At 48.3% G+C, this 71,695-nt stretch overlaps 2 protein-coding genes across 2 annotated transcripts; both read left to right on the top strand.

The window, feature by feature from the left end:
- Positions 1 to 11,718: 11,718 nt before the first annotated feature.
- LOC142817491 (glutamate receptor ionotropic, delta-1-like) lies at positions 11,719 to 44,227 on the top strand. Its single transcript, XM_075894507.1, has 9 exons — positions 11,719 to 12,067; positions 18,792 to 18,997; positions 24,254 to 24,460; positions 25,132 to 25,275; positions 27,944 to 28,144; positions 31,508 to 31,611; positions 35,475 to 35,568; positions 42,973 to 43,128; positions 44,024 to 44,227. The coding sequence occupies exons 1-9, from the start codon at positions 11,719 to 11,721 to the stop codon at positions 44,225 to 44,227; spliced, it is 1,665 nt and encodes a 554-aa protein (XP_075750622.1).
- An 8,180-nt stretch (positions 44,228 to 52,407) lies between these two features.
- LOC119173839 (ionotropic receptor 93a-like) lies at positions 52,408 to 68,435 on the top strand. The gene is made up of 5 exons (XM_075894333.1): positions 52,408 to 52,594; positions 54,179 to 54,296; positions 55,068 to 55,224; positions 64,219 to 64,519; positions 67,597 to 68,435. Exons 1-5 carry the CDS (start codon positions 52,418 to 52,420, stop codon positions 67,849 to 67,851), a joined length of 1,008 nt encoding a protein of 335 aa, XP_075750448.1. The 5' UTR covers positions 52,408 to 52,417; the 3' UTR covers positions 67,852 to 68,435.
- The last annotated feature ends 3,260 nt before the right edge of the window (positions 68,436 to 71,695 follow it).

The raw sequence follows: 71,695 nt of genomic DNA, 5'->3' as shown, positions 1-71,695 counted from the left end.
ACATACATACATACATACATACATACATACATACATACATACATACATACATACATACATACATACATACATACATACATACGTTGAATTCAGCAGTACTATGTTTCTTCAGGCGGTATCAATACGTTCATACGCTGGGACACTATATATACTTTACACAGCACGAAGATAGCCTCATTTTACGTTTCTCTTGGATTATTTTATTTTCGAAATGTATTCAGTTCGAACTGTACGTACAGCCTTTGCGGCCCCAATACAACCAGGTGACACGTGGAACAGTGCGTCCATCGAACGAATATTGTTGCGTGACAATTGTTTAGCGTGTTACGGGACGATGCAATGAGAAAGACTTCGGGAAAAAAATAGTGCGATAGAACCACTTCACGAGTAGCTGGGAACCCCTACTGCATCGTGACAAAGGACACTTCACTGAATTCCACCTCCACCACATGCTTCGAAAAAAGAAAAAGAAAGAAAAAAGGAAAGAAATGCGGTGCATAATCACTGCAGCCTTACTTCAGCCGCAACAAGCACGCACCCTCGCGGGTGTGTATCATCTCCTCACTACAACCACCAGCGGCAGCAGGTCGCCTATCCTTCGACGAACTCCCCACAGTGCTTATTTCTCGCCCCTTGAACCGAAGCGGGAAATAATCGAAGAACCCATTGCCGCAGCATCAAGTAGCCCGGCTACGTGAATTCTGCACGACATACAGAGATAACGAAAAAGGAAAACAATAAGAATAATAATGCACGCGCATTATTCTTATGATTTAGTCGAGTCTCGAGGTGGGAGGCGTTGGCCAACCAGGGGCGGTTGTCTTACGCACGTGTTGCGGTCTCACGGTGCGATTTAACCGAGACTGGAGACGTGGCGGACCTTTTCGACAGAGAAGGGCGTGTCGCCTTGTCTTCCGGTCTTGAGTGAAGTAAGCAAAGTGTGGCGCACACTGGCAAGCGCGGCCACGGCTCTCGTGTTACGTGAATGCGCATGACGAGCACGTAAGTATATGCTAAGAAGCTTATAAAAGCCTTTGGTTAAGAAAAAAATCGATTTGCGGACGCAGGACTCAACGGTGACAAAAGGGTGAGCCTTGGAAACGCCCGTCAAAGAGTTCGTAACAGTGATGGCACAAGTTTGGTAAGCACGTCAAAAGCGCTGTATTTCTGTTTTTTTAATGTTTACCTTCAAACAGTTGTTTTGAAGATCAATCACATAAGTTACTCTCAAGTGAAGCAGTGCTGTGATTCATTTTCCCTTTTGAAAGGTCACCCCATCGAATTCTGAGAGCAAGTAGTCTTTCCGCATTGCAGCGTACTTTCTAAGTTAGACTAAACGCAGCAGTATCTGGTCACTCGCAGATACGTGATGTAGGCCTAGAGGATAACCTTGTAACAATATCGCGGGAACATTTCTGGAGCGTTCAGTCTAAATTTGTTATATAACAGTTTAAAAATCGCACTCTTCTCAAATCTACTTTTTCCTACAATGATAGAACATCGTTAAAGAATATACAGATACAACAAAATCGTAATTCCATATATAAAACCGGCTAGAATTTCAATTGGATTTTGAATTCATTATTCCCGTAACCAATTAAATTTAAAAACCACCCAATAAGCGCCCCGTGATACGTTACCACAATAGTTTCCGCTCTCAAAGTCACTTGACATGTTCATTGTTGACATCCAAACGAGGCCAATGCTCTTTTTTCGCTAGCCCATTTAGCAACTGGTAGATAAATCCGCATAACCATTGTATGTGGATGTGCATTTGAAGTTCAAAACATACACAGTTCGTCTGTCCTTCTCACTTATCTTGGGACAGAGTCGACCTACACAATTTCCTCTCCCCATGCTTTCCTTCAAGCTCATACGTGGCATCTTGTATAGATGTATGTGAATTAAGTAGTACCAGGCACTTCAGCGGACGCCAAATACTATTGATCTGATTCTACGACGTCAAATCGGAGAAGCTCGAAGAGCACGCTCCGGGTTAATTCTCCTGCAATGGAACTTCTCCTCAACACCTAAGCTGGGTCCTCGTTCCCACTTCCCTCATTAAGCACATTTCCCGGTAAATTGACCTTGCGAGTGAACCTTTCCCAGTGTGCTTGAGTTTTCAGAGATTCCCAGCGGTTTTCTTCCTGAGCAGAGAAATGAAACACGCTAAACGAGGCGTGCCTGGTACCGCTAGGTTTCGTAACCATCATGTTCTGCCCCAAAGCCGAATGCACGAGCGTATCGTGCCGATCCTGGCGGCAGTCTTGCTCGTTTCTGGCACACCCACCAGCAGCCCCTTCAAGTATAAAATAGGTAAGTGCCATCTTACTGATCTGAATTCACTTCGCACGGCTCATATGAACGTGCACATCAATACCAGGGGCGTAATCAAGGGGGAAAAGTGGGAGTGGGTTCAAACCACCCCTGAGTTTTTTTGTAATTTTTGCTTGCTTATATATACGGCCACACGTACACACATAAGTACAGTTAACCCCCCCCCCTCTTCCGCCGCCGAAAAGGATTTTCGGCTACGCCCCTGATCTGCAGTACTTTGGTTTTGACTGAGCGATCGTGCTTAAGAAAAACACAAAGACCATTTACACAACTGTGTGCTGAACCATGAGAGGTCTGTAAGCTCTCCCTAACCACGCATCAACTGTAAACCATAAAACGCGAACAGACTACATGTGTGTGTTCAAAATGATGGTTGATGGTTTATATGATGGTCCGCCTCGGTGGATCAGTGCCTATAGGTCGCTCGGCTGCTGACCCCAAGGTCACGAGTTCGATCTCGGCCGTGGCGGTCGCATTTCAAAGGAGGTGAACTGGTATAGAGTTCCGAGTACTGTGTGATTTCAATGCACGTTAAAGAACACCAGACGGTCCAAATTTCCGAAGCCCTCCTCTACGGCGTCTATCATAATCGTATCGTGGTTTTAGGGCATAAAACCTTGCACATATATAATAAATTTAGGTGTATATGGTTAGTATGGTGATTATAGTGATTATGGTGATGATGATGCTGATGATGATTGTGGTGTTCGCGATAGCACACCTGATAACCGAACTGTCGTTAGTGCGCATGCGCCCACTAGTGCTTAAATAGTAACACTAAAAGCACTGTCCTCCATTCCCGTGATGTAACCCCAGTCGTACGCTTCGGCAATAAACGCTGTTGTTTGCCCGTTGGACCCTTGGCCTTGTCAGTCCCTGGACGAGATTCAACACTGGCGACGAGGATGGGATGAAAAATGAAGAGTAGCGAGCAGTGTGGTGAAGAAGCGACAATGCGGTCTGGTGGGCAGCTGGGCCAGATGGAGTCATTCGACGTTACTGCAAGCGACTGGACGGCATACAAGGAGAGGTTGACCTCTTTTCTGATTGTCAACAAGGTTCCCGACAGCGACAAGGTACACGCATTCCTCAGCATCATCGGACCGCGTACGTATGGGTTGCTGAAGTCGTTGGCTGCACCGGACCTACCATCGGGAAAAAGTTTCGAGCAACTGAAGAGCCTCTTGGATGCACATCTTGCCCCAAAGCCGTCCATAATCGGGGAACGAGCAAAGTTTTACCGCAGAGCACAGCACGAAGGCGAGTCTCTGCCCGAATATGTTGCTGAACTTCGGAAGTTGTCCCAGAGTTGTCAGTTTGGAGCAAATTTGGACGAAGCGCTGCGGGATCGTTTTGTCTGTGGACTACTGCGAGAGGACGTGCAGCGAGTACTCTTTACCGAGGACGACAAACTGACGTTCCCGAGAGCAGTCGAGCGCGCCCTGGCCATGGAAGCGGCCCGGAAGAATGTTGCCGAGACTAGAGTCGTAGAGTCAGTGGCCACACAGCTGCACAAAATGGAGGGAGAATGCAATTATGACCCTGCTGATTTGTACGAGGCGCAAGCGATTTCCGGTAAGCAGCGACTGGCTTGTTATCGCTGCGGTTCTCCGAGCCACACTCATTCAGTATGCCCTCACGTTAATAATACGTGCTATAAGTGTGGAAAGAAGGGGCATATTCAAAGGGCCTGTCGCAGCAACGGGCAATATTGTGGCGGGTATCAGCAGAAACGGAGAGTGAAAACGCTGAAAGTGGTCACGCAGGTGCCACCCATAGGCGTTTCGGAACAAGTGGCGTCCGGCCGCACGCCTATTTTTGTTGGACTGAAAATAGATGGAGCACTGGTGGAAATGGAACTTGACACGGGAGCCGCGGTGTCTATCATGCCTTACAAGCAGTTCAAGCAGCAGTTCCCTTCAGCCAGATGCGGACCAACAGACATCGTCCTGCGCACCTATACCGGAGCACTCGTCCAACCTTGCGGCGTGGCGGTCGTCAAGGTGCAGCACGGGGAACAGACGGCGAAACTACCACTCTACCTCGTCGATCAAGCAGGACCACCACTGCTAGGGCGTGAATGGCTGCGCACAGTACGGCTAAACTGGAACCAGATTTGGGGCCTCAACCACGTCTCAAGGTCAGTGTTCGACTTGTCCTCGCGAACGAAGGAAAGGCTAGAATCGTTGCTCGAAAAATACAAAATGCTGTTTAAGGATGAGCTAGGCGCTATCACAGACGAAAGGGCCGAGCTGTTCTTCAAAGCCGATCACCGGCCGAGGTTCCTGAAGGCACGCAATGTGCCATTCGCACTGCAGTCAGCAGTAGAAGCAGAGATAGAAAAATTGGTGCAGCTGGGAATACTCACACCCGTGAATACATCAGAATATGCCACGCCCGCCGTGCCAGTGATAAAAAAAGATGGAAGCATACGTCTCTGTGGGGATTATAAGACAACGATAAACCCCTCTCTGGACATCACACACTACCCGCTACCTAAAATTGATGACCTATTAGCTGCGTTGGCCGGGGGAATGCACTTTAGTAAGATCGACCTTAACAGGGCATACCAACAAGTACTCATGTCAGAAGAGTCGAAGAAGTACTTGACTTTGAACACGCGGAAAGGGCTGTTTGCAGTCAACAGGCTACCTTTCGGAATAGCGTCAGCACCAGGTATTTTTCAGAAAATAATGGACACAATGCTGAAGGGCCTAAACGGAGTTTGTTGTTATCTCGATGACATCTTAGTCACAGGAAGAAACGCTGAAGAACACCTGGTAAACCTAGACGCACTCTTGAAACGGTTGCTGGAGCGAGGCGTCAAAATAAAGAAAGAAAAATGCGCGTTCTTTCAAAATGAGCTCTGTTACCTGGGGCACAAAATTACTGCAGCAGGAATATCTGCGTCACCAGAGAAAATTGAAGCAGTCATAAACGCTGCCGCACCGACAAACAAGCAGCAACTGCAGTCCTTCCTGGGTGTCGTTAATTATTATGGAAAGTTTGTGCCTAATCTTTCAACAATGGCTGTGCCTTTTTACCAGCTTTTACGGAAAGACGCTCCTTGGTGTTGGGACGACTGCTGCCGAGACGCGTTCAACGAAGTTAAAAGAATGCTGTCATCGCCGCAGGTGCTGGCCCACTACGACCCGGATAGGCCATTAAAGCTGGCCTGTGACGCATCGCAGTATGGGGTAGGTGCAGTGCTCTCCCATGTTTTTGAGGACGGGAAGTCTAGGCCAGTTGCTTTTGCTTCGCGCACGCTTTCCGAGGCAGAGAAGAAATATAGCCAGCTTGAAAAAGAGGCGCTGGCCATAATCTTTGGCATAAAAAAGTTTCACTGCTATATTTATGGCCGCGCATTCACTTTAATCACTGATCATAAACCCTTACAGCAAATTTTGGGGCCAACAACAGGTATTCCGCCTATCGCGGCTGCGCGCCTACAGCGGTGGGCTGTGACGTTGTCGGCATACAGATACGACCTTCTTTTTAGAAAATCAGCCGATAACGCAGAAGCCGATTTTTGCTCCCGTTTGCCGCTACCATGTGTGAAAGACGAAACGCAGGAATCGGAAGAGACTTTCTATTCATTGCGGCTGGCCTCCCTACCAGTGTCGAGCAATGGAATTGCCCATGCCACAGAGCAGGATAACGATCTGGCGAAAGTAAAAGAGTGCATAAGCACAGGCTGGCCAATATTTGTCAATGACCATAGACTGAAACAATACTTCGCCAGACGCAATCAACTGACATTGCATGGAGGATGCATTTTGCTGGGAACGCGGGTAGTCATTCCCGCAAAGCTGCAGAGAGCAGTTCTGGCCGAATTACACGAGGGTCACCCAGGTATAGTTCGCAGCAAGGCGCTTGCGCGTAGTTACGTCTGGTGGCCGTCCATCGAGGGGGACCTTGAGCGTATGGTACAGTCATGTACAGATTGCCAAGAACAGCGCAGTGCCCCTTGCAAAGCTCCGTTGCACCCTTGGGCCTGGCCCTCAGCGCCGTGGCAGCGCATACATATAGATTTTGCAGGACCATTTCAACAGTCAATGTTTCTTATAGTGGTCGATGCTCACTCGAAGTGGCCCGAAGTTTTTATGATGCGTTCAACTACTGCAGATGCAACAATTGAGTGCTTACGAGATGTTTTCGCTCGTTTTGGGTTCCCTGAGACAATCGTGTCGGATAACGGCCCACAGTTCACGTCAGAGGAGTTCAAGCAGTTTGTAAGGGAGATGGGTTGCCGACACGTGCAAACAGCCCCCTACAATCCCAGCACCAATGGACTTGCGGAGCGTTTCGTACAGACCCTGAAGAACGCGCTAAAAAAGGATGACGTGCATCAACCTATGAAGGTAAAGCTCAACAAGTTTCTGCTCGCTTATCGCAACACGCCCCACGCTACGACACACGAGGCACCAGCCAACTTGTTGTTGGGGCGACGTTTGCGCACCCGCCTCGATGTACTCAAACCCGCCGTGGGGGAAAGGGTGGCTTACAATCAGTTCAGACAGACGGTGAGCCGACAGTGTCGTGTGCGTGACGTGAGTGTTGGTGATCATGTACTTGCACGAAATTACAGGGGACAGCCCAAATGGGTACCAGCTGTGGTGATGGCTCAAAGTGGACCAGTGTCTTTCAGGGTACGAGCGTCGACATCTTCAGGATGCTTCGAGTGGCGGCGCCACAAGAACCAGCTACTTCAAGGCACGGCAGGGCTTGCCGAAGACGTCGCGCAAGACGACGGTTTCTCCGTGTGGCCACAGAGTGACACCGAACCGGAGCCAGCACCTTCATTGCCTGCAGCTAGGGTTTCGCCTTCACCACCGACGTTGCTGACAGACACTTCTCGAGGCGACCTGGATCGGCGCTACCCGCTACGAAATCGCCGACCGCCTGATTGGTTCTGAGAGGGAACGTGAACTATTAGCTTCCGAATAAAAGCAGAGGAAGTGTGGTGTTCGCGATAGCACACCTGATAACCGAACTGTCGTTAGTGCGCATGCGCCCACTAGTGCTTAAATAGTAACACTAAAAGCACTGTCCTCCATTCCCGTGATGTAACCCCAGTCGTACGCTTCGGCAATAAACGCTGTTGTTTGCCCGTTGGACCCTTGGCCTTGTCAGTCCCTGGACGAGATTCAACAATGATGATAGTTTTGGTTTCACACAAGAACGACACTAACGGGTTGTCTTTTTCGGTTAGTAACTCACTAAATAATGAAGCTTTTCCTTCGACACCTATCTCTCAAGGAGGCTGGAAACTTTGCTATCACCGATACTCTTTGAGTGCTTACTAACATTCGGTAGCAGCGTTTAACTTCAAAGTCCTTAATACCTAGTTGTAGGAAGCATCAGCGACGATGTGGTTGCGGGAACAAGTGTTTCGACAGCACCTGTCCCACTTTGTGTGTGTGTGTGTGTGTGTGTGTGTGTGCTCGCTGCATCATAGACGCTGTTTTCAATATAATCTTTTAATCAATAATCCACACGTAATTTATTCTTGTTTTTTAATCCCTTTCCACAATGTTGATGAACTTTGAGAGAAGATTGGGTACGAAATAAAAAGAAAAAAGTAAATATGTATTTGTCATCTCCTTCAGTAGGACGCTATAATAGGATCATAGGTTAAAATTGATCATGTGTTTTTGAATCACTTGATTCACTTTTGATTTCGGTATTAACAATAAAATAAACAGCAAGTTGGTTATTTGTTTCAAAATAAAAGTGAAAATTTTGCATAGAAATGCTGAAGGTGATTTATTTATGTAGTAGTAATTGCAGGAAAATTTTGTTAATTTATGCAGCCCGTAAGGAAGCGCAGCGTAGACGATTACTGTACTTCATACACGCATTGAAAACAATAAGCATTTTATCTATAAGTGCTAGAGAAGTTTATACACTAAATGATTACAACTTGCGTCCGCATAACTCATACAAATGCTAGACGCAATAACACACAAACTGACAAAGAGGGAAGAGAGAGCTCTTTGTTGAAAGGCAGTTAATTCAGCAGCCGTCGCATAGAAATCGCCCACGCTATCCTGCGTGGGAAAGAGAATTGCGGAGAAACATGAAGGAGAAGATAGGCGCGAAAATGTAAGGAATGTTAAAATACAACAAATAAATATCATGACGGGCTTTCTGGCTCTCGAGCAGGTGCGTGCGCTCACAGTCTTTCGTTGCGTGCTTGCAAGGCGAAACTAAAGCTTGTCGAGCTGTCCGATACCACCTAAAAATGTAAAGAGAAACTTCATCGCGGGCGTCTGTTACGAGAGGCAGGCTAAAGAGCCTAAGACACAATCAAAGGATAAAGTTCCTTGCGTGGTCTACTAAAAGGTTGTATAGCACTTTCATAGAATTCACGCTCATCGGCTTAAGCTCGACATTCAAAGAAAATGTGTTCCACAGTTTCGGTTGAGCCACAGTTGTAGCATGCAATGCCGCTTGTGCGAAATGATATCTTATGCCGTGTCCATGGGAAGTGTTTAGATGAATCCGATCGTACAGAGTTTGCAAATATTGGGAGATTCTGAATGGGAGTCTTCATCTCAGGACCGGGTCAACAGAATAAAGATAGCATAACACTGTGTTGGGAGGTACCAAAGCCTCTTCTTTCCTTCAGAAGCAAGTCGTTTAGCAAGCTGGGAAACATCATATGTTTCCCAGCAAGCAGGAAATAAATTAGCTCATAATTTTTCTCGGTGTTGAAGTACTTTGCATGCTGCTTCACCTGCTTCTCCGTTGGCCAGAATGTCGCAGTGAACCGGCATCCACTGAAATGAAACGTAGTAACCTGCGGTAATATTCAAGTGGTTTAAGTAAGAGGTGTCGAATGAAACGAGCTGATTATTAGTTTTCCTTAACAGGTTGAACAATACTTGTAGGGCTCATTTGGAGCCAGTGTGTTCACTTAAAAAAAAACATGAGCACCTCGTAATCTGCTATACAGCAGCAAACCGTCCCAGATATCATTAACGACGAGGTAACGAATGGAAGTTTATTGAATACTAGTCAGAAGAGTTTCGGTGACTACAACTGACTGATCCTAAGTTTAATCATCTATTTTCATAACACCATTCAACCTTCTACAAGATAGGTCACTTTATCATACAAAATACCAATTCGGGTCACTGGTAGTAGACCGTAAACATGAACCTCTTAGCAAACTTCATCAAGAAAACTTATATCAAAGCTCATTCAGACGCAATAGACGTACTAGAAGGCACCAGGGTTTTTTTACGTCATGCCCTGCAGAGTTTTTTTTCCACTACTGCAATGTTAAACGTGGCCTTCATAGAAAGATAGATATGCTTCTTTGACATGGCCAACCATAGCCTCACTGTGAAAAGCATTTGCAACCCTTTCTCCTCGAACAGGTATTGCATTGCGATCTTACCGGCAGCGTCACCTTTCAGGGAGCAACTGGGAAGAGAAAGCGCAGTTTCTGGCAGCCTACATGGCGACGGCCTACATGTACCGGAAGGACGTGGTTCCCATGGGTATTCACTGGATCAACAGCTCGGCTGATATAGACCGTAAGAGTTCGCGATGGCGAAGAAAGTGGAATAGCCACGCGCCATTCTTTGTTATTTACTTTCTTAAACTTATGATGTTGTGTCGCTCCGCTCCTGCGCCTCCACACTCGCTCATCTGAATATTTTCCCAATGGTTTTTTTTTTCGTCTGCGTGTCACTATTCGTTGATCATCGACGTTGACCGTCACCGGCGAAGCAAAACAATTTAACGCTAACAAGTGGTTAAGGAAATTTAAAAGCGTGAGAATGCAAGCGAATTGGTACGCATCCGCAGTTAAAAACACTGCCATGTATACACGGAAATAATATACACCAGAATAGGGCTAAATACCAACTCCTTGGTTTACCGCGCATATTTGCGTGTTTTCACAATGAACAGAGCAATTCGCACTCAGCGCTAGCCTTGTGTGCATCTTGTCCACGTTTACCCGGCGCTGTTCTGAACTGTGCTTGCGAACTACGAGATTCTGTTAGGAACGTTATACGTATCATAGAAATGTGCGCGATAGACTCAGCTGAGCTCTGGAAAACGCGTAAAAAGAAAAAAAACTTTCTTTATGATGGGCGCCGGAAGTGTCATTTTCTGACTTAGTGTAACTTCAATACAACACGAGCAGATCTGGCTTATCGCAGACCGACGCCTATCTCGGGAGTGCCTCATACGCACAGGCCTATTCAGTTCAGGTGCTGCAACATCCTTGTCCAACGAAGACGCTGTAGCTGCTGTTGGCTCATTCTTTTATATGATTGCCAAGACAGAGAAATTTAAAAAAAAACATGAAGCAGAGAGAAAAAAAGATTGAGCAATTTGAAATTCTTTCATCCCCATCATTCTAACCATAGAGTTTCCTAACATACAGTAGAGGGAACTATGGCGCTAGTGTCTATGGGAGCTGCAACGCACGGCGCTTCAGCGAACATGGGAATGATGGGTAGTACGCACATTTGTCTAATCTTCGTACTTCTGGCCCCCTTTTGGCTCTGTGTGTGTTCGTGTGGCTTAGAGTTCTTTTCGCACAAAACAAAAAGTAGCAAATGTTCAGTGGTTGCGACCACCTTATTTTTTTAGACTTACCTTTCCAAATCGGGTCACGAAGTTGAAACGGGTTGAATCTTTCTTTCAAAACAAAACCGAAACGCAGCAATAAACGCAGCCGCAAATACGATTCGCCGCCCGCAAGTACGAAAACTAGGCAAATGTGTGTACTACCCATCATTCCCGTGGTCGCTGAACTATCGCAGCGACGGAGTCCCCTCTAGTTAACTTTAGGAAACTCTGTGATACAAACCACCGGTTTAATGCCCAGTCCCCCGTAGTGGGTAAGAGCAAATTCATATACGCACAAACAAGCAAGCAAGCAAGCAGGCGTCAACCAAATTTATTGTGGCTTTGATAGGGTTCACAGATTGAGACAGTATGAGCGGCGCATGCGTGTACCTTCCTCCTGACGAAAATCCGATTTCCTTGGTGGTGTTACCACTTCAATCGTAACTGCCGTTATTTTTATTCCATGCAATAGCATGCACAGTCCGTATACTGTTTCAATATACAAACCGATTCAGTGGCAGAAATAAATCCCTTCAAAATTCGCTTCTCTCCTGTCTCTTTTTTATTCTTTTTCGTGTTTCCTTGTTTTCTTCTTTCTCTCTTTAAGCAGTCATACTCAAGTAATGAACAGGGGTAATACCAAGCTGCTCATTGAACGAAACCTCTTTACCTAAATAGATCACGTACTCCTTGCAGAGAGAGAGAGAGCTCTTTCAAAGTATCTACTCAACGTCTCGGTCTATAAAGCGTGACGCTCACGATGAAACTTTCGCTTTCTTTTCCGCCGTGATGCCAGTGTGCGAGCTCCGGAAAGATGGCGTGGTTGCCCTGCTCGTGTCGAACGGGTGCGCAGCAACGGCGGCCCTGGCCCGGAAAGCGCGGGGGGCCCGTTTGCCCTTCCTGGCCGTGCTCAACCGCGGCTGCAGCAGGCAGTGGGTGCTCCGCGAGGCCTACGGCAACGAATCCGTAGGGGGGGAACAGAAGGAGGAACAGCCGGACGATGACCCGCAGGAGATCGAAGAGCCCGCGGGAACGCTTCTGGTGCCGTATTACGAGGAGTTCGACACCCGCGTCGTGTTGGCCAAGATGGAGGCCATGCGCGTGAACCGGGCACTGGTCGTCTTCGACGACGTGTTCGGTACGCGCACGCTGCTATCGCTATCGGTTCGTTGTCTGAAAGGTGCGCTAAAGGTCCTGAGAAGACGAGAATGCCCCCGTCAGGAGGTACCGTCTGGGACCCCCAGACGGTACCCCCTGACGGGGGCATTCTCGGACCAAATAAGGTTCTTTGACTGACTGACTGACTGACTGACTGACTGACTGACTGACTGACTGACTGACTGACTGACTGACTGACTGACTGACTGACTGACTGACTGACTGACTGACTGACTGACTGACTGACTGACTGACTGACTGACTGACTGACTGACTGACTGACTGACTGACTGACTGACTGACTGACTGACTGACTGACTGACTGACTGACTGACTGACTGACTGACTGACTGACTGACTGACTGACTGACTGACTGACTGACTGACTGACTGACTGACTGACTGACTGACTGACTGACTGACTGACTGACTGACTGACTGACTGACTGACTGACTGACTGACTGACTGACTGACTGACTGACTGACTGACTGACTGACTGACTGACTGACTGACTGACTGACTGACTGACTGACTGACTGACTGACTGACTGACTGACTGACTGACTGACTGACTGACTGACTGACTGACTGACTGACTGACTGACTGACTGACTGACTGACTGACTGACTGACTGACTGACTGACTGACTGACTGACTGACTGACTGACTGACTGACTGACTGACTGACTGACTGACTGACTGACTGACTGACTGACTGACTGACTGACTGACTGACTGACTGACTGACTGACTGACTGACTGACTGACTGACTGACTGACTGACTGACTGACTGACTGACTGACTGACTGACTGACTGACTGACTGACTGACTGACTGACTGACTGACTGACTGACTGACTGACTGACTGACTGACTGACTGACTGACTGACTGACTGACTGACTGACTGACTGACTGACTGACTGACTGACTGACTGACTGACTGACTGACTGACTGACTGACTGACTGACTGACTGACTGACTGACTGACTGACTGACTGACTGACTGACTGACTGACTGACTGACTGACTGACTGACTGACTGACTGACTGACTGACTGACTGACTGACTGACTGACTGACTGACTGACTGACTGACTGACTGACTGACTGACTGACTGACTGACTGACTGACTGACTGACTGACTGACTGACTGACTGACTGACTGACTGACTGACTGACTGACTGACTGACTGACTGACTGACTGACTGACTGACTGACTGACTGACTGACTGACTGACTGACTGACTGACTGACTGACTGACTGACTGACTGACTGACTGACTGACTGACTGACTGACTGACTGACTGACTGACTGACTGACTGACTGACTGACTGACTGACTGACTGACTGACTGACTGACTGACTGACTGACTGACTGACTGACTGACTGACTGACTGACTGACTGACTGACTGACTGACTGACTGACTGACTGACTGACTGACTGACTGACTGACTGACTGACTGACTGACTGACTGACTGACTGACTGACTGAAGCAGAAAGCCGATAGTTGAACTTCTTTGATAGTTGCCCGTCTTCAATACCAATACAGCTACACTGAAAAATCACGCTCCCTTACGCATCTGCCTAAGATGGCGCAAAGGTGAAAGCAGTCTCCGTTTTACCTTCTTAGTCAATTGTATTGATACGCTATAAGCTTTATGCACCCATTTTACTCAATTGAAAAGGGCAGCACACCAGCACGCCACAAATTAGTTCGTCAGACTTGGCAATCCATGTCTGTCGAGTGACGAGAGCAAATAGGCACGTCTGCGCAGCGAAACACACCGGTCTAAACGGAGTTTCGTCAGAATGTTCCGCAGAAACAGCGAGAAAAACTAAATTATCTAGGTGGCATTCTCGTACCCACACTTAGCGATGCACTGCAAGGAGTGCACTTGCCAGCCTTAGCTTTCTGATACACAAATAATTGATAAGCACAAGAAGTGGAAGACGAGAGAAATAATGAAAGCGTATGGAATTAAGAAAGGAGGTGACAAATGCGTCAGCCAGGCGTCTGTTCCACTTACAGATTGCGAGTTTGGTTTCTTTGGACGTAGCTTGACTCAGTGCATTTCTTTTCTTGGTTTTCTTGTTTTTTGGGGGGAGGGGGGGGCTTAACACTTTTTTTTTGCGACTGTATGCCATCGTTTGTAGGAGTGGTCTTCCGTTATTTCACGTTGTTCTTAATAATAGGGGTGTTTTATGGGGACGTGCATGCGTGTTATGCATATATAGATATATAGGAGTGTTTGTTTCGAAATAAAATTTTCAGTTTCTAGTAAGCGCTCGTCCTAAGTCCCTTCATTTTCATTTCATTTTATTTCCTTAAAGACCCGCGTGGGGATACTAGATAAGGGGTGGGTAATTATAAAGACAAAACATAGAAGCCGAAAATTGAACATAGAAAGTGTTTATTGATATTTTCTACGAACGATGATGGGCAGGGAATGGTTGCAATTTCACTAGGAAGGCCGTTCCAGTCTGGTGCGATACGTGGAAAAATGAGGCAGAAAAAGTAGAATTCCGGGATCGTGGCCGAGCAACTTGAAGCAAATGGCTGGTGCGGTGAGATATGCGTGTTGCGGGAACGATATAAGGCGGGGCATGTAAGGGACTATGAAACATTTTGTGGAACAATGACAGGCTGGCAATACGGTGCCGAAGTTCTAGATCTGGTAAACCAGTTGTGCTTTCAATTCAGATACGCTGACAGTGGAAGGGTATGAACAGTGAATAAATCTAGCGGCCCGGTTTTGAAGCGATTCGATGGCATGTGTAAGATAATATTGTCCAAGGTCCCAAATTGGCGATGCGTATTCTAGTTTAGGTCGAACGATGGATTTGTATGCTTGTAATTTTACGTGTTGTGGAGTAAGGCGTAAATGGCGTTTAAGGAAACCCAGTGTTTTATTTGCAGATGAAATGATTTTAGTGACGTGTATGTTTCATGAAAGATCGCTACAAAGAGTGACGCCCAAATACTTGTATGACGGAACATTTTCTAGGGGGATGGTATTAACTGTGTATGGATACACAAGTGGCATGCGGCGGCGATGGAAGGAAACGACTTCACATTTACTCGGTTTAAGTTCCATGAGTCAGCGCTCGCACCATTCCTGGAGGCAGTTTAGGTTGGCTTGTAGGGATGACTGTTTTGAAATGTCAGTAACAGTGTCATATATAACGCAGTCATCAGCAAACAGGCGGGTTTTACAGGCTAGGTTTGAAGGCAAGTCATTTATGAATATAAGGAATGAAAGGGGACCAAGAACCGAACCCGTGGGTACTCCGGACGTTACTGGAAGAGGATTAGAGGTACGGTTGTGTATATTAACAGACTGGGAGTGGTTTGTAAGGAATTCCCTGATCCAATCTAGTATGTTCGGGTGAAGATTTAACTGGGAAAGTTTTAGTAACACTTTAGCATGGGGTACTTTGTCAAACGGTTTGGAAAAATTTAGGAATACAGCATCGGTTTGTAAGTTACAGTCCAGGTTAGTATGCAAATCATGAACAAATAAGGCCAGCTGCGTTTCACAAGAGAAACCTCTGCGGAACCCATGTTGTGCTGGAGGTAAAAAGCTGTGTGAATCGAGAAAGTCTATGATATGCGTGTAGATGACGTGTTCCATAATTTTACAGGGTACGCTGGTAAAGATATGGGACGATAGTTTCATGGCGAGTTTTTGTTACCTGATTTGAAAATTGGAACGACCTTCCCCCGTCCTTTCAGTCATCTGGTAGGCGTTCTGTTAAGAGTGGCTGTGAGATGAGCAAGCATAGAAAAGATGCACAAATATATTTTGTATTCTTAGAAAATTTGGAGTTAATTTCGTGAATACCGGAAGAGGAGGAAAGCTTTAATTTATCGATTAAGCCCATAATTCCATTAGCAGTGAACGATACCGGTGGCATAGCACATTCTATAATAGTGGGTGGTATTCTAAAAGACACGTTACTTTCTTCGGTAAACACGGATGAGAAAGTGGTGGTGAAGATGTTAGCGCATTGATAATCGGTGATTACGTGAGCCGATTCACTGGTAAGAGTAATTGGGGCAGTATGCGGGGGGCTCAAAACCTGCCAAAATTTTTTTTGGTTATTAGTCAGCATGCTTGGTAAGTCAACGTTGAAAAAAGAATTCGTTGCGTCTTGAACTGCGCATAAATAAGCTTTTCAGCTGCGTAGTACTTCTGCCACTTTTGCGGGCCTTCTAGTCTTTTTGCTAATCAAGCAGGCGTTTTTTCTTGTTTTCTAATATTTTCAGAGTTTTAGAAAACCATGGCTTTTGGCAGTTTGCGCGGAAGTGAGATTTCGGAATAAACCTGTCAGTCCATTCACTGACCTTGTCTTTAAACAATGTCCAGTTTTCTTCGACGGACCGGGAAAAGAAAGTCGTTTCTAAACTGGATAATAATGCGTTAAGCGCCAAATTTATTGCTTCATAATTCCCCTTGTCGTAAAACCGAATGGTTTTCTGGGTGTTTTGACGAATTACCGGTTTAAATGCAAATTCGGTATGGGTGACCTTGTGGTCATTTATTTCGGGGAGATAAGTAATCGAAACCATGTTCTCTGGATGACTGGTTAGTATTAGGTCTAAAATATTTTCACACTCTTGTGTTACGCGTGTTGGTGCAGTTACCATTTGTGAAAGATTGGAATTTAAACAAACGTCCAGGAAAGCCCCGGCTTCGCCTTGAGCCTGTGACGGCATGGTTTGGTTAAGCCAGTTGATACCCGCAAAATTAAAATCACCGAACAAAACTACGGGGGCGTTGGGATGCTTTTTTTGTAACTTCGTTTAAGAATTCGGTAAGGTTATTAGAAAAGTCAGGACAGCTATTCGGGGGCCTGTAGCAGACGCCAAGTAATAATGACTGGGGCTTAGCAGAACAAAGAATCCAAATTATTTCAAGGGCAGATGACAGGTTAACTAACGAGCAGGATATTTTTTTGGTTTATGGCAATAAGAACTCCTCCTCCCTTCTTATCTTTTCGATCCTTCCGAAAGAGTTGAAAATTAGGCAAATCGGCCAAGACCTCTTGATCAGAGACACTGTCATTTAACCATGTTTCGGTTATTATAAGAAAGTCGCTGTTGGATGTCAAAGCCAGATTCTAAATATGGTCACGCTTCGAAATGATACTTCTAATGTTAGTAAAGATCACGGAAAACGGAAAGGCTGATTTGAGGACAATTTAAGGACAATTTGGGGAGAGGTTGGCTTTGGTCGAGGACTGGATGATTGCTATTTTAATTCTTTCACAGACTGCGATGCCCCGTCAAAGATGTAGCGTTTAGTTCGGAGAAAGAGGGTTTTGAAGCGCACAGTGAAAGCTGTTGACATAGTTCTTGCAAAAGCAATTAGATGTTTGCGCGCATGACGTACGGCAGGGGAGAAGTCCTCGCCCACGCTGAAGCCTGTGTCCTTGAATTTGCGGCCATTGGAAAGGATAAGTTCTTTTGTCTTGGATGATTGAAACTTTACAATTAAGGGTCGAATGCGGTCTTCTGAGAAGCGCCCGAGGCGGTGCGCACACTCAATTTCTGAGGGAAGAATTGTTAGTTGGAGTGTGTCACAGCAGTGACGGGCGATTGTTTCTTGTGAGTCTGAATACGTTTCAGTTTTAGTAGTATCCGGAATGCCATAAAATATAAGATTTCGTCTCGATCGGTTCTCACTGTCGTCTACGCGGGATTTGAGATTACAGATCGTGGAAGTCATTTTGTTTGTGAGTGTCTTTAAATCAACTAGCTCTGTGCGCATGGATGAAAGGGCAGTGGAATGTTTATCAAGATCAGTGATATCTGTTATCATTACGTTCGTCGTTTTTAGTTGGTTTTTAATGTCCTGCATGTTGGAAATAAGCTTATTCTGTCCAGCTAATAGCTTCTGCAATTCAGTAAGCAAGTCTTCACCAGTGGGAGGCCCCGGGTTAGTTTCGACATTCCCCGCCAAACACAAAAAAGAGCGTATGACCTGCGCACACTCAACAATAATCACAACACAGCACCGTGGGCTCGGCAGCTGAACTAAAAAAAATATTTACTCGATTTTTTAGCAAGGAAAGCACTTCTGTTACTGACCTGCATGATGAAGGCAGACGGATTAGGCTGCGCGTTCGCACAGCTACCGAGCCCCCAATGCGGCGCGGACAGGGGCGGTTGTTTTGTAGTCGTGGCTGCAGATGATGTCTGTCTTGATGGGGTAGTCCACTTGTGGTCGAGGCTCAAGGTTTGTAGGGGCGGCTCTTTTGCTGGATCCGGTGCAATAGTAGCGGGATTCAAGTTTGAAGTGCCGTTGTGGAAGGGGGCGGGAATCGTTGACGGTCCAATGAAGCCAGGCATGAGAAACAGCAGGAACAACTTTGAAGGCATGGTGAGTACCTGCATAATGAAGGCAAATGGATTAGGCTGCGCGTTCGCACAGCTACCGAGCCCACTGAGTGTCCCGAGTCTGAGTGTTCGTACTTATTGGCGCTTGTTTTATAATGTGCTATCTTTGCCTTTCTTTCGTTCTTTCTTTCCTCATTTTTTCCTCCCATTTCCCCCACGTAGGGTGGCAAACCTCCCTGCCTTTCCTTTGCTTCTCTCTCTCTCCCTGTACTAAGAAAAGTGTTGCAGGGTCCATTTCGGAGAGCATCTTCAAGTCCGTCGTTTTCAATTCGACGCTGCGCGTTTGCAGCCACGTACGCCATGGACACGTTCCGGCATCAGACGGAGCGGCTCAACCTGACGCTGGCGTTCGTGCCGCTCGAAGCGAACCGCACGCGGGTGCTGGAGGCCATCAACCACACGCTGAGGCGCATGTCGAGGAGGAACACCTTCTACACCTCGTTCGTCATGCTCGTCTTCGCAAACTTCACGCTCGCCGAACGGCTTGAAGCCGAGGTGAGTGTTCGTGTGGAACAACCTCAACAGACATGTGGGATGGAAGAAAAATAGGAGGAAAAGAACGGCAGGGAGGTTAACCAGCCTATAGGCAGCCGGTTGGCTACCCAGTGCATTGGAGGGGGATGGGGGAGATGAAAGATAGAGAGCAGAGAGAGAAGAGAGATAAAAACAGCACATTCGGCAGCACACGCGCGCACACGGACATGTGGGAGTACATAAGTAACTAATGAGTGTGCGACGCAACTTGGCTGCTCACTTCATAATATTATATTTTATTGCACACTATAACTAAGGGTGTACGGAATGGGAAGCGTGAAAATATATATGTACACGAATAAAATACAACACAGCAACGGTGCCTTGGTAATGAGGCTTAATTTGTATGTCAATTGAATCCACAAGTGATGACCTATGCTATGGCTTAACTAAACTTGTAGTCTCCTTTTTTTTGTATAGCAAACACTACATCTCTTAAAAATTAACTGCACTGGGAAGGTTGTTCTGTTCCTGATTGGTCCTGAAATTAAGGATTTATTACAGATTCTGGTCTGCCACAGAATCATTCCAACCTTATGGTTACGACTAATACGAGAAAATATAGAGGTAGGAGATGATTTAAAATTAATACATAGATGGGAATTGTGAAATACAATTTATACGAAAAAAAGCAAGGAGGAAGCGCTTGCGTAGGGCTGAGGGCGGAGGAAAGAATGAGGGTGTTTTTTTTTTAAGTTATGCAACATGTGCGGCTGTAATTGCTAGAAATGAAGCGCAAGGCAAGACATGTTTTATACTGCACATCCTAAGCATGAAGGTTTAATTGTCTGAATTGCTATAACTAGCGGGCATACTTTATATTCTCTTGTGCTCATTCATTCAGTTCTTACCAATTACGTATGGCACAACAGCCGGGTGTATTGCTAACCTGTTCAACATCTCTGCTTATCTCTCTTGTATTATTCTCTACCTCACCTTCTAACAAAACGATCACACCAATAAAAAAAAACGTTTACCTCGTGGAAAACACAAACGCATGGAATTTGACTAAGAAAGATTGACACTAGATGTAATGCAGCTTCTGCCATGGGAAATAGAGTGAAATACGAATATAAGTTATATGCCGCCATTGAGCTGCTTACAGAAGTTCACGTAAGTGTATTATATAAGGCACATCAAGCCTGTATATCACACGGAGGAATAAGAATAAATGGTAGCGAAATATTCCTGGACAAATGTAATATACTATTTCTATGTTTCATCACATTGGCGATGAAGCACGTTGAAATATTTGTATTCTCGAATTTTATTATACATCTCATCGTCGGAACTAAATGTGATGCAATTCGATCTTATAGAGGTGACGCCAGCACAGTCTGGAAGGGCTGGTAGACTACCCTACACTGGGGAAAGGGATGAAGGAGTTTGGGAGATAAAGAGAGGAACAGAGAGGAGAGAGCAAGCACACAAAGTCACACTTCACAGTCATCATAACACTATTAGTCTATAACCACTGGTCCAAGTCTGTTGGAAGAATCAAAGTGGAGTAGAAGGCTTGAGAGCACGAACAGAGCACCATGGTATCACAATAAACACAAGTTCTTCGCCGTCAGTTCTAGGTTTAGTCGCGGGAGGAAGAGGAGGAGGACAAGAACAACGAGAGAAAAGGCAGGGAGCTTAACCAGGCACATGTCCGGTTTGCTACCCTACGCTGGGGGAATGGAATGGGGGGCATAAAGGTGAGAGAGAGAGGAAAGAGAAAATAAAGAGAAGAAAAGGATTGCCAGTTAATGGGATGACGCGTATGCAGCGGTGGCACTACACAAAAGTTCCATTCTGCGTAACGCTTCAAAAAACATGTTTTTGAAGCGTTACGCAAAATGGAATGCTCGTTAATTATCAATAATTTTTGTTAAATCATTAGAAACAGGTATTGTGCCGACCGTTTGGAAAATCGCCAATGTAATTCCTGTGTTTAAATTGGGTAATAAGCAACTCATTTCTAACTACAGGCCTATTTCATTAACGTGTACGTGTTGCAAGCTTTTAGAGCACATAATTCATAAACATGTACTTCAGCACCTCACTAATAACAACTTATTGTCCCGTAATCAGCATGGTTTCCGCTCTGGCTTTTCTACAACTACACAGCTCATTGAATTCACTAACGACATCGCTTCGGCTCTTAATACTCGAGGACAGGTTGACGCCATATTCATAGATAATAGCAAAGCATTCGATGTACTATGTCACAAAAAACTTCTTACTAGACTCAGAAGTATTATTAACGATGAAAAAATAATAGGCTGGATAGCTGATTGGTTACGTTTGAGGTCACAATTTGTTACGTTTGAGCATGCGCAGTCATCGTCGTGTGCAGTCACTTCCGGGGTACCACAGGGCTCGGTGCTTGGGCCCCTATTGTTCATTATTTATATTAATGATGTCACACAGGTCATTAAGGACACACCAGTGAAGCTGTGATTGTACGCTGACGACTGCGTTTTATGTACTAGCGTAAATAATGCTCATGACCAAGATGTTCTGAACAAAGTGTTTTCGTCCTTTTGTGGTTGGAGCGCCACGTGGCAAATGAACTTTAATTACCAAAAAACTGTTCAAATGACATTTACTAATAAAAAACAGCCGCTACGGTTTAGTTATAGTTGCAATGGGCACTACCTAAACTCTGTTAATACATTCAAATATCTTGGTGTTACCTACACTCAAAACTTAAAGTGGCACCATCACATTGAAACAATTTGCGCTAGAGCCCTTCGAAAACTGGGATACATAAAACGAACACTCAAGCACTCTACCAAGGACTGCGAATTAACGGCGTATAAATCGCTCGTCCGACCATTGCTAGAGTACGCCTCAGCGGTATGGTCACCCTATACTGCACTTGACATAAATATGCTCAAGGGAATACAGAAAAAAGCAATACGATTTATATTTGGCCGGTATGACCGCAATTTTTCTCCCTCATCTCAAGCATGCTTATTGTCGTTAGAACCCCTTGCTTTCCGACGCACACTTGACCATATCACTCTGCTACATAAAATTGTACACAGCCGCAGTTGCATTGAAGCACCGATTACTTTTTGTGATTCAGCACGACGAACTACGCGCCGATCTCACCCACTCAACATTGTTCCCTTCCAGCCATTTGTAAATTGCTTTAAGCATTCTTTTTTTTTTCAGCCGTTGTTGAGATTTGGAACAACCTAAATGGTTCCCTACGCGAAAAACCAATTGAACTGTTTTTGAAAGAACTGCCTAACCATATTTTGTAATATGTGTTAAATGCTTTGTATGTTTCTTTGGTATTGCTTAATGTATGTCCGTTCCTTTTCCTAATCTACCCTGTCCTGCTATGTCTCGTGTATCGAGACAGCAGTATCTGTAAATAAATAAATAAAGGTATTCACATTGACCTGTAGTCCTCGAAAAGCACAAGACAGCTTTTACTGCTTTTTGAGCCGACGAAAGGCAAGGACGGTGTTCCAGTAGCATCTGCACAGAGAGTGGTCATTTGTCCAATTGTTGCAATGCGTCCGAAAGCTTCTGTCTTTCAGAGGCAAATCGTGGGCAACGGCATAGCAGATGGTCGATGTCTTCTTCGGTGCAGCAGACGTCGCATTCCGCATTGTAGGTCAATCCGATAAGGGTTATATATGCTTTTGTGAAGGCAACCCCCGACCAAAGGCGACAAAGAACCGAATATTCACGTCGATGAAGTCCGGATGGAGGTCGAAGTTCCAGGCAAGGGTTTAATTGGTAGAGTCTCGTTTGTTTTATGCTTGGGGTGTTCCACCCCAGCAGACACAGACTACGTGCCAGGTGATGAAGTTGCTGTGCAGCGTCTGTCCTTGTCAAATAAATCGGAAGGGTGTGGTCTTCTAGGTGCGATGTGCGAGCCGCGTTGTCTGCGGAATCATTGCCACTGATCCCACAATGGCCAGGTAGCCACTGAAAATTGACCTCGTGGCCTGTTTCTGTGACGTGGTGAAAAAGCTTGACAACCTTGTAAATTAACTGCTCATGGCAACCTCGTCTAATGACTGACTGCATGCATGCTCTGTAAGGCCGGTTTCGAGTAGGAAAACACAACCCATTTACTCGGTCCCTAGGATTTGATGTACTCTAGGGCGCCACGCAAAGCCGCAAGTTCTGCCACCGTATCCGTAGTGACGTGTGACAGCTTGATTAGCAGAGTGATTAATCTAGCTGGAATAACCACCACACCGCCACAACCAGACACTGTGGTTGAACCATAGGTGTAAATGTGCTCGTGGTTATTGTACATTTTGTGCAGGAGGTGCAAGCTCAATTGTTTTAGGGCTGACGAAGGCAAATTTGTTTTTTTTTCTGTATTCCTGGAATTGAAAGACGTACTTGCGGAAGTGTCAGACACAACGTAGGATGCACCAGTTTTTCAGCAGGCGCAAAACCTGACGTAAACGACGCACGATGTGCACAGACAATTTCACTGAATTTCGTGCGGGGCCTCTCAGTAGCGAGGGTTTCCAAGTGATGGGAAGGATTCCTAGCATGCTGCCTGAGGTACGTACGCATCGTTTCAATGGTGATGTGCGTCATGATCGTGTAGTCCTGTGCAATAGCAATTGTTTCAGCTGTCGTTGCACAGCGGGGTAAACCAAAGCATATATTGAGAAGTAATGAGAAGTATTAAGGGAGAGGGTGCCATTGCATCAGGAATAAACGTTTCGGCTCCCGCCATAAACGCTGTGCAATCTGAACGTTTGGAACACCAGCACACCATTGGCCGTGAATGTGAGCGTCGCCGAAAGGGAGAGGAGATGAGTCACTGCTACACACCTCCCGCAGCTCTCACTTGCAGCGGAAACGCATACAATCTGTTAAAATTGATTGCCCTGCTATGCTGATGAAGGGATCTGTCAGGTTCTGCGAATGTCAAGTTGTGTACATATTGCAACGTGTTGCTGTGATTGAACAAGTTCTACACCTTGTGTAGAGCATTTTTAATTGTCTTCGTTTTTTTGCTAGTGGTAAATACATCAAGCTGCAAAGAACTATAGGCCGTACTCAAGTACAGTGCTAACACGAGTTATGCATAATACTTGCATGTGGTGGCGTAAATATGACGTAATAACGATGTCACCAATCGTCAATTTTGTGATGTATTCATGACTTCATGTGACGTCATCACACAACATCGTTGCAAGTCAAGTGTCAGTGGAGCTTATGCAAAATAAAGGCAATGTTGTGCAGCTCGTCACACACATCGGACTCAACCCGAACATGCGGTTACTGCTTTTCTACAACGGCTGGGACAAGAGTCTAGGACGCTGGTACTACCAGCACGAGATCACGTGCACGTTCGAGAAGCAGATTTACGTCATCACGCGGGCGCACATCGGTGATACCAGAGACATCATGATGACAGCTAGTGCCAACTGGGGCTCACATGATCACGTGGTAAGACACCTCAAAATGATGTTACAGCTTCAGTGCACTGTGAGAGCAAGTTTTGGTAAATGATGATAACCCGTGTAGCCCACGGTTACTCAATCCCACGGGCGGACGCAAAGCATAATGTATGTTTATAAATAAAAAAAATACTCCTGTAAAACAAGCAGGATAAGTGGTCTGTGGAACGTATTATCTGTATGACGGATGACCCTAGTCATATCTAAGCGTTGTCTTTTTTAGGACATTTTCGCTTATAGAAAGACATTACCGAAAGATATAGGAAGGTTATTCAGCAAGATCCATAATGTGTCTAGTTGGCCGTGCGTATTAGTCATTTTCGCACAAAAGCTTTTTGAACAAGTGACAAAGTGAGCGTGACAAACAGAAGGGCTAATTCCAACAAGACCCATCGAGGTTCATCAAGTTGAGCCTAGCTGCCAACTTGACAACCCTGCCCTGGAGAAAGGGTACAGGGAAGGTGGACGGTAGTGTTCACACTTTAAACTTCCCTCCCCGAAGGTCAGAGTGGTGGTCCTAAAAAAACTTTCAATCGCAGAAGTTGCCTGCGACGTACGATTGACTTTGCGATAAGGTTCATCCCGACAATATTTCCGCACGTACACAGGTGTATTTGTGGCCATCAGTTTTGTTTGAGTATATCTCTTTCCCCTATGCAGTTCACAATGCCGGATATCTCCACACTAGTGTTTATGCACTACGTCATCCTTTACACGTCTCACCACGCTCGTAATCTGCCAGAATTGACTGCATGCGGAACGCCCATGGACGATGTCCTCGAAGGCATGAAGCAGAATATTACGGTAAGAATTCAAAGCGGAACTTCGTTTGATGCTTAGAAGGAAATCAAGCATGCCACTCTTGTATGACTTTAACTCCTCAACAATAGATTTCGCGGCCTAATATCTGTGCTCCACATCGAGCAATTCCATTGCAGTCCGCGTCAAACGTTTAGAGACCACTAGGTTGGAAAAAACTGAAAATTTTAGTATTACTGAGAACCAGCAGATAATAATGCGAAGAGAAGTATAGGGGATATTGTTAGAAGTAACCATATTGTAAATGTGAAGAAAGAAAAGTGGACGAAAAGATAACTTGCCGTCGGCAGGATCTAAACCTGCCACCTTCAATAACGCGTCCGATGTTCTACCACTGAGCTACAATGTCGGTCATCCCTCCGTCCGACTTATTGGCTATGGGAGTTTTCTTATTTTAAGCAATACAAATTTTTCATCAAAATACTATAACAGGTAGGCACTTCTCATTTCCGCGGCCAATTCATAGGCCGAGGCGGAAAGATTTTGCCACTGATTAAATCACTCAGAAACGAATAATTAACGAAATCAGTTCAATAAACGTTTTGTAGTCAATTTTAGGTGGGTTGTTTATGTGGCGAAGTTGTTCCACGTCACAAACTATGGCGGCCATAGTTATTAAAAATTGAAAATATTGCGCATAGTCTCAGTGATCTGTCGTCGATTTTCCAGACCATGGTGCCGGAGAAACCAATACTGAACGCACTGAGTACGCCGGAAGGGCTGTTTTTGTGCTGCGTCATGCAACTTGCCTTTAGGTAATTCGAATGTAGAAGCGTCGCGCGAGAGACGTGTCATGCTAGCAAAGCATATCGACCATTGGTCTGTCGCGCTTGATGTGCGGTGGTTACCTGATTCAACTTCTGAAAGGTGACAGACTCGAATATTAAGCCTCTAATGTTTCATACTAGCGATGGCCGGTGGCCGGTCTCTTGGCACGGTACCAGCTATAGCACCTACTCCTCACGCCCCAGAATAAATGAGCTTTATGAGTGCTTCAACGCGGATGGACTCTCCACGATGTGCAAAGTGCGAGAATACGAGCGCATGTGAAATGGAGGCAGATTAGAGTCGCGTTTCACTGCGATTGCGTCATATTCTGCGGCGCGCTTTTTTATACTAGAAAAGGCATACATAAGAAAGTCTAAGAACTATGGTGTTCATTACGCTGCGCTACCAATTCGATGCTATACCCGAAAAGGCGGTCGAGTTTCCTACGCTTTCCTAAGACGATAAACGGTTCTGTAACCTACCTTAAAATCTACAAAATATGGCCTTCAAGATTTGTGCACGCACGCTGCGTGCTCTCTGTAACGGAGACCATCGTTTAGTTTCCTGCGATTACCGCCAGATGGTGCTCATGTCTTACGCAGTGCCTTCAGAATCTCATTTACCAATTTTCATGTGCAAAACATCAAGTAAATGTTCTATTCTATTCACTCTTTCGAGATAGAAGACTACGGTCTCTCGATGACATTTTCAGTCGAACACGCCGATACGGGGCCAATGTTTTGTGGAAGTTCTGCGTAGTATCTCTTACGCAATTTTTGTGGCACATGCGCGTTTATGATAGTTTTCTGACAGGCCACCCAGACGTCTGTCGCACAATCGTTTGTTGGGCTAGTATTTCCCAAATGTCTGCGGCGCATACCGTTTATGATGCCTACTTGCGTTACCACGGATTCCGGACATGAAATACTCGGCTAAGAGCAGCTTCGCTGTTGAATGAAGCTGAATATCGCCGTTTTGTGTCGGGGAAATAGATAAGGGTACCGATAGGCACGTGCACAGGGGAGGGGGGAACGTGAAAATCATTTCCTCACATTGAACTAATAGAAAGGAGGGCGCTGCGGCTCCAAGACGCGGGGCAGGGGGGTGGGGCAATGTCGGCTCCATACTTTGACAAAATAGTGAGTGGAGCACTGCGACATATCTTCGCCCCTCCCTATAGAGAACCCTGGCACCCTGAGCATGCCTATAAGAGGACTTATGAGCTGTTTTGCCACCAAGATCTGTAGTATGTCAGTCGCGCTCGTGACCAGAACACAGCGCGACACGTACGTCATTGGACGTGAACTTAAATATATTGATGTAGAACCCATAATACATGTATAATGTGGTTATTCCACAGAAATAGACGCACATCACAGGCATTGCTAAGTGTACCGAAAATTTGCGCAACTACAGTAAAGGTTGCGCAATCCTGCTGTCCGTCACCGAATGGTTTCAGTTATCGGGTACGCCTTACTCCACTCAAGCTTTTTTTTTATGTTTAAACCTATTTGCCGCGTACCAGCGACACGTCGAAAGCAGCTGCTCAAGATGTCACGTTGCCACAGCAGTTTTTTGTTCCCATTTCTTATAATTCCGCAGCTTCGCCTTTAATGCATATATGAAACAGAGTTTGCACCGAATGCTATAAAATGGTTATGTAATGGTTTGTTCACTTCTGTGCGATCCGCTGTAATAACAGCCCTGATGAGAAGATGTGGTGAGCAAGCGATACACGTATGTGTATGTGTATCGCCCCTTCTACGTGTGAACCTGAAACCTTGATTTTGTCTTCTTAGCAGCAAAAGTAAATGAAATGCAATAGCTGGGTGCATGCAGTTTAAGTTCCCAGTAATACCTCTTGACTTGACCGCTGTTATTTCAGACCGAGGTCCAGAGGCTTTCGGTACACAGAAGCACGGCCAGGTATCGCACGTTTTTTCTGGCGCCTGTTACTTCGAAGGAGTATCGGCTCAAACTCATCGAGAACTGGAGATTAAACAACGCATCCCTGGAGCGCACCGTTCTCCTCGATGAAGTGGACGCGTACCTAAGAAACCGGACAATCAACGTGGCTATCTTGGAGGTATGTATAGGCTATTTGGAATTGAACATGCACTAGCGTAGGGTGCCTGTAGTCGGTGTCAAAATTTTGTACGCCGCGGTGGGAGAAAAAACTGGCATTTCGAGTTGTCATGACGCCCTATCCTATGCCACAAATTTTTTTGTAAAGCAAGTTTCGGCCAACCCTACTGCATGTAAGGCACATTAGCAAATCCAGCCAACCAATGACAAAGAGCACTTACAAGCAGAGAGCTTTGTGTAATTGTGGTCAAGGTCTCAAGCCTATATATATGCAGTATATGAGAGTAGTGTGCATTCTAGGGATAGTTAACTACTGGTTACAATAAACAAACTGAGAAGTCAAGTGCTTTCCCATAAGTTGTGACTTATGTGATACGTGTCGCGTGCGAAACGAGATAACAAGAGCAAGAAACGTATGTAAGTTCGCGATAAGTGCGACTTGATGGGTTAAGTGAACAATCATGCGGAATTATTGAAACCAGCAGACGATTAAGGCAAGCAAAATATTGTGGCTTGGCTTTTCTTTTTTTTGGGGGGGGGGGGGCGCTCAACTGTCTGTCGATTTTATCAGTTGTGGATAACAAGCCCATCGAATAATTTCGCTTCTTTATTGCACTCGTGCATTGACTTTCTCATCAATGTGCTCGTTCCAACGGGTACCAAACGCCCAAATAGACTTGTGTCATATACGTACGCAGATTTCTTCGGGGTGAGGGTGAAATGGGGAACATTCACCACAGCGCTGCTCCATTCTTCCCGGTATCTCGCCATTGAGGCACTTTTATACCCAGTGCCAAGAGGACGTACTAGGGGTGTAGTGAGAATTTTTATTTAATCAAAAGTTTCGAGCAAATGGCAGCCGTGAATCGAGTTGGCACGCCGTTAATCGAATTTCAGAAGGCATTAGGAATTGTCGGTTGGCGAAAAGAAAAGAAAATCGGAAAAAAAAATTGGCATGAATCTGCATGTTACACTGTACATGCCGTCGAAAGACGAGAGTCTTGCGTCTAGAGACAGTGAACAAAACGTTTATTTCATGTTCTGCGCAAGAAAATTGGTGACGGGTATTCTGGAGGGGCTGCGTTAGAGTGCCTCGAGCGTGTAGAGGAGGCAAACGAGCGCATCTAGGCACGTTATACACGAGCGCCATCTGGCAGTTATCTTCGAAAACGAAGGCGTGCGCGAACACGGAGAAAGATGCGCGCCAGTCTCGGATGTGATAAGGTGTAGAACGCAAAGCGACGGGCAGGTGCCACCCCCGTGTCGTTGTAGCAAAGCGTTGGAAACACCTTCTTGAGCATCGCGTTGCACTGTCAGCGCAGCGCTATAAACGCTACAGTCCTTATAGTCACTTGTGTGTAACTCTTCTAGTATAAAGGGAGACATACAAAACATAGAAGTGTTGTTATGGCACCTCAGATATGCGCAACGTTTTTGAACGCTAAACCTTGAGCAATATTGGTGGGCGCTGCGAATGGGTTGGCCGTTAATGCCGTTTGAGGTATCGTTACGGGGGACAAACAGACAAATGTACAGGCAGACAGACCAAAATTTTTTTTTCGTTTAAGGTCCCCAAGAAAGACTATCGTCTTTAAAGATCACAGCATATCTACGGAGTGCACGATGATGAGTACGGCGAAGCAACCGTCATTGCGTCCGCGCTTCCATCCATCTGTTCGTTCTTGCTTCCGTTCATCCATGCGTCCATCCGTGTGACCGTCAGTGCTACCATCCGTCCGTCCGTGCGTCTGTCTGTACATTTGTCCGTGCATCTGTCTGTCTCAGTCTGTGCATCCGTGCATCCATTTAGTGAACAGTCCAAGTACTGCCATCTCGCATCTTTTCATCATATATTCATCATATAGAAGTACCGCCATCCTGCAGACATTTCAAGGACTAAAAGAGTGGTGATACGGCCGGACTATGGGAGTGGCACGCCCGCACTTTCTCACGGCCTGCGCTTCGTGTCTGTCTAGTTCCTACTTTTCACCGCCGCTGCTAGTTCATGGCACTGCGGTCACACTTTCCCTATACATTCCTAAAATGAAGGAGGTTACGCCCAGCGAGTTTAACGTGGCAACCCTTTCTGGTCAGATAGGGCTCAAAGCGCGTCCTTTTCATACTAGTTTTTTTTTTGAAGTAAGCATCAAATTCGATGCAAGTTTTATTGGAGATAAAGTCACTGATAGTCATCTCTGTAGGTCATTTCATCAGAAACAACCATCTTTTTATTTATGACTAACTTACGTGGGTTTCCTCCTCAATTGAAAAGGGTTCGCGCGTGCCGCTCCTATAGTCCGGCCGTGGAGGTGGCTACCTACTACTACTACTACTACTACTACTACTACTACTACTACTACTACTACTACTACTGCTGCTGCTGCTGCTGCTACTGCTGCTGCTGCTGCTGCTACATACATCGCGGACGCACGACTTACGGCTTAAGGAGCTTCGCCTTTAAAAAAAAATGCGTTGAAGCAGCGTTGGCCGTGAGCGAAAATTTGCGATAGATGCAATAAAAATGGAAGCCGGGTGTGTTTTCACTTGGCCTCTCCTTGCGGCACGCATTACCGAGAAGAGAGAATTGAAGGCAGGCCAGTCCTTGATAAGATAATAGCGTGCATGCGCGCGCGCGCGCGCGCGTGTGTGTGTGTGTGTGTGTGTGTGTGTGTGTGTGTGTGTGTGTGTGTGTGTGTGTGTGTGTGTGTGTGTGTGTGTGCATGTATGTGTGCGTGTGTGTGTATGTGTGTGTGTGCGTGCGTGCGTGTGTGTGTGTGTATGTATGTTTGCGTGTGTGTGCGTGTGTGTGTATGTATGTGTGTGCGTGTGTGTGTGTGTGTGCATGTATGTGTGCGTGTGTGTGTGTATGTGTGTGTGCGTGCGTGCGTGTGTGTGTGTATGTATGTATGTTTGCGTGTGTGTGCGTGTGTGTGTATGTATGTGTGCGTGTGTGTGCATGTGTGTGTGTGTATGTATGTGTGCGTGTGTGTGTGCGTGTGTGTGTATGTATGTGTGTGTGTGTGTATGTGTGCGTGTGTGTGTGCGTGTGTGTGTATGTGTGCGCATGTGTGTGTGTGTATGTGTGCGTGTGTGTGTGTGTATGTGTGCGCGTGTGTGTATGTGTGCGTGTGTGTGTGTGTGTATCTGTGCGTGTGTGTGTGTGTGTGTGTGTGTGTGTGTGTGTGTGTGTGCGCGCGCACGCGCGTGTGCGCGGATATCGCTGTCACATTCATCTCTCAAAGACAAACGTTATGGGTCCACGAATTTTTATGCACGCAAATATGGCCATTTTTTTTTCATTTACTTTATGAAACCATGACTTTCTGAATATGATCACAGTGGATATATTCCTTCTTTTTCGCAGTTTCCACCGTATGCCATCTACCATAAGGAACAAGGAGGGTCAATCACCTGCAATGGCACGTTTCTTCACTTTATGAACTACTTGCAGGAGATATTCGGATTCAAGTGAGTGAATCTTCTTTAAGGGACACTAGCACCTTCCTGCACATACTACTAGTTCACTTGTTTATTTCATACTACTAGCTTAATTTACAAGCTCTCGACACGAGCGAGTTTGTGCAAATGAAAATGTTAGAAAAAGTTATAGCATCCGAAACGCCAAAAAAAGAATGATATCTAATGAAATACTTTTGATAAATTAGTTAACAATATTGACAGTAAATTCAAACATAACAAGAAAAAATAACGGCAAGGTTAAACAACTAAAAATAAAAAGATGGATGCTTACAGCCCTCAATCGCTACTTTTTCAAGACACGCATAATTACAAGCAAAAGTGCCATGTACACCTATTGCTCGTCACATTCTTGGGGGAATTAGGCTTTTTTTAACACAAAAGTATTTTATGACATGGTTCACCACGGCTTCACTGACGTATTGCTGTCACGGCTATGAAGTTGTAAAATGTGCTCTAACAAACGACAAAGAAAAACATTAAGATAAAGACTCACGGTTTTGCCGCAAAGGCGAAGCAATGAATGCGATAGCAACAAATTGGAAGTATCACGCACAGAATGGCAAGCAGATCGAAACGCGCCCTCTCGCACACAAATGATGCACGAATACGTACTAACAGGTACAGATGAACGCAAATAGGCGTTAGTTGATACCTCTTTGTGTCTGAAAAGCGCGCCCTCTTCGCAAACGGAGACTGCGCGACGATTGCAGTGACCTTCGTGCGCCCGGTAACTACCACAGAACCACGACAACTACCACAGAATTATCCCGCTAAAATCCAAAAGCCCGGCAAGACGTGCGTTTGTCCTCAGCGCGAAATAAGCGCACGCGTGAGGTCCACCCTGCCCCTTCTTCATGGGTCAAAGTGCACGTGGGAGACGATGACGATGCGGTGTCACACGCTCATTGCGCCATCTTGCTGGTAATGCTGAAAACACGATAGTTCCCCCCGAGATGCCCGTCACCAGCGGTAAGTGGTCCGTTTGAACGCTGAAGGAGGTGTTCCTTCGTGGCTCAGTCGCTAACGCCTCGCACTCACAATTCAGAGGCCCCACGTTCGAAACCACGGGCCGGAGTCTTTTTCTGGATTACTTTTCTTTCTTCCGTTTTCATTTCTATACATAAGTATACATATACGGTGAGTGACGGCGACGCCGGCGGCGAAATCCAGCCGAGAGTGTCCATATAATTGCTATCGCAATAATAACAGTTCTGTCTCCGAGACTTGAACCTACGACCTTTCGCTCCACAGCGCTCGGCGCGAAACGACTCGGCCATAGACCAAATGATTTTCAGCGTGACATTACAGTTTGTTGCTATAGTATTCATTCGTTCGCCCTTGTGTCAAAACAGTGCACAACAAGTGCTGAACTACTTCTGTGAAGTCCCATTTCACTTTCGTGCAATACCGCGATTCCCATGACAAAAGGATCAGTGGTGTTTTCTTTTTCTGCCCCTTCAGAAAGAAAGAGAGACAAACAGATGAAGGAGAAAACAGGGAGGCTAAACGGCATTTAAAATTGTAGTTCGCTGCCCTACACATGTAAAAAGGAAAAGGAGGAAAAAAAGACTGAAGGAGGGGCTGCGTCAAAAAGCAGACTTTCGTAAAAAGAAACGAGGTCAGAAATAGGAGAACTAAATGCTCTCTTATAAATAGGCCATTGTCGCGAAAAACATCGACGTATCGTCAACGATGTAAGCTGGGCCGCCTCTCCAACAGATTTGTTTGTTTTAAATAACTGTTTATGAATGTTATGAATTTGTCAATATTGATGAAGCGCCAGAAAAGAATCATAATGCTAACCGACACGGACGACAGACACAACGGGACAGGCGCTAACATTCAACTAGGTTTTTATTATCTGAAACAAGTGTACTAGATGCTTACACGAAAGGGACTCAATCAAATGAAATGGACGCCTGCGTCGTCCGGATGCGTTTAATAATTTGCCTGTACAGTCGCTTTGCCAAACTTACCGCACAATATTTGAGTTTTTTCCGAATTAGTGACTTAAACCATCCAACAAGCCCGCAAGCAGACAGGGTCTCCGGTCCGCCTCAGGGGCGGCCTATAGGCCCAGGCCCCGAATTTGCCGGAGTTGTTAATAACGTTGTTACCTCCACCACCAAAAACCAGCCGGCTAAGCTGTAGTCGCACAACGGACGTGACCGCGGACGGATCAGTCACGTGACATGTGACGTAGTTCACATTTCTCTGCAGCCGCCATTCATACAACAGGAGAGAATTCATGCTACAAGCGAGGATTTCCGCGTTGCTCCCCGAGGATATATACCAACAGTGAGTTGGGCTCCAGTCGTTTTACGAATCAGTCCGCGTGGACCCAAGCGGGAACGCAGGAACGGCTGACGTATGGCGACGTAGTTCGCAATCCGCTGCAGGCTCGAATCGCAATTTGGTCCAGCATGTGAATACAGCTTCATGCGACAAAAAGAAAATGGGAGTGTGACTTTCCTGCGAGAGTATCTCGCAGCTGCGTAAACTTTGTTACGGTGACGCATTTAATCTTAGCCGCCGAGGTGAAATTCGCTGCTATGTGAACACTTCGTTATTTATGGAACAACGCTGTTTATCAACAGCAACACTATTGACATAATTCAATGATCCTTAAACAGCCTCTCGAACTACCAAAGAGCAGCGCGATTCTATCTTGGCGTTTTCCGTCTATGCGGCACAACTCGCGACGCCAGCAGTTCACTCAAATGGGACGTCAGGAGCTCTTAATTTGTCGATATATGAGAGATACTTTTTTTCCTTTCCAGTTTTGTCATGCAGCGTACGCCCCTTCTCCATTTCTCGCATGTCCATCGTGCGTGACAAGTCCGTGACTGCGCAGGCGGAGACAGCGGCGAGTGGTCGGAAAGCGCAAAATCCCGAGTTGCTTAACACTTAGCGTGGACTATCAGCGTGTTTTATGTATAAATGAGTGGTAAGGAGGAGATAGCGCTCGTAGGAAGGGCGAGTGAAGGCACGAAAGACACTACTTTCTCGCCTTTGAACTCGGCGTGCTTTAGGGTGTTTTTAAAGCTTCAAACACGGTATCAATACACCACTTATAACATAGCCCGAACCCGTGCAATCCATAATGCGACCCTATTCCTTCACAGGATGTAATTTCGCGCAAGCATAGGTGTATGTACAACTGCTCGCCATTCCGCAAAAGGTTTCCGTCAGTGCACCTGCGTATACAAATATTAAAAGAAAAATAGCTTGTGTGCAACCATTCTTATGGCACCGAAGAAGGACAATTTCAAAGTTTCCGTGCTCTACGATTGCTCTCAGATCTCTGAGAGCCATCGTAAAAGTGTTTAATGAAGCTCGAACAAAGCGCACAAAGTTTTTGAGCACTTTGCATGATATAGGTTGGCTAATGGCGATGATTCAGCCATTAATGTGCAGATGTAGGGGCCCTTCCCTTTCCACTCTATATGCCCTTCCTTAGTCCACTTGAATGTTTGAACAGTCGCATGCGTAAGCCCTCTAGCATAAATACAGGTACCTAACCGGCCCTATAAGGCTACATAACAGTTACTGCTGGGGGACAAATCTGTGACAGATGCCCTGGCACGTACAAGCGCACACACGTACGTACTCACTCAAACGTCTACATACCCACCCAGTGCAGGATTTCACTGTAGGATGAAGGCTTGTTGAGAGGAAAAGGCTTGAACAGGAAGGAGGTGTTGCTTCAGCCAATGCTTTGACAAGTGGCTGTCTCTTCTTAAAGGCAGCAACTGCTTTGAACAAGAGAAAGCCACTTGAAACGTTAGCTATCTACAACCCACGTTCAAGGATGTTTAGTCTCATCGAACTTGCTGACTTCTTTTGTGCAGTGTGAGCTACCAGCTAGCTGAAAATGCCACGAGCCTCGGATACAAGCTGACACAGTCCAACTGGAATGGTTTGTTAGGCAACCTTAACAAAAGGGTGAGTTTGTGGCACAGACACGTGTCACGATGCGCAGCCTCTTAGGTTTGGCGTGCTCCTTTCTGCGTAATCAACTGATTTCGCCACTGCGCGCTAACATGTATGTATGAGGCAGCAACTTGCCGTAATTTTTCAGGTTGCTGTGATATAAAAAAACCTCCTATGTTAAGGAGCTCCCCGCCCCTTTCACCACTCCCCATAACGCTTGATCTTCTTAGTGGACGCGACGGCCGACGCAAGAAGTAGCAGCGTTGCAGTTTTATCTTACATCGTGCCTCGCACGTGCCTCGCGAATCACGCATGGAATACGCAGAGAGCACACCGTGTGAGAAAGCGAGCACGGAGAAAGCGCAGCGCGTCGCAAATGGCTACTCCTCGCTCGTCTCAGCTCGCTGCGAGGTGACAGAGAGGTGACAGTGGCACTAGCGGCCGTGACAGTCAGTCAGTCAATGAACTTTATTTACAAATTGTCCTGAGGAGCCGATTCCCCTCAAGAGGGAGGGTCGGCTGCGGGCCGCACCCACGTGGGGACAGGAAGAGCGAGCCCCTCCGCCAAATTGCGGGCCCTCCCGCTCCCCCGGGTGCGGGAGCGGAAAGCTACGCCTGGCCAATTGATAATTTTTGCAAATTTCGTTAAAGGTGAGGAGCGAATCAAGCTGCCGGATGCCATCCCCAAAATTAAATGCCGATTGCCCGTCACGGTGGGACAGTTCGCGTGCTCGGGCATGGGCAAGCTCATTGGCATTGGGGATAACAGGGTGGACATCCTTGCCCATGTGGGCAGGAAACCAGGTGATGTGGCCGTCGATTTCCGTGCAATGTGGTCTTTTGGTAAGAAGATGGGCCGCCTGCTCACAGACTGACCCGGTCATGAACGCTCGTGCAGCAGCTCGAGAATCAGTGAAAATGCGCGTGTGCATAGGAATCGCCACGGCCATTGCTATAGCAGCTTGCTCTGCCCTAGCCGGCGTGGTATCTCGAAGAGATGCTGCTGTGAGGATTTTACCGTGAAGGTCAGTGACCACAGCCACGAAATTGTATGTGCCGGGATACTGTGCTGCGTCAACGAACGCCACAAGTTCAGGGGTGGCAGCGGCGGAACTGAGGAGCGACCTAGCCCTAGCGGCCCGGCGGCCGACATTGTAGAGAGGGTGAACATTTCTAGGAATTTGTGAGACCGTAATCTGCTCCCTCAATTTGGGTGGAAGCTGTATCTTTTTGTCTGCTACCATAGTTGGTTCGCAGCCCAGAAACTCCAGGATGCGTCTCCCAGCTTTGGAAGAGGACAGTCGTGCAGCTTGTGCTGTTTGTTGCGCTTCTGCAATCTCAGTAAATGTATTATGCATACCAAGAGCCTTGAGCTTTTCCTCATTTGTGTTGTTTGGAAGGCCCAAGACCCTCTTAATGCACTTTCGAATAATCGCATCCAGTTTCCCTTGTTGTTTCCTTTCCCACCTATGCGCTGCGGCAATGTAATTAATGTGACTCATAAGAAAGGCATGGAAAAGCCTCATGAGGTTGGCCTCACAAAGCCCTCCACGCCTGTTAGACACCCGAAGTATAAGCTTGACCATGCTCTCCGCCTTTGCCGCAATACGAGTCAGAGTATGCGAGTTACTTCCGTGCTCCTCCGGGAACATGCCTAATATCCGAATTTTATCGACACGGGGGATGGCCTGCCCTGACCGTGTGTGAATTTCGATCCTGATCTCTTCCGGCGGAAATGGAATAGTGGTGAACTTGCGTTTCTCCGGCTGTGTGTACAGGAGGAGCTCCGACTTGGCGGTCGACAAGTGCAGCCCCGTGCTATCCAAAAACTCCTCCGTGCACCTGAGGGCCTGCTGGAGGGACTCCTCAACGTCTCCGTCCCTACCCCCAGTGCACCATATAGTAATATCGTCCGCATACAGCGCATGTCCGATGCGGTCGATACGAGAGAGTTCGAGCGACAGTTTCCTCATCGTGATATTAAAAATTAGCGGCGAAATGACCGATCCTTGAGGGGTTCCCCTAGGTCCAAGGTGAAATTCCTTGGAGCAGAGGTCCCCGAGCCGAATGGTGGCAACGCGATCCCTGAGAAAAGAGCGGACGAACCCGTAAAAGCGGGCCCCCAATCCCAACTCAGAGATTGAATCCAGTATGTGAGGATGTGAGATATTATTGAAAGCTTTCTCCAGATCGAGTGCAAGAATCCCTCGGACATCTCTGGTGCCTATGTCGAGAATTTGATGTTTAATCATTTTCATAACGTCCTGCGTAGAGAGCGCGGGACGAAAGCCAATGAGATTGAAAGGGAAGAGCTCGTTTTGTTAAATGTGATGGGAGATTCGGCTGAGAATTGCATGTTCCGCGACCTTACCCACGCAAGACGTGAGCGAGATCGGTCGGAGCGTGCCGAGCCCGAGAGGTTTACCAGGCTTGGGAATGAGGACGACAGAGGCCGTTCGCCACTCCTTCGGCACCTGCCCCGACTCCCAAACCCGGTTGACCTCGTCAGTTAGTAGCTCAGTGGATCTATCGTCCAGATTTTTAAGTAGCCTGTTAGTGATACCATCCGGCCCGGGAGCCGATTTTCCATTGAGATCAAAAAGGACGGCCCTGATCTCTGCCGTGTTGAAGGGGGAGTCCAGCTCCGCATCCTCCAGACCAGAGAAATCCGGGTAGTCTGCATCCGTGGTAGCCCCCAGGGGGAGGTACCTATCCGCCAGCTGTTGTAAGATTTGATCATTGGAGAGCCCAGCAGACCTCTCCTTGTGAATGAGCCGATCAACAGTGTGTTTCTGATTAGCTTTAGTTTGCTTATCTCCCAGGAGGTGCTTGAGAATGTTCCATTTCGCCCCTGACCGCATCTGCCCATCGACAGCGTTACAGACCTCATCCCATTGTTGTCTGGCCAGGTTTTGGCTGTACGATTGAATCTCCTGTTTGAGCAGAGCAATTTTCTTTCTGAGCCGCCTGTTGAGTCGCTGCGTACGCCATCTGTTAAGTAAGGAGTTTTTGGCTTCAAGGAGCCTCGCTAGGCGGCTGTCCATGCGTTCCGTTTTAAGATCCGTCTCCACCACCTTAGTGGCATCTTTAACATCTGCCTTAAGACGCTCAAGTAGCTGGCCAGGGTCATCGTACTCTTTTTCATCGCTTTGTCCGAGTTCCCGAAAGGCATCCCAATCAACAATTTTGAAAACCCGCGGCGACGGTGCTTTAACATCGAGGGAGATAGACGCGATGAAATGGTCGCTCCCCAAGTTCTCATGCAAGTTCTGCCAGAAAGGGCACTCGACGTTCCTGACAAAAGCCAGGTCCGGCGTGGTGTTCCTTGCTACAGAATTGCCGAGACGTGTGGGAAAGTTGTGATCAGTAACTAGTAACATATTAATATTGGTAGTATGCTGCAGAAGCGCCCGCCCCTTAGCCGTACTATTGATATAGCCCCATGTCTGATGTTGCGCATTGAAGTCGCCAGCAACTGTCAACGGAGCCGAGCCCGCGATTTTGGAGGCTTTGCAGAGAAGCGCATTAAAAGTCTCCCGAGCATCAGATGGTGAGCTATAAACGTTGAGAATGAATAGGTGCTCCTTAAGCCGAGGGTTTGGGATTAACTCAATGAGTATGTGTTCCACCTTTAGGTCTGGACGTACATCGCGAACCTCAAAGGAGAACTCTTTGGATATGAGGGTAGTGACCCCGCGTTTTCCTTCCCCCCAGCAGGCCACGGAGCGATAACCCCGGAGGGCCACCTCTCCTTTAAGGGTCTCCTGGAGGAGTATTACGGCTGGCTTATTCTCCTGTGAGCTGACGAACTGCTGCAAGACTGCCTTCTTCCTGTGGAAGCTCGCGCAATTCCATTGCCAAATGACAAATGTTTTATTTAGCTTCACCATGATTGCTACTTAGGTTTTGCTCCACCACCACCACCCTTGCAGAAAGGGACTGGATGACAGAGCTGACACCAGCGATGGCCTCCTTAATTTCATGGACCACCCCCATAATTTCCTGTTTAAAGTCACTGAACTCCTTCTCGATATCTACCGGAGGGTCAGCGGCTTTTCGCTTACCGCCTCTAGGTTGTGCCTCGGCCTGCTGCACTTTCACCGCCCCTTCCGGCGTGCGTTCGCGTTGCCTAAGCTCCTCAACTAATGCTTTAATCTCCTGAAGCTCACTCCTCAGAGTTACATTCTCACGCTCTAGCTGCTGTATTCTAGCCGTAGCTTGCTCTGGCAACTGGCGCTGCACGATAGTGCGAGACTCACGTTTTGGGCCCACTCGTTCAGCCCAGGTAGGTTCCTGCTGAATCCGGGCACAGGAGGCAGACCTATCCCTCGAGCGAGAGCGGTGACCCGCACCCCGCCCAGGGTTATCAAGGCCACCCCCCTGGTTGAACCCAAGCTCGGGAGCTTGCTGTGGCACGAACTCCGTGCGCTGCTTGTTTGCTTTTCTCCGTCGTCGCCTCCTACGCCGAACGATGTGGGGAACCTGGTACCTGCTTCGGCAGGCCCGATCCGCCGTCGGATGCGCTCCTCCACAGATGGAGCACTTCGGCTGGCACGTATGATTCTCAGGGGGCGATGAGATCCCACAGTCCGGGCAGGTGATGACTGTAGGAGTAGGACAAACGTCCGAGCGATGTCCCAGCTTTCCGCAGGTTCGACAGGCGTCTATTTGTCGTCGGTAGAGCGTGCACCGGATCAGGTTCGTCCCACACATGACGTAGTTTGGAACTTTCATACCGTCAAACAGGACGATCACCGTGGGCGTTTTCTTGATGCGCCGTACTCCAAGAACCTTCGAATTTCTTGCGTGCACGAAGAGCTCACCAAGCCGGTCATCAGAGAGCTCAGGGTCGATACCGCGAACAACTCCTCTGCACGTATCCCCGGGTGGCGTCACGTAAGTAGAGACTTCATGGAGCGTTTCTCCCACTCGAATTTGCTTCACTTTAGCGTAGGCTTCTGCGTTCCTAGCGTGTGACGTGCTGATCACAAAAATGTTCTGCGTTTCATTGGCACAAACAATATCTTCCTCAGCCTGTGGCGGGCCGAGACAAGCAGCCATCACCAAAGCTTGGGTAACCTTGATTCCACTGACCTTGCGCACATCCATGCCTCCCTTGGGACGTACGACAACCCGGTAGTGATCTTTAGGCAATCGCGGCAGGCGCGACGCGGCGATGAGCTTGTTTATCGGCCCCTTCGGGTGCGCTGGACGGGCGGCACGATGACCGGCACTGGGGCCAGGGCTGTCGCCGGGCGTAAAATCCTGACACTGCTTCTTCCGAGAGTGGGCAACAATCCATCCGGAGGCTTCATCCTCCTGCCTGGAGATTTCTTCGCCGAAGACCATCTCCTCGAGCGGCATCCTCGAAGCGTCTCGCTCGGCAGGCCGAGCTGAGCGCCAACGTGGCACAGGGTGAAACACCCAAATAAAAGTTCGAAAGCTTGACCTACCCGCAAAAGTCGGGTATCCACTCGATCCTTGAAAGAAACTGGATCAGATGAGTCGAAAAACCGAGGTCGATTGGCAAATTTGCGGTCAAAAACATTTAAATAAGCAGGAGCCGATGCGAGCGCGTCCGGCTCGCGTCTAGCAAGCGGCGTTCCCGCCAGCGGCCGTGACAGTGGCATCGCGTACGTAGCGCACTGTGGCACGCCGCCAATAACTTTTACTTCAGCTTTCCGGATTGGGTAGCCTGCAGAAGTCCGCACACATGAAGTGAAAGCAAAACAAAGCTGTTCAAAAGTGAAAACACTGCGAAGTCGCACTTAAAAACAACGCATCCAGCCACCAGCTTTCCTTCGCCAAAGCGAGGCAAGATCACCTGATCCAACCCTGCACGTGCACCGTGATCGCAGTGCGCGCTGCTTCACAGGTGCGCGTTGCGCCCAATTCTATATTTAGTACGTAAAAACAGAACAAGTATTATTCAGCTTACGCGCAGTACTCGTAATCTCGTTGATTCGCGAGTTTACGCGTGCACCAGCGATAGGCACTGCACACTGACCAGAGTGAGCCACATTGCTCACTCTACCCCGTCTCAAAGTTTTTGTCATTCGCCGTTGAAGCACGCAGAAAATGGACGCGTGCGCGCGTCCCCCATGTATCCCGGCCACAATCCACCGACAGATGCAAGGCGCTGTAGACGCACGTGTCGCGTTTCACTTTCACCGACGCCGTCTCAAGGTTGCTTTTTTTCATCCGCTAGGCTATGTATTCTGGCGCTGCAGTCTGACTGAATAACTAGACGGAGTGCTACATATAGAATCAGTGCTGTAAAATACAAAACGCTTTCCACCGATGATCAGATTAACGAAGGCCGACGACACTTAGCACCGCTATCGGAGTACAGCACGCTTTGCTTATTCAGTTATTGAATTATTCAGTTTTCTAGCACAAGTTAGCTAGTTAGGGAGTTTTATTTTTGCCAAAGTGACTGTCGCTTTCTTCATAGTCACCACCATGTGACAATGCATTAGGTCTGAAGCGTTCCTGAAGTGCACATGTACTCTGGCTCAACGAAATTGATTGCGTGTTAGCAGGTATATTAGCAGGAGACGTTCTTCCCATCCGCTCCCCACCGTACCACCTTAATGAACGTCAGTAGTGATAAAGTCGTTTGCGCCCCATTTCGAAGGAGCTTCGCTCTTCGGTTGAATTCGGTCATGGTAAAACTGCTCGTTTTTCAGTCGCGCTCCTGCCCTCACAAACGTCTGAACCCGTCAACTGCGCAGGAACGGGAGGCCAGCTTCATCACGTAGTAATGGCGATGGGAGCTTTATGCGAACATACGTGAATTCTGCGTGACAACGGGTATAAGTCACGCGCAGGAGTAAACATCGGCAACCTTGAGTCAGTTTTTGTTTGCAGTCACAACAACAAATAGTGGCACGACAGCGGGGGGAGGCCACTGTGGTGAGACTTCTCTTCTCGCCCCCCCCCCCTTACCTTGGTAACGCAGAATCCTCCTCACGCCTATGATCTTACTTAGATAAATTCGCACTCGCAGCGAAAATGTGGATCTAGGGGACGCTGTAATTCGTTGTCAACAGAACCACACCGCGGTGGTTTAGTGGCTAAGGTACTCAGCTGCTGACCCGCAGGTAGCGGGATCGAATTCCGGCTGCGGCGGGTGCACTTTTGATGGAGGCGAAAACTCTGTAGGCCCGTGTGCTCAGGTTTTGGTGCATGTTAAAGAACCCCAGGCGGTCGAAGTTCACGGAGCGCTCCACTACGGCGTTTCTCATAAACATATGGGGGTTTTGAGACCTTGAACCCCACATAATTCGTTGTCAACCCGTTCATGCCTCTAACACGACTGATCCTGCAGTCGCGGTAGGTATATGGCTTGGCACCGCTAATAAAGAAACAGAACTGCTGAAGAATTGCTTCCTATGCCAATTGCACCCGTTCCAGGAAACGGACCTGGTGTCGTTCACGGACATAACGGAGGAACGCATGCACGCCTTCTCTCTCACCAACAGCATCATGAGTCACCCGGTGGCGATGCTGCTGCAGACGCCCAAGATCTTGTCCCGCAAGATGCTCTTCGTGCAGCCCTTCACCACGCAGGTATTGCGGGAGAGGCTCATGGCGTGCACACACGTGTGTGTGTGCGTGTGTGTGTGTGTGTGTGTGCGTGTGTGTGTGGGTGTGCGTGTGTGTGCGTGTGTGAGTGTGAGTGTGTGTGTGCGTGTGTGTGTGTGTGTGTGTGTGCGCGTGCGTGTGTGTGTGTGCGTGTGTGTGTGTGTGCGTGTGTGTGCGTGTGTGCGTGTGTGTGCGTGTGTGTGTGTGTGTGTGCGCGTGCGTGTGTGTGTGTGTGTGCGTGTGTGTGTGTGTGCGTGTGCGTGTGTGTGTGCGTGTGTGTGCGTGTGTGCGTGTGTGTGTGTGCGTGTGTGTGTGCGCGTGCGTGTGTGCGCGTGTGTGCGTGTGTGCGCGTGTGTGTGTGTGTGCGTGTGTGTGTGCGCGTGCGTGTGTGTGTGTGTGCGTGTGTGCGCGTGTGTGTGTGTGTGTGTGCGTGTGTGTGTGTGTGCACGCGCGCGTGTGTGTGTGTGCGTGTGTTCGTGTGTGTGCGTGTGTGTGTGTGTGTGCGTGTGTGTGCGTGTGTGTAAGTGCGTGTGTGTGTGTGTGTGCGTGTGTGTGTGTGTGCGTGTGTGTATGTGCGTGTGTGTGTGTGCGTGTGTGTGTGTGCGTGTGTGCGTATGTGTGTGTGTGTGTGCGTGTGTGCGTGTGTGCGTGTGTGTGTGTGCGTGAGTGTGTGTGTGTGTAAACGCGCGCTCGTGTAGCTGCTTATACTGTTGAAGCTCATCCGTGCTGAAATTGCCATAGCACTGAACACTACATACGTGAGATAAATTAGCACCTTGTGCTTCTCCTTCACCTACTATATTGCAGCCGCTATAGTGGTAGCTTCTTAACAAGAAGCCAAGTCCCCGCGTGCGAGCTGCAACTGGGCACCAATGCGCAGGTTTGGGCTCTTCTCCTGATCAGCCTCCCAGTCGTGAGCGTGGCGCTCTGGTTGGTCTACAACTGGTCCCCCGAAGAAGCGCCTCGACGCCGAAAAGGTCGTGGTTTGTCAGAGCTCCACAACTGTGCGTGGTACGCTTACGGCGCTCTGTTGCAACAAGGTATACACAGGCACCATCAATATACCATTTTGAACACTCGCTGAAGAAGCTGACCCTCGTGTAGTCTTGTTCGAGAGGCCCCTGCTTACATAATGAACAATGGCGTGTTTTCTAAAACACTAGGTGTCAATACTAATTTCATACACAATATTCTAGAAGAAAGTTTGCAACCAAGCGTACACATAATACGCTAGCAACATAGTGTCTTCATTGCATTTGCTTCACACGTTATTGCATTTCTCGTAGGGTAGCAAACCAGACATGTGCATGGTTAACCTCCCTCCCTTCTCTCTTGTTGTTCTTGTCCTCCCTTTTGTGTCATACCGTGTTTGTGTGCGTTATTTGTCAAGCTTGTTGTGCAGTCACCCGCAGAAGTTCACGAACCACGCAAGTGTGGCCAACTGCCCCCAAGTTACGACATTTTTCGCTATACGTCAGTGGCGATCACCAGCAACGCTATATGCCCAAAACGCATCCCACCCTCAATGGATGGCCTTGCTACTTTCACACTCAGCACAATTATTTCTTTATTTCCTTCTGTAACGTGACATAGTTCTGTGTCGAGGGCTGTATATGAATGTAACTGTTGCCAGTCGCAACGCTATCGCAACCCTTTGCAACCCTCAGATCTGCACAATAAAGCATCACTTGAGGTACTCGGTAATTTGTTTAAGTCTGCTACCAAGTAATACCAATGGGATGGCCTTACTGAAGGCGAGCAAACAATGAACTATTAAAGATCTGCGCGGCAATTGAAGATTTGTATGCCAGGACAATAAAACCCATTGTCGGCCCATTTCTGCGGTCGAAGTTAGGTGGTGGACCACCATGTGGCGTGGAAGGGCAGCTTAACATAGAGTAACTGTATATGCTGCCTTTGGGTACAGCAACACTAGCTTAACATGCACACTCACGCGGTCCGTAAATTTTCGCAGTCGACTGTACAATACATCTACGTCCGCTACTAAACGGATTTTGTAAACGTAGCGGTACCTGTGGCTCTCGCTTCAGCATGAATTCTCGTGATGGATGCCATCTGGGAAGTTCCCGTGACATTTCGCTTTATTAACAACGACATAATATTTGCCAATGAATCGTCTTGAATTAGGTGGGCCGCCCCGCCGCAGGGTCTAGTGACTAAGGTACTCGGCTGCTGACCTGCAGGTCACGGGTTCAAATCCCGGCTGCGGCGGCTGCATTTTCGATGGAGGCGGAAATGTTGTAGGCCCGTGTGCTGAGATTTGGGTGCACGTTAAAGATCCCCAGGTGGTCAAAATTTCCGGAGCCCTCCACTACGGCGTCTCTCAGAATCATATGGGGGTTTCGGGACGTTAAACCCCACATATCATTCGAATTAGGTGGGTTGAGGCAACAGTGGGCTCCCTATTTTTAACATTTCCTTAACGTATGTGATACCGCACGTTAAATTAAAGGTGTTGAACAGAAGCTTGCAGTGCCGCCCCGCAAAAGTGCCTGCGCTCAAAAGGCACGTGAAGTGACAAACGTTACTTGTGAAGTGGGCTGCTTTCCTCTAGTGTCCTCTTTTTAGTGAGATCTTCCTAATAGCTAGAAGATAGGCCTTTGTTTGATCTGTTAAAGGGCCATAAACGACCACTGAAAATACGAAGCACGTGTGCGTTACTCTGCCCCGGCGTTTTCCGTCTGTGCAACACAATTCGTGACAACAGCAGCCCGTAAACGTGACGTAAGGATGAACTGCGCTCTCAATTGGTCGATGTGCGAGGGATATCTGCGGTGAATTGCCGACTGGCCTGCTTTGCCAAGCACGAATGCCCACGCTGGTTTGTATCGCGTGGCTATCGCGAGGGATTAATTAATTATGCTGAGTTTTCTGCGTTTTTGCGAGTGCGCAAGCGGACGTGGCAACGTGTAGTCGGAAAGTTTGAAATCCCGACTATATCTTAGTGCTAAGTGCCGGCAGTCCTCGTGTTTTCTGAAAAAAATAAGTTGCCGGAGCGAACGGCACTTGGAGAAAGAGTGGGGAAGGCAAGAAAAACGAAACTGCTGTCTCGTCTTAGAACTCGGTCTGGTTTTTACTTTATTGTGCCCGGCAACCTTGAAACATCTCGATTCTTCCTTCACTGGACTGAGCCGATCGAGCACGTGACCCAGTCGCGTTCCGCAGGACCAAATAAAGTTATTTTCTTTCCTACCTTCCTTCTTCATTCACTGACAAGTGCCAATAGTGTGCAGAGGCGGCTAACACATATACAACATCAATCGGGCTTGCCAGCTCAACTCTGTTCTTCCCCCCAACCACAGCCCAACTTGAGAGAAATGAGAGGCGCCCCTGCTCAGTCGCTCGGACCTTCAGACCTCAGGGCCCTGGTCCGGAAGGATAAGCTATAACGGTGTTTACCAAAGGGGTCCCGGAATAGACACTCCAGCCATCGTGGAGCCCCTGAAGGACTGCACATCTTTTGTTTGTTTGTTTGTTTGTTTTGAAATAAATTATTTCAATCAATCCGCAGTGCTTCTGCGGACGCCCAACTAAATATTTCAAGTACAACCGCACTCGAGTAGCAGTGTTTATTTACACTGATCTGCGCATGATTGTCCATTTTCATAACACGTTGTTTTCGCAGCAACAAACCTTCAGTCGCGAGTCAGCGCTCTAGCTGCGCCTTCTTTTCCGTTTTCCTTTGTTTTTCAGTTCACGCTATTATCAAAGAAAAATTGATGCAAGTTAGACTGCAAGCGAAAGCTGTACGAGAACTGCGGAGCATGATTGGCTCGTATTTCTCTCGTTTTTATCTGCTCTTTTCTGTTACTTTAGTGCGATTATGAGATGTCATGTATTCTTTTCGTACTCTTCCTGTGATTATTGGATTTGTTTGGCAATTATCTATTTTCCGTGCCGTAATCTCATTCCTACTGTTTCTCTCCTGTCTGCCGCCTGTCACCAGGCGCGCGTGATCGAGGTTGATTTGGACAAGTGACACGTGTAGACTCCCCCTTTGATTCCCCCCTGAAGTTGTAGGCTTATGCCACAGGAGCGAAAGAGAGACACGCCTGAACAATAACCGATGCCAGCCCCGGAACGTGAGCCGTGGCTTCGCGTGCCACGGCCTAGCGCCTTCTTTATTTTCTTCTGTCGCCATCGCGCGCTCTCCGGTTTGCGCACCGCCCGAACGAGGGCGCTACAGGGCCCCCCGTGTAGACTGGAAGTCGGAATGTGACATGCCGTTTGTGGTATTAGAACGGAAGATCAGTCGTAGATGAGAGGCTTTCTAGGGCGGTCTCCAGGTACGCCGGCTTGAGTCGGTCCAAGCTGACTGTCTCTTCACGGCCGTTCTGAAGTAGAGTGGCAGTTTTGGGGGTGCGGTGAAGGACGCGGAATGGTCCGTCGTAGGCTGGTGTCAAAGGTGGTCTGACCGCGTCGTGGCGCACGAAAACATGTGTTGCAGTGGCCAGATCAGGGTGGGCGAATATGGTCTTGTGTTCGGAAGGTCTGGGTGGAGTGGGCCGGAGATCTTGAACGCAGTCGAGGAGGCGTTGTAGGAATTGCTGTGGCTGGTCTGGTAGCTTCGTTGACGTGAAGAAGTCTCCCGGAAGCCGTAGAGAAGTGCCATACACCAGCTCTGCTGTTGAGCACTGCAGGTCTGCCCGGATGACAGCTCGTAAACCTAAGAGCACCAGTGGTAAGGCATCAACCCAGGTGGCTCTATTGAGGCGGGTAGTCAAGGCAGTCTTCAGTTGTCGGTGAAGGCGTTCCACCATGCCGCTGGCGCAGGGATGATAAGCCGTGGTACGGCAATCTCTGGCTCCAAGGATGCGATTAAGGCAAGTAAACAGCGAAGATTCAAACTGACGTCCACGGTCTGTTGTCACGGTGCAAGGACAGCCAAAACGGAATACCCACGTAGAAATGAAAACGCGGGCAACTGTCTCGGCTGTGATATCTTGAATTGGAACAGCCTCTGGCCAGCGTGTGAAGCGATCGACCATGGTCAATATATAACGGTACCCCTGAGACACTGGTAGAGGGCCCACAATGTCTAGATGAACATGGTCGAAACGACGGCCGGGTGGAAGGAAAGGTTGGGGCGGCATCTTAGTATGACGGGAGACCTTTGTCATCTGGCAGGGCAGGCACATGCGCGTCCAAGCGCGCACATCGCCGTTGATTCCGGGCCAGACATAGCGCTGGGTGAGAAGACGTTGAGTAGCCCGAATGCCAGGGTGACAGATGTCGTGTAAGGAGTGAAAAACGGTGCGTCGTAATAAAGCGGGAACGAAAGGGCGGGGAAGGTCAGCTGAGACATCGCACCACAAGCGCTCAGATGATAATGGATGAGGCACCAGGCGTAGTCGGAGAGAACGGAGGTTCTCCCGAGAAGCGGCAAGCTCTCTATCATCCTGCTGTGCCGAGGAGAATGAGGCCCAGTCGATGGTTGGCGGTGGAGAGTCAACCACGGCTATACGAGAAAGGGCATCTGCGGCGGTGTTGTCAGCTCCTTTCACGTGGCGAATGTCAGTCGTGAACTCACATATATAAGCCAGATGGCGGAGTTCACGGGGCACGTACTTGGATGAGTAAGTGCGGAAAACATACGCCAGTGGCTTATGGTCAGTCAGCACGTAAAACGAGCATCCTTCCCGGAAATGCCGAAAGTGCTGTATTGCAGCGTAGATGGCTAGTAATTCCCGGCCAAAGACGCTGTAGCGGGTCTCAGCAGGAAGTAGCTTCCGAGAGTAAAACGACAAGGGTCTCCACTCGGAGTTAATGCACTGCTGTAAGACGGCTCCGACGGCCACGCTGGATGCGGATGCGTCCACCATCAACCGAGTAGGGGCGTTGCCTCGTGGATGAATCAGAAGCACGGCGTTAGCGACCGCTCGCTTAGCAGCAGCAAAGGCGGCCTGGGCCTCTGACGACCAAGGAATGGCGGAGGACGGGCCGGCGGTCGACCGAAGGAGGTCGGTGAGCGGTCGTAGCAGTTCGGCACAGTGTGGTATGAAGCGCCTGGAAAAATTCACAAGCCCCAGGAATTGGCGTAATTGGCGCAGTGTTGTAGGCTGAGGATAATCCTGAATTGCTTTAACGTGGGACCGGAGAGGGCGTATTCCTTTGGATGATATGTGATGGCCCAAGAACTCGAGCTCAGATGCGCCGAAAGTACACTTAGAGGCGTTCACAACGAGGCCGTACTGCTGAAGACGTTGGAACAGAGCGCGTAGATGGTGCTCATGATCTTCAGGTGTGCGGCTGGCGATGAGGACATCGTCAAGGCACGCAAACACAGTAGGAAGACCCCGTGTGACCTCAGAAATGAACCGCTGGAAAGTTTGAGCCGAATTGCGGAGTCCAAAAGGCATCCGCACGTATTCAAACAACCCAAAGGGCGTCGTGATGGCGGTCTTAGGTATGTCGGCGGGCTCGACAGGAATCTGGTGGTACGCCTTAACAAGGTCCACTTTGCTGAAAATTGTGCAGCCGTCGAGGCGCGATGTAAAATCCTGGATGTGAGGTAGAGGATAGCTGTCGTGGACAGTCTTAGCGTTCAACGCTCGATAGTCCCCACAAGGACGCCAGTCACCAGGATCACGCTTTGGCGCCAAATGCAGCGGGGAAGCCCAAGCGCTTGACGACGGGCTGATAATGCCGAGCTGCAGCATGTGGTCAAACTCTCGTTTAGCAATAGCTAGGTGGTCTCCAAACAGGCGGCGTGGTCGAGCGGCTGCCGGTGGACCCCGGGTGACGATGTGGTGTGTCACCGTATGTTTAGGTGGCTGAGTGAGGTTGCACGGTTTAGTTAACTCCGGGAAACTCGCCAAGATTTTTTCGAACGGTGAGGAAGGTATCAGCATGCGGATGGCCATTGGAGCGATGTCGGACAGGACTCCCGAGATGGAGAGACGAGTCTTACCATCTATGAGGCGGCGCCGCCGCACGCTGACGTCCAAATCTAAGTATGAGAGGAAGTCCGAGCCGATGATCGGTTGAACCACGTCTGCGATGATGAAAACCCACCGGAAAATGCAGCGAAGGCCGAAGTCGAGGGTGAGAGATCGGAGCCCATACGTTGCTATAGACGAGGCGTTGGCAGCACAAAGCACTTGCCCCTGTGACTTTGAACGATCAGCCTTAGTCGGGGGCACAACGCTAATTTCCGCGCCCGTATCTATAAGGAACCTGGCGCCCGATAGCTGGTCCGTGACCATGAAAAGGCGGCTGGGACGAGAAGGGAGATCACACGCCGCCGTCAGTGATCCCGGCAGGCGTTTCCCTGCCACGAACATGGGGGTGTACACTTCGTGGCTCGGTGTCGGAAACGCCGGTGGTACCAGCAGAGGGGTGGAGGGCTGGGACTCCAAGCATCTCGTGTGCGTGGAAGAGCTAGACGACCGGAACGAGGCGAACGAGTCTCCTGCAGGGGGCTCCGGAGTGCGGCAATGGAGGCGGCGAGTTCGTCGATGCGGGCCTCAAGGCGCGAAATCGCTGTGTCTGCTGGTGATAAGACAGTGTTGACAGATGGGGAGGTCGCTTCATGAACCTGATCGGCGAGCTCCGCCAGGCGGTCGAGATTGACGTCGCCGGCCGCCGCGAGGACGAGGCGGATTGGCTGAGAAAGGCGTTGGAGGAAGAGCTCGCGAAGCAACGCTGAGTGGGCAGAGACGTCGTGTTTCCCAAGAAGCTGTCGCATTCGGCGCAGTAGTTGGGAGGGGTGCCTGTCGGACGCTCCCTGGATTTCGTGCCGACCGGTTGTGCGCCCGCGCGCTCCGCGCGCTCGCGACCTTCGGCGTCATCGTGGCTCTGGCCGACTGGGCTCGCCCTACGTCACCCCCTGTCACCGACGACCTTCGACGACAGTGTAGCTCTGACCTACTGGACCTGCTCTACGCCATCTACAGACGCTGACAACATCTCTCGCAAGTGTACCCCGTCCTCGGACTCCAGTGACCGTTTTTCCATCTTTCCTGTCTCTCCTATCCCCTCAGTTTTGTTGTTGCTTCTTCTTCCTCTTTCCTATACCTTTACTTCTACCCTTTTTATCCCTCCTCACCCCCATCCCTTGTGAGCCCTGTGGCGGTGTCGCTCACTGAAGCAGACAATAACGGGGCTCACTTTTTTCTTCCTTTCTCTTAAGAACCACTCCAGGGGCACCTGTCGCCAAGGTCCCCCTCTGCAAGGAGCTGCTGTAGGCGGACGCGTTCCGAAGGCATGAATCGTTCCAGCACCTTGGTTTTAAGGTGCTGATATGGCGTAGTGTCCGAGGGGTTGGAGAGGACGTCGGAGAGCTCGCTGGCAACGTCAGGAGGAAGGACGGAGGCTACGTGGTAGTAGCGTGTCGTTTCCGAGGCGATGCGGTACAGGGAGAATTGCGCCTCGACCTGATGAAACCAAACTTGCGGGTCCTGTGGCCAGAAAGATGGGAGACGCAGTTGCACGGCCGAGACGTCCTGCGGACGTGAGGCTTGTCCGGTTGAGGGTGCATTCGAGTCAGTCATTGTCTTCGTCCGGGTCACCACTTGTAGGCTTATGCCACAGGAGCGAAAGAGAGACACGCCTGAACGATAACCGATCCCAGTCCCGGAACGTGAGCCGTGGCTTCGCGTGCCACGGCCTAGCGCCTTCTTTATTTTCTTCTGTCGCCATCGCGCGCTCTCCGGTTTGCGCGCCGCCCGAACGAGGGCGCTACACTTTGTTTTTCAGTTCATGCTCTTATCAAATAAAAATTGATGCAAGTTAGACTGCAAGCGAAAGCTGTACGAGAACTGCGGAGCATGATTGGCTCGTATTTCTCTCGTTTTTATCTGCTCTTTTCTGTTACTTTAGTGCGATTATGAAATGTCATGTATTCTTTTCGTACTCTTCCTGTGATTATTGGATTTGTTTGGCAATTATCTATTTTCCGTGCCGTAATCTCATTCCTACTGTTTCTCTCCTGTCTGCCGCGCCAAGCGCGGTGCGTCCAATCTCCGACGCTGATATTTCGTTGCCGCTTCGCTGGCTAGGACATACGGACTAAAATTTCGGCGAAGATGGGGTTCTGAACGTGCAAGCTGCTTAGTTTATGTGTACAAAAAATGTCAGATCTGCACGAAGCCAACGCAAGGTGCGTCACAACGACGGGGACAATCTCTTCGACTGCCCCGCAGTTAATTTTCCATTCATGCCGACTCCACCATTCGGTTACGGCTTCTCTTCTTCGCATTAAAACTCTGTAGGTGGAGTGCACCTGCCGGTTGGCACCTCTTCGCGCCTGGTCATGTGCGCCTGGTGGCTGTACGTGGTGATCGTGATGGCCTACTACAGCAGCAACCTGATCGCTTTCCTCACGGTGCCCGAACCGCAGTGGGTCGTCTCCTCTTTTCGGGAAGCCGTGGCGAGAGAGGACATACACGTCTACATCCCTCACGGCACGGGTCTGCACCAGGAGATAATGGTACGCCGACACCTAAACTACGCAGCGTTCTAACATGCGAGAAGTTCAAAAGCACTGTAAGAGGACAACGTTAAAACACTATACATCAGTGGCACAGGTGAAAGAGATTTTTTTAAACTTTGCATTCCTTGAAAGAGGTCGAAAGTATTATTATTATTATTATTATATTATTATTATTATTATTATTATTATTATTATTATTATTATTATTATTATTATTATTATTATTATTATTATTATTATTATTATTATTATTATTATTATTATTATGAAAGAGCCTAAGGTCTCTTTAATGCTGCATTAGTTATTGCATTATTATATTTTTTTCTAGTTTCTTGCATACTGGGTATAATCTGTTTGAAATTTTTCAATGCTGGTCTTCACATTTCTGATGTTTAGGTAGTATTGCTTTCGCTAATTTGATCCTCGATTGTTATTGTGTTTATATGTAGTGTAAATGAGTTACATGTATTTTTTTCTGATTGTTTACATGACAAGCTTTTCGATATATATGTCATCTCCCGTCTGCCGATGTGCCGGACCAAGTCCTACAAGCCACTGTCTGACTTTGACAGGCCTGTTATTTGTTTTGTACAACTCAAGATGACAATAAAGATTACTATTATTATTATTATTATTATTATTATTATTATTATTATTATTATTATTATTTCCCTAATGTGCCCCAAAACAACCATGAAGTCTTAGTGGAGGTTTACACAAAAAATAAAACAAAAACAATAAACAATACAGTACATACAGTATTTAGCTAAAGAAATGAAATAAAAAGAGTAAAAACCACAAATAAAAAGAAATCAGCGTCACGTGCACAGACTTTCTTTTTCTCACGGCACGTTTGATAGATATGTGGCGTTTAACGTCCCAAAACCACCATATGATTATGAAAAACGCCGTAGTAGAAGGCTCCGTTGAACACCTGGGGTTCTTTGAAGTTCACCCAAATCTTAGCACACGGGCCTACAACATTTCCGCCTCCATAGGAAATGCAGCCGCCGCAGCCGGGATTCGATCCCGCGACCTGCGGGTCAGCAGCCGAGTACCTTAGCCACTAGACCACCGCGGCGGGGCTCACGACACGTTTGAGCCTCGAGGTTCAAACGAGAGAAGCGAATAGTGACAAACAAGTGAGAATGCCATGTGAGCCCCGCCGCGGTGGTCTAGTGGCTAAGGTACTCGGCTGCTTACCCGCAGGTCGCGGGATCGAATCCCGGTTGTGGCGGCTGCATTTCCTATGGAGGCGGAAATGTTGTAGGCCCGTGTGCTAAGATTTGGGTGAACTTCAAAAAACCCCAGGGGGTCAAAATTTCCGGAGCCCTCTACTACTCTATTTCATCTCTAATATCATATGGTGGCTTTGGAACGTTAAACCCCACATATCAATCAATCAGAATGCCATGTGAACTTGGGCTGACAACTCTGTGGCATCGCAGTCGAAGTTTAAGCGTCATCCATGTACTTCAATTCGTTTAAATCACTCACTCACTCCATAACCTTTAGATACCTCTTTCTTCTTACTTTGCTACATACCAGTTCACCCCATTGTTCCATCTATACCTAACGCAGAAATCGTCAAATGAGCACTTCATGAGACTTCGGCGGCGACTGGGAGTAACTGCTACAGCGGTGCCTGATCTCAGAACTATCATCGATAGGGTTGCAACTGGAAAGGCCATACTTTTAGGTAAGTGAGTTCCCCAAAGCGTGACGTATAGGTAAGTCGTTGAAGGACTCTCGGCAGTGTGTTCACCGTCCACTTTGTCCGTGCGATATGCAGGTATAGACCTGTACGTGACCAATCACACGTAATTAGTTACTCGAAATTATTTGTATTCATCGGTGATTTTGGGATAACTTGATCGCATTTTTCAGTCGGTAAAACTCACTGTACCTCGTTTATTTTTCTCAGTAATCGAGAACATACAAGTTAAATTATTAGCGAATTATTTTAAGATCAACATAATCATTTATAGCATCAATGTCGATAATTTTGTGAGGCTACAAGAAGCTACGCATTTTTGACAGCTACGACAAAAGCAATTGAACAGCGTGAGTCCCACCTTTCTCTTGCGTACGTGGGAACAGTCTAACCAAACTGCTCTCTGTTTGCTTTTTTTAGGTGGGGGGGGGGGGGGGGTACATTACGCAGCTTACGCGTTAAGCATGACTTTTCGAGTGAAGTGCGTAGCAGTATGCTGACCTTGCTCGAACGGACAACGTGCGGGGAGACCTCCCGTCCATTTTCGTTGTTGTAATTTCGCGAATAGACAGCATTTCACTGTCGAGAAGTGCTAGATGCATTGAATCTGTCAGCGTTCACCGGGACAGGAAAATATTTCGTTGCCGCGAGAACTTCACTGTTGCGAGGTTTCTCTATTGCGGGTTTCGACTGCGTTAATTAAGTAAATGAGTGCTCCCCTGAGCTTAACCTTCGTTATTTGGCTTCATTCTGCAGCGGACAAACAGCTGCTGGAAGCGCTTGTCATCGCGGATTACAAAAGTCAGCAAAAGCGGCGCTGTCGCGTCGCTATCTTCAACGACGACATCATGCTCATCACCATCGGAATCAGCGCTCGACGCGGGAGCCCTTTCGTTCAGGCCTTGAATCGACAGTGAGCGATGTTTTCCCTCTTATTTTTTTTAAGTGTGAATACACTTTATAAGCGACCCCAAACCCTCCACCGCCGTCGGCGGCGTCCGCAGTCTTCTCTCTATCTTTAAAAGAAAGAGGACTTGGCGGGCCGCAGCGCGACGCTCTACCGAATAAGCCACGGACGCGACGCTGATAGCGGTGTCGCTCCTCCGCTCTCCTCGCTCGCTGCAGCTGCGCGCGCATCCCTCTCTCTCGCGCGCCCGCCTTCTCTCTCAGTCTCCCGTCGAGAGCGCGCTACCATCTGGATATAAGGCGCGTTACTGACACCGATATATATATATATATATATATATATATATATATATATATATATATATATATATATATATATATATATATATATATATAGACAGATAGATACTGGTTTTTTCTGCTTCAATGCACAAAGTCACGTGACTATGTACCGAGACATTGTACGTTTATCACGCCAAAAGTGATTTGCTAGCATTCACTGCTTTGTCACTTTGTCAAATACTGTTGTTGCAAGTCCCGCAGAATTGAGCAAATAGTAATGAAATGAAGTCTTTCGTAGTTCCATAGTAAAAGCTGCGCAAAATTAAACGCGGACAAGTATATAGGCGTGAGACTACCGCTGACTGCCAGCTGCTTTGATTTAGTAAGGGAAATGCCTTCACACCTCAATGACCTTCAGCCTTTAAGGGCCACTCACCAGGTTCGACAATTTTGAGCTGACAAGCGCAATGCGTAGACGCGGCGTTCATGATCACGTCTGCCGAAATTTGCAACACTACGTGCTGCGGAAATGGGTCAAATTTCAAGATGAAAGCTGCTCGCCCTCTCCTCTACCGGCGCACGCGTAGAGAATGAGGGCATGACGTGGGCGTAGGAATGGTCCTACGTATACAGCACTGCAGTCACGTTGGTCCTCTACGTATACGACTATGCTCTGACGTTGTCAACAGTATACCACGTGACATAACAAAAATTATTTAACACAACATGCGTATTTTATGCATTTGTTGCTTTAAGAGATGAATAAAACTTGAAATAAATAATGAGAAGCAACAAAAAATTGTGCACGTTTTTCTTACATTTTTTTCCCGTGAAATGCTACAAGATGCGGGGCTAATGTGCCAGCGTTTCACATGCGTTCGGGTCCCCGCGGTCAGCGCACTGAGCAGACGACCGCCGTGGAACGCTCCTACGCGTTCGCGCACTCATTGTGCTCATCTGCTCTACCACGTCTAAGCCAGCGTTTCCAAACAATCCCGCAGAAACAGGCATAAGACCACAAAATAACGCTGGTCAACAAAGCAACGCCGCTCGCGTGCACGGGGGCTGGGCTTGTTCGGGCAAGTCATGCGCACGTCACCTTTTGGTCGGATGCCGGAGAGGGTGGGGAAGAGATTTGGCTTGCGAAGGCTACGTGGAGGAGCGGCAACGGGTTCGAGCTCGCTTCTTCTCACCGTCGTTTCGCGCCGCTTCAAAAAACCTGTTTTCTCCGCTCGTAATGAATTGATTCGAAAAAATTTTCTGTCGGTGGGTGGTGGTGGTGAAAACATTTAATAACCATTAAATGGTTACAGAGAGGTGATTGGGTTGGGGCCTTATTGGCCTCCTACCCTCACAGCACTAGGTGGAACCCCTATTCCGGGGCTCCATTGGCAAGCAACGCCGCCCGCGCACGTTGAACCAGAGCCTCTTGGGCCTTCAGGTCTTGACAGCCGAGCAGGGCCGCCTCCCAGCCCTCTCTCGTGGGATTGGGGTTGGGGGGGATAGATGGATTAGACTGGCACGCCCAGACGATGTGAAAGGTGTCAGCCACCTCACCACAGAACTGGCACGTGCCATCAAAGGATGAATTGAAATGTTTTAGCACCGCCGGGCACAGTACGGTATTGGTAAACAGTTTTAAAAGGAGGCGCTCGTCAGCGCGATGCAGTCCCTTACAAGGGTCTGGATAGCGCCGGTGCTCCTCCTTGTAGTAATTGGTAATATCTTTGAATGAAAGGGCCGAATTGTCTGATTGCGAGTAGGCTTCCAAAGACAGGGAGATAGCCCGGGAAGAGAGTGCGCGGGCGGCCTGATCGGCCTGTTCGTTACCCCTCAGTCCTTGGTGACCGGGTGCCCAAACCAGATTTCGCGGAGTTGGATTAACGTATCGGCAGCTAGGTTCCAGTATGCGCTGAGCAAGCGGTGAAGCCCACCCTAGCTGATAGTTCCGACAGGCCCCTCGTGAGTCGGTGATGATATGTTTAGAAGAGGGATAGGTGAGAGCCAGAGCAATGGCAACCTCCTCCGCGTGTGTTGCGCTGTAGGCTTTGAAAGTGAGCCCGTTTACGGTGTTTGCGTTGTGTATGACTGCGGCAGTATACCACCCCCCATGGTGCGGGCCGGCAACGTCCACGTAGCACACGTGTTCCTCTTGACCAAAGTGTCGCTGCAACGCTTCCGCGCGCGCCTGGCGGCGACCACTGTGGTTTTCTTTGGACATGTTGCGGGGAAGGGGTCGGACCCGGAGGGCGCGTCTCCAAGGTTCTGGCACTCTCACCCTTTCCTCAATATAGTAATCGTGTTTGATGTGTATTCGGTCCAAGAGGCGGCGACCGGAATGGGTCTGTGCAAGGCGCGTGTATTGGTTAACGAGGTGGGCTTCTCGAAGTTCCCGGTAGGTATTCACCACGCCTAGGGCCAGAAGTCTCTGGTTGGACGTGGTGATAGGGAGGTCGAGAGCCCGCTTGATAACTTTATGGTGGATGACCTCGAGTTGATCATCCTCGTGTTTGCGTAGGTGCAAGTAGGGAGTCGAGTAGAGTATTCTACTCGTTACGAAAGCATGGGCAAGCCGCATTGCATCCCTGCTTCGTAATCCGCCCCGCTTGTTGGAGACCCGGCGGACCATACGGCCCACCTGGTCTCCCACCGTGCGAAGTTTGGCTATTGTGGTGTCGGCCTTGCGTTGGTGGTGTATGAAGAGGCCAAGGACGCGGATCTCCTTGGCCTCACGGATCGGTCCCGAGGGAAGACTGATATGGAGCTGAGTTGTGTCCTGAGGGGAGGGACGTACGTGCACAAATTCTGACTTAGCCGGGGCACACTGGAGTCCGCAGTAGGTTGCGTAGTCGTCGACTACAGTCGCTGCTGCTTGCAGGCATGACTCCATGTGACCCAGGTTACCTTGCGTGGCCCAGATCGTGATATCATCCGCGTAAAGAGCGTGATGTATCCCTGGTAAAGAAGCCAATTTGGGGGGAAGATGAAGCATGGCTATATTAAATAGGAGAGGAGAGAGGACCGCGCCTTGAGGAGTTCCCCTCGAGCCGATGACGTAAGGCCCATGTTCCTCATCTTGTATGCGTATGTAGGCTCGACGGTCTGTAAGAAACTGTCTAACATAATTGAATGTTTTATAACCACAGTTGGTCTGACTGAGGTGGTCAAGGATTACCTCATGCTTCACGTTGTCGAATGCTCCTTTAAGATCCAAGGCCAGGACTACCTTGTCATTGTGGGGGCATTCAACAGGATCTAATATGTCATGGTGAAGCTGTAGAAGTATATCCTGGGCTGACTTCTGAGGGCGGAATCCAAACATGGTGTCCGCAAAAGTGTGCTGTGTTTCTAGAAACTCGGAGAGTCTGTCGCGCACCATCGTTTCCATCAGCTTGCCGACACAAGACGTGAGGGAGATGGGGCGAAGGTTCTCCACGTCAGTAGGTTTACCTGCCTTCGGGATGAAGGTCACGAGAGCTGATTTCCATTCAAGAGGGAGAGGAGTTTCTCCGTCCCAAATGCTATTGATGTATTTGAGGAGCGTGGCGTAGGCTGCGTCGGGAAGATTGGCCAACAGTTTGACCGTAACCTGGTCACGCCCTGGTGCTGTGCCACGCTTCATCTTGCGTAAGGCCGCCTGGAGGTCGTGGAGCTGGAACGGGGTGTCCAACTGCGTGTTCTTTTTGCCTGCGTAGGAGTATGCGGCCGTCCGGGGGTCCTTGGTGGTGCACAGGTATCGGTCCCTGAGCGTGTTTGCCAGCTGTGTTGTCGTTCCTGTAAAGTTGTGCATGACCTTATGTAAGTGACGTTGAGTTTCCGTGCGTGTTTGTGTTGGATCGATGAGAGCGCGAAACAGGCGCCACGTGTTGTGACCAGACATCTGGCGTGCAGCCGTGTTGCACCTGTCCACCCAGTTAGTGTCGGCTAGCTGAGCAGCATATTCCGCAGCTTGCTCCGTGAGTTCTAGGATGCGTTTTTTGAGGCGTCTGTTATGTTTCTGTTTTTTCCATCGTTTGGTGAGGCTGCGGCGGGCCTGCCAAAGATGGAGGAGGTGGTTGTCCACGTCCGTTTGAGTTTCCGTGAGCTGTATCAGCTGTTCGTGTTGTTTCAGTGTAGACGTCAGTGATTTAGACCAGGTGTCGTATCCCGACTGGAGAGGGTCTACAATAGGTAGAGTGGTGCGGAAAGTTGTCCAGTCTGGGATACGAGCTTGTGTAAGTGGGCGTTTTAAGGGACGCATGTACACAGTTGTGTTTAATACACAATGATCACTACCGAGAGTGTCCTGTGTGTTCAGCCAGTCGGCATGGCGTATGTTGCGTGTAATTGTGAGGTCCGGGCAAGTATCTCGTTGAACAGAGTTGCCTACACGTGTTGGGCTGGCGGGATCAGTGTGGAGGGTGAGTCCAAGTGTAGAAAGAAGTTCCGCAAGCTTCCTTCCACGCGTGTCCTCTCGTGGGTAACCCCATAACCTGCTTGGGGCATTGAAGTCGCCGACGATCAGGAGGGGGTCCCGTCCTGCCACCTGCATAGCTTGTGTGAAAGTTTCGCTGAACGTGACGTTCTTAAGCTTTGGGGGACAGTAAATGTTTAAAATATGAACAGGTGGGACGGATCGCCTTATAGGCAGCACCGACACCATTGTGTATGGGAAAGGCGGTGTTGTGGGGAGTGTGACTTCCTGGGCGGTATATTGCTTGTGAACAAGTATACATGTCTCCGGGTTGTGTTGAAATGTAGTGTAATTTGTGAGTTTGACGTCCGAGCCGGGTTCCTGAAGGGCAACCACGGCAACAAGGAACTCAAAGGTCTCAAGATAGAGGCGGAAATGAGCCCGCTTCTTGTGGTTCTTGAGACCTCTGCAGTTCCACTGTGTTAGTAACAACGGCTGAGTTGCTCTGGCTCGCGACCTATGGTTGGAGGCCATGTTCGGAGATAGAGGGTGGGGTTGTGTTGTTAAGATTACTCAATTCACCAGCACCCTGTGCTGACGTACTGGAGTCTTCAGAAAAGTCCGACTCATCTGGAGTCACTCTGTTAAATTTTGAGGGGCGATTAACGTCCCTAATTGGCCCTACGCGCTTGAGGACGCGTGGATTGTCTTGTATCCACTTTTGGATAATGTGAGTTACTGTTTGTGTCACCTGTGCGATGACAGTCTCCATATGACGCGCGATAGTGTCGTGGATAATTTTGGGGAGGTCGGCCAATTGTGTTTCTATTGCATTCACCTGGGTCTCCAGGGCCGCGACGCGACTCTCTACAGTAGTAGGAATCTCCCTGTCTGTTATATTTTCCTCTTCGTCGCTCAACGAGGGTTTAGTAGTGAGATTGGTTTTGAGCGAGTCAAGTTCGCTGGCTAGTTTTTCATTCTGAGATCGCAAAAGGGCGAGCTCATGCCTGAATTTTTGTGTTTCGGTAGTGCTTGTGGCAGAAGGAGGTGGAGAGGAGAGAGAGGAGGGAGAGGAGGCGACCTCCACCCAACTGCCCACCTTGGGTTGGTTGCGTGCAGCGTTGCCAGATGGAGCGCCGAGAGCTGGAGATTCCGCCGCGCCAGGTGGTAGCGTTGCCGTTGCTGCTTTGCCAGGAATTGGCACTTTGCCAGTTGACCGGTGCTTTGGTTTTGTTGGGGTCCCCGATGTCCTGGACCCTGGTTGCTGAAGCCTGATGAATTTTTCAGTGCATTCGCGGGAGCTGGTGAGATGCGGACCCCCGCAAACTATGCACGTTGGGTTGCATTCGTGGGGGGCCATCCCCTCAGGACCAGCGCCCACGTTTTGGCCACAAAGGCTGCATCTTTCGGTGACCGGGTTGGGACAGATATCCACCCGGTGCCCCAGTGCACCACAGCGGTAGCACGCTGGCACTGTCTTCTTGTACTCCCTGACGGGAGTCAGTTCTGCGTTATAGTGGACGAAACGCGGAACCTTCCTTCCCGCGAAAGTCAACACAGCTACGTTGGAGTTCCCCAGCTTGCGCGCATAGACTAGTTCACCGCCACGCCACTGCACACTATGTTTCAGAGACGCACTGGTTTCGAGGTTGTGCACAGAAATCACGCCGCGACACACATCACCGGTGAGCTTGAGGTGACCGCGAAGCGGCAGCGGTCCTTTGCTGGTGTTGATTTGAAAGTCCGACAGCAGTTTCTGAGCCACCTCGTTATTCTGCGTGCCACAGATGATGATGTTTTGCTCCCAATTGGGAGAAATGCTGATGTCATTCATGTGCTGCCTTTCGATGAGTTGGGAAATGGCAGCGCCGAGCTCACCTTGTTGAAACGCTGCCTTGAGGGCTACTGTGATGCGTGGCTTGAGCACGATCACGTAGTCGCCAGGATTCATCCTGACCGTTGGTTTCGGCGTCCACTTGGAGACTGGTGAAGTCTTTTGTGGAGCTTTAGGAGATGGAGCACGAGCGTCTCCAGTGGCTGAATTGTTGAGAGGAGTTTTCAGTGCAGACGCTCCTTCCGCGTTTCTTCGGCGGCGACGCCGATCCTCGACGAGTTGAAAAATGTCGGCTTGCTCCGCCGAAATGGTGGATGGGCCGTCGTCTGATGGATTTGTCGGGATATACGACCACGACAGAGTCGTAGGGTCGTAGCCACGTAGTTCAGGCAGCGCCATGTTGAGGAGTTGACCGAGCGGCGTCTCCGCATCCAGCAGCGGCGGAGCCGCCGCCGTGAGGCTTAGCTCGTTCGCTACGTTGTGATGCAAAGTTGCTCGAAGTGGCCGAAAATTGGGCGTACCTGGGTGAGATCGGTGTCCCCAGAATCTTGCTGACTTGGCAGATGCAGTCACACAAGTTTTAGAGCAGCCACATTGAAGAGAGCACGGTTCCAGCCGAAAATCGACGGAGCCGATGAGCGTCGCGTCCGATCACTTCGCGAAGCGCCCGCGTCTCTTCTGTCGGAACGTTCCTCATCGAACACCCAACTTCCACTGACTAACTAAAATTCGGTATGGCGCCTGGTGAGTGGCCCTTTAATACATCAAAGTTCTCACCTGGAAGTTCTTGCTCAACTCACTTTTCTGAGCCGTAAAACATTGATGAGTGTAGAGAAGCCGCTACAAAAACAGAATAAATGATCAGAACATGGTGATCATAATTAGCTGCGTCCTGCAAAACTTTTTGTAGCTTTTTTTTTGTATCGAAAGTTGGTCCCGAAAAAGCTGCTTCGAATGCACGTGTTGCTGCGATCTCAACACTGCCCTATGTTATCAGCTAGACCACTGGCGTATATAGTCTGAAACGTGGGCAGCAATGGCCTGTCTTTTATCGGTCTCCAGACTTCCCACTTATCTGAATGTAGGAACAGTGCAACCTTGAAGTAGTTACTTCGTAACTACGGTTACAAAGTAACTACTTCTAGGTTGCACTGTTCCTACATTCAGTTATGTCCTAACAACTTGCCCAAGTTTCCACGCTTCATAAATTCTCACTTATGTTTAGTTATCTTTATACCATCCCGGTAAACGCGCTTCTCCACACATTCAAGTGGGTTTCTTGCAGCTTTAACTTGCTGTACCGCGTCACTACTTGTGCGCCGTTCAAAACCTACCTTTTAATGTTACATTCACCCGCAGGTCACGGGATTAAAGCCCGTCTGTGGCGGCTGCATTTTCGATGGAGGCTAAAATGCAGTATAGGCCCGTGTGCTCAGTTTGACTGCACGTTAAAGATCCCCAGGTGGTTGAAATTCCCAAGCCCTCCACTGAGGCATCTCTCATACACATATCGTAGTTTTGGGACGTTAAATCCCACCTATCAATCAATCAATGTTATCATCACAACTCACAGTCACCACCATCACATGGATGCTAGCAGAAACGACCAATCATGGACGATCAATGCAAAACCAGAAGTGGTCACCCAAGTTGCTGGGCAGGTAAATCACCTTTGATGATGATGATGATATATGGGGTTTAACGTCCCAAAACCACCATGTGATTATGAGAGACGCCGTAGCGGAGGGCTCCAAAAATTTTGACCACCTGGGGTTCTTAAACGTGCACCCAAATCTGAGCACACGGGCCTACACCATTTCCGGCTCTATAGGAAACGCCGCCGCCGCAGCGGCGATTCGATCCCGTGACCTGCGGCTCAGCAGCCGAGTACATTAGCCACTAGACAATCGCGGCGGGTCATGGTCAATCACCTTTGAAGTGACGTGCAAAATGCTATTAGTGGTTTCAAGATTGCAAGCGTTGTACCCGTAACAACTTCCGGTCACCTCATTCACCAGGTCATAACTTGGAAACTAAAAGCACGTCCTCAAGTTTTTTTTTTCAAGGGTAAGGAAAGTCTCTTTTTTGTTTTTCAGATAAAATAAGCGTGTGTAAAGTTCAAAGGAATCTCTTCTCATTTTTATGTAGCTCAAAAGAAGAATCACTTGAATCGAGGAAAGCGTAGAAATTGAGCGAGCTGTTTTCTAAATCTCTTCTTGCCCACCAATGTTATACTAAGGCACATCAGTAGACGAAACCGCATGCCATCAAGGGTATGTATTTGTAAACAGTGAAAGGGTCTATTAAGAGCTGGGCGCCAAATGCGAACTTCACTTTTCAGTATGAGTAAAACATGTTATATGATGGGCTAATCTGCAAAAAAGAAAGATCTGGAGTGATCATGATGGGTTCTTCTCAAGGACCCACAGGCACCGGGTTCAACTCCAGTGGCGCGCACATCACTAAGCTCTGCTCGACCCGATTTCACGCAGTTTCTACCTGCTGCGGACTTCGGGCAACCTACATTTCCTGCTAAAGAATCACCGCGAAAAACCGCACGAGTGCTTCCGCAACTACGGAGAGGACACGCGTGGCCTGTCTAAGCCCATCGGCCTGTCCGAAATGGAGAGCGCCTTCCTTCTGCTGCTGCTCGGCACCGCCATCTCCTTGATGACAGTGCCCGTAGAGTTCGTCGCGCACTGGGCTCGCTCTAGACGCAGAGCACGGATGCTGATGCCTTCGGGGACGACCTCGGGCCATGACAACGGTTGGTGGATTCCCGACGACAACAAGGTATGGCATAATACTTTGCTAAGAAATTCTATTACTGCTGTTAGGTCTAACCATGGCCATTTCTACATGCGAAGTGACTTACGCTCAAACCGGTGTGTGGCGCGACCACTTATGTGCTAGCATGAACTCCTCTTCCACTCTTGCTCCTCCCCAACTCTCACCCTCTCGTTTGAGTCGCCGGCGAGGGCAACGAAACGCCTCCTCAGCAGTGCGGCATCCACACCTCCACTGCCCTCTCTCTCCTCTCATACGCCCTCCGTGGAAACGCGTTCCGCATTTCCGTGACACATAGCGCGTCTGCGTTGTTCGTAGCCGTTTATCGCAGGCCCCCTCTTGCGTGGTGTGCACCCCCCCCCCCCCCCCGTGCAGCGTCGCATCACGTCATGGTCTTCTTGGGCGGGAGATGGTGTACATTTGGGGGGGGGGGGGGGGGGGGCGTAGATCCCTAAGCCGTGGGTCGTGCGTCCGCGATGTGTGTAGTAGTCGTCGTAGTAGTAGGTAGCCACCTCCATGGCTGGACTAGAGGAGCGGCACGCGCGCACTCATTTGGATTGAGGAGGAAGCCCGCGCGCGTTACTCATAAATAGATAGTTGTTTCTTCTCTTGAAATAACCTGCATAGACGAGTATTGGTGACTTAATCTCCAATAAAATTTGCCTTGAAGTTGATGCTTACTAAAAAAAAAACTAGTATCAGAAGTACGCGCTTTGAGCACTATCTGACCAGAAAGGGTAGCCATGTTAAACTCGCTGTGCGCAACGTCATTGGTTTTAGCAAGGTATAGCGAAGGTCGGGCCGAAGTGCCGTGAACAATAGCCGCGGTGAGAGGTGGAAACTAGAGACTAAGCGCAGGCCATGAAAGTGCGCATGTGCCGCTCCTCTAGTGCGGCCGTGCCACCTCTCGTTTAGTCCTTGGAATGTCCACTGGATGGCGGTACTTTTATATGATGAATATATGATGAAAAGATGCGAGATAGTGGTACTTGGAGTATTCACTAGATGGACGGACGGATGAACAGACGCACGAATAGACTGACAGACAGATGCGCGGTCGGATGGAAGGACGCATGGATGCACGCATGAGTGACGCACAGACGAACGGACGCTTGGACGGACGTAAGCACGGACGGAGTGATGGACGCTTCGCCCCACTCATCATCATGCACTCCGTGTATATGCTGTGATCTTTCGTTGAATACAGTAGCGAGTGACACTGTGAGATTTTTGGTGAGCAGGAGGGAGCTAATAATATTCATGTCATGATTTAAATACGCAGTGTTGTTAAAATTACCATCGCCGCACGCTTGTGTAACGCAACAGCCAATCACACTACGATGCGCAAACCACAAACTCTCATCGACCCTTGAATCTGTACCATGGATGCGCATATGGCATTCTATTCTTAACAACGCTTACACGGCGAGGAATGCGCAACGCTCCAACATATGGTATTGACATGCCCAAGGACACTACATCTCACACATTTCTGCCTTCCCAGCAAGCAGCAACGGGAGTTTAACAAATATTTCGTAGCTCTACTCACTGGTTCATAATGTCAAGCACTGAAAAAAGCTTGTCCAGTGCATTAGTGTTATTTTAACGCGATAGCGTTAGAAATCTCGTGTCGCAGAAATCCCGCCGTCGGTGTCAACCCCGTTGGTTGTGAGCGAAAAATCGTCTTTGTGCCTATGACCAAAAAATCAAGTTACAAATCGCTGTGGGAGGCCGCTACGTGTCCACGCGTGCGCACTCGATCACACTGAAAAACCAGCGCATTCGAAGAAAAAAGAAGTGTCCAAGGTGACGAGGCGCGGGAGTTTCTTTGGCCCTGCCACCTCTCCCTGCTTAGCTTCCAGCGCTTCCGTCGGGTCGAGAGAAGAGATCATGCAATCGCAGCATGCGCAAACCTTTGTAACTCCACTCGCACTGGATGGATTCTTAAAGTTTTTGCAGCAATGAATTTGTGAGGCAATAAGCTCTTATAGTGAACTCATTTTATGGTTACTTGAAAAGGTGTTTCAGGGCTCCTTTGACGCATTTCGTTCGACAGGTTTCACGAGGAAAACGAGCCCGTTCGGTGATTTGTAGGCCCATTTTGGGAGCCTCAAATTACGTCGAAAATGTCGGGATAGTGCAGTCACCGCCACTAAAAACACACAGGAACTTTCAAACAGCTATAAAAATGGACAACTATGTACATCTAGCGGAAAATATATTAGCCTTTTCCAGGGGCGTTGATAAAGCAAACAGCAAACGCTAGATTGTGTGCTGCTATCTTTGAAGCATTGTGAGACTCTTTATGGCCTCCGAGATGGCGAGCGCACGGCGTGTGTTTTGGAGGCCATGTGACTCTTGCTTTAGATCAAAAACATGTATGTACCATTCACGTGCGCACGCTGGTACGATCTACTGTGTGCGTGTGTGTGCGCGTGCGTGTGTGTGTACGTAACACAACATATTAATAAGTATGCACTTAGCGGTTGAAGGGCGCACTAGGGGATGAATTTCGCTATCGCGTTGAACTCTTAAAGGCGAAGATTAATTGTCCTCTAATTGTTTTGTGTGTGTCGTAAGTTGAGTCCATGATTTTATCCGATATTTAAGCAATGGGAGGCAGTGATGTCTAGCTCCAACTCTGTGGATCATCTATAATCTACCAACCCAGCGAAAAGAGTAGCTAAGGCTACGGGGGCTTTTATACTGAGAAGAACGCTTATAGCAATAAGTAAAGCGCGTTGTATACGTATAGTGTCTCTAGAAACTAGGGCAGTGCTCCACACTGCCATATGGCTATAATATATCATGATGCACAGTGCCTTCCGTAGTTCAGGCGAGGCGCTGTGGCTCACTCGACAAAGGGGACGGAAAGGTTTCAGCCCTCTAGCACTTGCTAATACGGGGGCTAGTATGAGTGTCACGAATAGAAGTTGAAGTCTTGATAATACTCGCCCACATGTTTGATGAGATGCACCCAAACTTTTGAAGTACTTGATGCTATCGTAACGTCAGGAGTTCGTGTAATGTCATGGCGACTCGTCGCCAGCACATTTTTGAGGATAGAATTCTTTTCTTTGCAGACTCGCCCTTTTATCAGCCTGCGACACGGCTGGAAGCGTGCTGATGAGGCTGTCTGGACCACAGTAGGTCCAGGAGGCCACGTCATCAGTGACTGCTATCCAGCGTTCGGCCAGTTCGGCCGTCGGCCCTTGTACGTGAATCCGGCTCCACCCTTTCCCTTTTACCAACCCTGCTGGGGTGGAACAGCAGCCGCAGAGGAGCCGGCGCAAGGCAAGCGACGGGGACACGTCGTCATGGTCGGCAACTGGCCGTGATTTGCGCGCGCTCACCGTCTAAGAAAGACCCTCATCACAGTAGCAGTATATATAGTGTTGTTCATGCAGCATATAGCTAAGTGTGTTTGCTCACAGAAAGCTTGCATTCAAGCGAAGCTCCATTCTCCTTCAATACAACATGATAGCGTTCTTAGATCAGTTGAAAACCTTCGTACAATATCACATGCACAAGGCACCATCTTGACTGTAGTTTTGTCGCTTATTAGTTCAATAACGGGAGAGTATGCTGGCTTGAAAGCCGTACACCACAGCTGCATGCCTTGTCATTAATGAGTAGAATAGAAAATGGAATTACGTATATATATAACGTATTCAAGCATTTCGTCACAACACCAAATAAGCACTTAGAAGCCAATGAAACATGACATTTCTGTAAAGCCGTTTTCCAAGGTCTATCCTAATGTGTATGATGTATAGTGTAGAGATTTAATCACTGCCAAAAATGATTTTTCCCTCTGCAAGACCCTAAATTACAAAGGCACAAAGCACGTACAGTTGTTTTTCGTTCTTGAAACTTTTGTGATCGAAATTGATGAATTCTTTATTGTGACGTGGTTTTAAAAAGTAGCTTCGAATAAAAAAATATTTGCATACTGCGCCTGTTTGAATAAAATTATTAACCATCTCTTCGAAGAGAACACTGGGGATTTATTCACACGGTGTCCGATTCTTGGACATGTCCGATTCGCCGGAGCTCTTTCAGTTAGAAAAAAAAACGGTGACGTCATGGCCCGCTTGACCATGTCGGCGCATCGAACCTGCCAGCACATTCTCACCGTAAAAGTGAATGAAATGTAGAGTAACGAGACTATAAAACGAACTTGACAAGTCTGACCGTACGTATGAATGTGTTGAGGAGTTTGAAGAACGATTCAGGGAGTGCGTACAGTCCTTTTAGGGAGGTCAGGCGGGCGGCCTCATTAAACCTAATTCAAAGGCTAACGTGATAATACTATGCACGGCCTCCGAGATGTGCGTTCAAAAGCGAATATCTGGGGCAGCATTCGTCGTGGCGAAACGCATTCCGTCATTTTAGTTTGTATATAGATTTGTCAAAGCTGCGTGGCGTCAAAATGACGTTGCGGAAGAAAGACCGGGAACAGATAGATAGATAGATAGATAGATAGATAGATAGATAGATAGATAGATAGATAGATAGATAGATAGATAGATAGATAGATAGATAGATAGATAGATAGATAGATAGATAGATAGATAGATAGATAGATAGATAGATAGATAGATAGATAGATAGATAGATAGATAGATAGATAGATAGATAGATAGATAGATAGATAGATAGATAGATAGATAGATAGATAGATAGATAGATAGATAGATAGATAGATAGATAGATAGATAGATAGATAGATAGATAGATAGATAGATAGATAGATAGATAATGTGGGGTTTAACGTCCCAAAACCACCATGTGATTGTGAGAGACGCCGTAGTGGAAGGCTTCGGAAATTTAGACCACTTGAGGTTCTTTAATGTGCGGCCAAATCTGAGCACACGGGCCTAAAACATTTCCGCCTCCATCGGAAATGCTGTCGCCGCAGCCGGGATTCCATCCCGCGGCCTGCGGGTCAGCAGCCGAGTACCTTAGCCACTAGCCTACCGCGGCGGGGCAAGACCGGGAACAGGCGGCGCACTCCAGCCAATCAGAGGAGGCCAATTGTACATGTTCAAGGATCGGACACCGCGAGAATAGCTCCCCAGATGGGATGTAAAGCAGCAGCGGTGCACACGGGTGTAGACGCGGGTGCTGGAAAAGCGACTTGGAGCGAAACTCGGTGTAGCGTTTACTCTAGTAACCGTTTGTTTGAAACGCAATGACAAAGGAGGCGGGTTGGGTTTCGTGTAAGTTTCTTCGCACGTAAACTATCCGAAACAGCGTTTCCAGTAGACGTGCGGTCGAGGGTTGTGGGCGGTGGAGAGGGTGAAGCGAGAAAGAAGTTTGTTGCGAGCGGTAGGAGGAGCCGGCAGCTGTGAGTGCTGCGGTGAGCGTGCTGCGGGTGAGGAAGCGAGTGTCGTCAGCGCGTGCCTGCGAGAAAAGCATCAGAGAAGCGTGCGAGCGGCGCATGACGTCAACGCGCAGCTGCGGCGAGAACTACTTGGCACCCCTTCAACACGTGCAGCGAGGGAACGCGTTTCGGCGCGTTTGTACGGCGTTAACCACATGAGTCATCAAAGAGCTGCTTCGCATCTAATAACATTTCAAATGAGTCTACATTTGTGTGCAGTGGTACAATTCTGATATTATTTGGCGCTTCTTACTATATTCTACAGGGATACAGTTTGCTCTGCTAGCATGCCTGGATAGCTGACGGGTTACGGCGCCCTCCTTCGCATCGTGGGCACATGGATTCACACCTCGCAAGCCCAAGAATATTTCCTGCCAACAATATCGCTATTTCTTTTTCATTCTATCTTCATTTCCTTCTCTCTGTGTGTGAATGTTATCTCGCCTCTCTGGGTTATTGCATTTCATGAAAACAAAAAAACTCTTCTGGGTTGTACACGACAAAAAAACTCTTCTGGGTTGTACACGTAAGCGACAAACGCAGAAGAGAAAGAGGACAAAAGTAGCGCTTGCCGCTTCATGATTATTATGTTTTTCTAAATTCGGTGCACATTACATATTTCATTATTAGTAATTTACACGTCAAAGCTGTGATTATTTGCCTAGTGGACCTAAGACTTATATAAAACAAATATTATGGGAAGAATTCACCATCTCATCGGCTTCACGGGCCACCTTGCATGTGCCATGTGTGGATGTCAGGAAAAAGATAATATTTTTCAAAGGCTGGTCTGGCGATATCACCGCTATACAACTTTTGTTCAGAATCAGAAACAATAGAGCACTATTTTTTATCACGTCGCGATAAAAAACACTCTTAGTCCTCCCATTCGCTAGCCTGGGGCTGAACTTCACAATAGAAAATATACTTTCCTTCCGTGCTTCCGATCTCGGCTTCAGCCACGAGAACGTTTTTTATGCAGTTTGCAAGTACCTTAACGAAAGTAAGAGAATTAAGCTTTTAATTGCGTGATTAATATTCCTGCAAAAATATTCCAACATAAACAGGAGCTCTGTTTAACCACGCTAACTCCTATTCAAGATAAATGAATGATTGTCTGATCTGAACGAGTGACAAACAACTATTGCACTCCTTTCATTCTTCCCAGGGTGTCTTTTCTTTTTCCTTTCTTTTTTTTTCTCCGGTGGGTGGTTTCGATATTGAATATAAAAAAAACCTTACTGAATTAAGTAATCGATTCTTGGCGATCTCCCTGAGCGGGTACGAGCCATGGCTGTGGAATCATCATCATCATCTACAACTCTCGGCAAACGTCGAGCACGACAGCTCTGCTGTAAAATAATGCGAGAAAGTAGCTGTTAACTGAGTAGGAGGGGGCAGGTGTAGGAATCCAACCCTTCATGTCACACAAATGATTTCACATGGTGCGCCACGGCATCTCCTCACCGCCATTAGACAAGAAGAAGAAAAAGAAGATCAAGATTGCACGTAGCCATTATTTCATTCCCTCCGCGACGTAAGAAGGTGGCCCGCGGAGAAGGCGACCTCAACGCAACCTTTACGTTCTCTTTCCACGACCTAGAAGGGCAGCTCAGCTCCAGTCTCCTTGCAGAACTGCCTCCGCCGCGGTTTGAGAACTGCGGCTTTCGTGCTCTGCATCGTGAGGCCCTGTGCAAGCATGGCCATAAACGCGAGCACTACGAATGAGTCCACTGTCCTAACCAAAAACGGTAACAAGGGACTGCTTCAAAAGTTTGGCCCCTGCAAGGGCATAC

This window comes from Rhipicephalus microplus, chromosome 5, assembly GCF_043290135.1.
Source record: "Rhipicephalus microplus isolate Deutch F79 chromosome 5, USDA_Rmic, whole genome shotgun sequence".
NCBI classification, from domain to species: domain Eukaryota; kingdom Metazoa; phylum Arthropoda; class Arachnida; order Ixodida; family Ixodidae; genus Rhipicephalus; species Rhipicephalus microplus.
Note: the sequence above shows the minus strand (reverse complement) of the source record. Positions and strands in the feature narration are given on the sequence as shown.

What these genes read in the sequence shown, in the direction of transcription:
- LOC142817491 (XM_075894507.1), top strand. Translation starts at nt 11,719, where the DNA reads ATGCCAGTGTGCGAGCTCCGGAAAGATGGCGTGGTTGCCCTGCTCGTG. An exon ending in GGGGCTCACATGATCACGTG is followed by an intron (nt 24,461 to 25,131) that starts GTAAGACACCTC and finishes TCCCCTATGCAG; the next exon opens with TTCACAATGCCGGATATCTC. An exon ending in GCATGAAGCAGAATATTACG is followed by an intron (nt 25,276 to 27,943) that starts GTAAGAATTCAA and finishes CTGTTATTTCAG; the next exon opens with ACCGAGGTCCAGAGGCTTTC.
- LOC119173839 (XM_075894333.1), top strand. Translation starts at nt 52,418, where the DNA reads ATGTGCGCCTGGTGGCTGTACGTGGTGATCGTGATGGCCTACTACAGC. An exon ending in GTCTGCACCAGGAGATAATG is followed by an intron (nt 52,595 to 54,178) that starts GTACGCCGACAC and finishes TACCTAACGCAG; the next exon opens with AAATCGTCAAATGAGCACTT. An exon ending in GGATTCCCGACGACAACAAG is followed by an intron (nt 64,520 to 67,596) that starts GTATGGCATAAT and finishes TTTTCTTTGCAG; the next exon opens with ACTCGCCCTTTTATCAGCCT.